We start from the raw sequence: 65,299 nt of genomic DNA, 5'->3' as shown, positions 1-65,299 counted from the left end.
AATCATGAAATTAAAATGTACTACAGAAAGTTTTTCTGCTCTGAATATAATAATGATGATGCTAGCCTATTACATTTGTGTGACATTTTATTGTTACAAAGCACACTGCAGATGTCATCAGATTTAATCCTCAACACCATTAGGTAGGCAAGATATATTGTGGCCACTTTATAGATGAGGTAACTGGAGCTCAGAGAGAGATCAAGTGATTTGCCAAATGTAGCATAGCTAAGCCAGGTCTTCTTACTTCTTTCAAGTTGAGTGTTCTTTCCATTATACTATGATGCTTCCTTCTCAGAATAGGGAATCTATCTACCTATTGTATTTCCTCATCTATTTTCCTTTCTCAAAGTCCCTTCTCCCAAATACTCCTTATTTTGAAAACAAGTAAAAAATTATCCATTGTTTCATCTCTCCCTTTATGTTTTCTTCTCTTTGAAACAGCAAGCTAGAGTGCTAATTATTTGAGGCCTCTAAGAATCAATTCACACATAGAGATAAAATGCTGTAGAGAAATAAAACCTAAAAGTGATTTTAAAATTAATTACTTAATCTACCTGTTTATTTTTACATAATGAATGTGCCTTGACCTGAACATAGCGCTAGCTTGGGTTAGAGAATAGGAGAAAAAGTGGGAGTTTAGCATTGCTTGGTATGTGGCAAACTATGGCAATTATACTTATGTAGGCAGTAGGAGGTCCTTTGGGCACATTCTATAATCCTTCGGGGAATTCTTGGAGCAGTATCCAGGACCACCTGGGACACAAAATTTGAAGTCGACAACAAACCAAGTATTTATTAAGAACTTTCCATGAGTCAGGCACTGTAATAAGCGATGAGATGAAAATAGTTTCTGCCCTCAAAAAGCTTACATTCTAACAGAAGAGACACCATGCAAATAACTATGTACGTTCAGGATATATACAGGTTAAATCGGAGGTGAAGACACTAGCAGTGAGGGAGAACAGAACAGAAAAAGTGTCTCGTACAAGGTCAGAGATGAGCTGAGATTTGGTGGAAGTCATGGGAGCCAGAAGGAAGAGATGGGAAGGGAGAGCACTAATTACAAAAATATAGCACTTTGTTCTTTAGGTTCAGGTACTTAAGAGCATACATATGAATAAAGCCCGTAATTATAGAATATAAGATTTCTTCTGATAAGTCATGTATACAGACCTTAACACATGGTACAACCTTTAATAAGCAACGTCCCATGATGTATAATTATTGGTTCAGCTATTCAACAAAATGATAAAATCTATTAGCTATCCCAGTCATGCTGAGTCTCTCTGTGACACCTCTGAGATCAATGCAATCATTCTGAAGTTTGAATCCTTTGAAGATCAGTTATCTTGCCTCTCCAGGTGATATGCTCCTGAATTTATAGCTGTAAGGGTCCTTAGAAAAGATCTTTACCTTTACCACTGAGGAAAATAAAACTTAAAGGGGTTAACTAATTCACCTAAGGTCTCCCAGACAGAAGGTATCAGAACTAGAATTCAATCCTAGCACTCCTGATTCTAAGTTCAAAGCTCTTTCTAGGAATCATGATAACAAAGTCACTTTTAACATGAGACCCATTTTAGGTGAGACCAAATGAATGTGTTCTTCTCCAGACAGAAACCAGGAAAAATGTTTCTACTTGATTAAATCTGGCCAGAAGGGAAGAAGCAGTAAAGAGGCAAAAAAAAAATGTATATGTGTTTGTGATAAGGATTATCAACCAGATTTGAGGCTGCCAGGAACTAGCAGATGGCTGCCTGAACTGAGGAAGACTGCCTAGCTCCCATATATCTTTTCTAGCAAAAACCTGAAATTTGCACCAGCTTGAAAAATGATTAGGAAATCTTATGAGAAACTACAATAAGTGACTTATTCTCTCGAAACTGTACAAATAGCCATCCAGAAATTCATAGGTAATAGGAAAGGGGGATACCAGCAAAACCAATACCAGCAGAGGCAAACAGGCCAGTGCCCTTCTGGCATTACCAGTGACATATTTAGCCTTTAAGTCTGTGTGCAGAGCCAGCAAAAAAAGAGAAAGCCCCCCAGAAAGCCTTGGGGTGGTCAGAAAGCCCAAGAGGGGTCAGAAAACAGCAGGAACTTTGAAAGTCATTAGACATGGCAGTGATGGGTGTGACGCATAGCCACTGAGACCTGCATGGGTCCCTGACACTCTGGCCTGCTATTTCAAATTGGGCCCTGAAGATCCAGTACTCAGAAGATCTCTGAAACATAAAGATCCAGGGGGGGCCTAAGCCCAGATGGTAGAGGATAGCACAGGATCCAGTGGATGTAAGGTAACAACAAGTAGGGCCCACCACCCCACCCAAAAGCACAGAAGGGAAGAGAGTCTGGCTCTTACAGAAAGCTCTAATTCAAGCACTAAGGTTGGAAAGATGAATAAATAAAAAAAAAAGAAAAGAAAAAAGAGAGAGAGACCAAAGATGACAGAGACAGAATACCAAAAATTATTGTAGATCTAGAGATGCCCTGAAGTCTAACTTGTAAGGAGAAAGTCACTACATAAGGTATGTAAATAAAGACTGAAAGAGAAAAGTGAATTTTCCAAAATGACAATGCAAACATCTAAAAGAAATTAAGTAATATACAAAAGTAAAATAAAAAGCTCTGGAGGAAAAAATTGAAAGGAAAATAACTTAGAAAAGAAAATGGTAAACCTTCCCCAAGAAATGGACTTCCTGAAAACTAGAGTAGACCAATAGACCAAAGAGAAATCAATGACTCCAGAAGACAGCAAAAAATATTACAGCAAAATCAAAAAGTTGGAAAAAAAAAAGAAGAAAATGTTAGATAGCTGATATTTTTTAAGTGATTTGAAAAACAACCGACTTGGGAAACAAGTCATGAGAAAGAATTTAAGAATTATTGGACTCTTTAAAAATAATTTCTTTTTAAAAGCTAGACTCTATATTTAAAGAAATCATGAATGAAAACTACCCAGAGCTCTAGGAACCAGAGGGCAAAATGAAATTAGAAAGAATCCTGAAAGTTATCCCAAAAAAGAAAAGTTCCAGGACTTTGGCAATGTTATTGCCAAAATCCAAAGTTAAAAAACCAAAATACTGCAAACATCCAGAAAGAAATTCATGTACCAAGGAAATGTGGGCAGAATTACATAAGGCCTGGCAACAAGAAGAAATACTGGAATGCAATATTCTAAAAGACAAAAGAGGTAGGCTTACAATGAAGAATAATTCATACAGCAAAGCTGAATATAATCCTACGGGGGAGGAATGGAGCTTCACCAGAACAGCTTTTCAATCATTTTTGAAGGAAAAAAAACAAACAATAAAACTAAGTAGGAATTGTGAAATACAAACACAAGAATCCAGAGTAACCTAAACAGGCAATTTTATTTGAGCAATTGGAAGAGGCTATAAGATGATGTTAACATTCTAAAGGGGAAGAAGAAACAAATGCCTATTCTGGACCTTAATGTCTTCAAAGGGCATTAAGAAAATTAAATTAAAAAAAAGCTCTTGGGGTAGACTGGTTCTGTTCTAAGAATCTAATGAGGGAAAAGGGAAAGGCAAAAGGAATAAAGTGGTTTAGAAGCATTGAACTTCCTAGTTCTCATAATTCAGGTGTGTGAGAAGAGTATATAAATATGGAGGAAGCGGTCTGGGGAGTGGGCAGGTAAATCTTCCTCTTATCTGAAACAAAAAAGGGGATAAACACTTATACATAGACACAGTGTGATGTAGAAACACTTTAAACTCAACAGAGAATTAAACAAGGATGAAGAAGAGTTAATGGTAAGGATAATAGTGAGGAGGCATTAATAGCAAGCAAAACAAACTTCCTAATCCTGAAGGGGGGTTGAAAAGGGAAAAAGAAAAGAACTAGAATGTAAGAGGATGCTTGTTAATCTAATAAGGCAAGTCAGTGAAGAGATTTCAGGGAATTGTGAATGTAGAAGGGGAAAAAATTACATTTTTATTTTCACTAACTTCTAACTGAAATCCACAATTTCCTTCAATTATGAAATTTTTTTTCCTTTGGTTTTTGCTTTTAGGCAATTGGGGTTAAGTGACTTGCCCAGGGTCACACAGCTAGTAAGTGTCAAGTGTTTGGTCTGAGGCTGGATTTGAACTCAGGTACTCCTGACTTCAGGGCAGGTGCTCTATCCACTGTACCACCTAGCTGCCCCCAATTATGAATTTAAAGGGGGAAAGAAAAACTTATTCTGAGAGGAGATACATAAATGTAATAGAATATTATTGCTCCATAAGAAACAATGGGAGCAGCTAGGTGGCACAGTGAATAGAGCTCTGGCCTTGGAGTCAGGAGCACCTGAGTTCAAATCCAGCCTCAGACATTTAACACTTCCTAGCTGTGTGACCCTGGGCAAGTCACTTAATCCCCATTGTTTCACCAAAAAAAGCAAAAAAAAAAGTATGAAAGGGATGAATTCAGACAGTCCTAGGTAGTGTGAACTAACATACAATGGAGTGAGCAGAACCAAGGGAACAATTTATACAAAGATGATAACATTTTAAATAAAAACAACTTTGAAAGATTTGAGAACTTTGATCAATGCAACGACCAACCACGTCTCCAAAGGACCCATGATTCCTTCTGCTTGCCTATGCTTATGTGTCACAAGGTTTTTTTCCCCCCTCCTTCTGGGTTTTTAATTGGGAGGGATGAGGATGCAGAGAAAATAATAATAGCAATGTCCAAAATACTGAAATATTTTTAAAATATACAGAAAAGACCAGAACAAAGCAGGACAATTTTGAAATTAATATATGTAATTTATTGTATATTTTTTAAATCAAGAAGAATAAAAATAAAAAGCAAGTAGTATGAGATTTACAGTCTCATACGCAGCCTCTTTCAATCAAAGGAAAGAGGCAGGGGAGGAAGGGGAAGAAGCATGTCTTAAACACCTACTGCTTTAAAAAACATTTTATCATTTGAGCCTCACAACAACCCTGCGAGGTGGTCACTGTGACACTGAGGGTTAAGTTCTTTGCCCAGGGTCACACTGCTAGGTTTTGAACTCGGGTCTCACTGAACCCAGTTCTGGCCACTAGTCACTAAGTGGCTACTGCACCACCTGTCTGCTGATACTAAACTGCAGCCACCTGTCTGCATTTGAACCCAGCTCCTGACTCCCCCTACAGTAAGTAGCTCTCTATTCACTGTATCACATCAGTCCTCTCTGGGCCTCAGTTTCCAGAGTGCGTTGGACTAGACATTTAACCCCTCCCAGCTCTAAACCCGGGGTACGTAGCCCCAGCTTCTTGCACGTTTCAATCACGCGGGATGTGACCGTCGGCGTCACTGCCCGAGCTTCGCACGGCTGGCGCGCTCAGGTTTACGGCCCCTTTATTCCCGGGCTGCTGAGGCTCAGGGGAGCGAGGGTGGCAGGGACAAGACTTCCCATTTACTTCTTCCCATATGAGGAGGAAACGGGAGTGAGAGGAGTAGGAACTTAAATTTGAGGGCACCGTTTCCATACACCTAGTCTCACCCGTCGGTCTCCACTACTTCCGCCCGGAGTCGACCGCGGGGGCTGGGCGTCAGCTACTTCCGCCCGGAGCGGACAGCGGCCTGGAGATGTGCGGGGCCTGAGATCCCGTGTCCTTACCTGCTCCCAGGAAGAGAATCCCCCACTCCCCCCCCCCAGGTCCGCTCAGACGGGGTTGCCGGGGGAGGCAAGCTTGTGGACATTTGAGGCTCCGGCTTGGGGCTGGTGTGAGAGGCAGGGCCTTCCGGACCAGGCCCGCGGGGCCGGCCGCCGGGAGCTTGTGGGAGGAGGGAAGAGAGGACGGAGCAGGCCCTGCCTCTAACCCGGCCCCGCCGCGCCTTCCTCCGGCTCCGGGCCGCCATGGAGTTCGCGGAGCTGATCAAGACTCCGCGAGTGGACAATGTGGTGCTGCACCGGCCCTTCTACCCGGCTGTGGAAGGCACGCTGTGCCTGACCGGCCATCACCTGATCCTGTCCTCCCGGCAGGACAACACCGAGGAGCTGTGGCTGCTCCATTCCAACATCGACTCCATCGAAAAGCGGTGAGTTCAGCTCGAAATTGCCCTAGTGTGAGCTCGGACAGAGAACCTGTTCGGGCCTCAGTTTCCTATCTGTTAAAAGGGTTAGGGGGTTGGAGTAGATTGATCTCAAAGGCCATTTCTAGCTCCATCCCCAATTTATTCTGCCTGTATCTTATTTGTACACATTTATTTGCATATTTCCCTCCATTGTTGTAAGCTTTTGCCTTTTTTTTGTATTCCCGGGCGTTTAACCCAGTGCCTACCACTTAGTAGATGTATCAATATCAAAATCGTATCCCAGCGTTTAGCCGGGGGCCTGGAACAGATTAAATGCTTAAGAAATTGAGGGAGTAGTTTTTTTTTTGTCTGCAAAGCAGCTTCTGAATTCCTGAAGAAGGCGCCGTTTCTGGATCTGAATTGTGCGAAACATGAAAAGTAGAAAAAATAGCCTAAGAGGGGAACCTAGTTCTAGGCTGCCTGTATATCACAGACTTGTTGCACATCAGTTATTCTAAACCATTCTATTTTAGCTCCATTTTGAGGCATAGCATCAAATGGATTCTTTATTAACCTTCATCGTTTTTGATTATACAGCAGTTTCTTTATCTGTTGTAAAATTGAGATAGTAAGGCTTATTTGCATATTGCCTCTTTGGTAATGTAGAATCTGTACAATGCTTTTAACAACTTTTGAGTAAGACTGTGGAACTTTCTGTTCTAAGACCTGTTTGAGCCATCAGTCTCAATCTCTTGTTGGATTATCTTGCTCATCTGTCACTTGACTATCCTGTTATACCCCCAAGGCATAATGTTTACATTTTTAGCTTATAGCTTTAAATTTTCTCCTGGATAGCTAGTTAATATTAGCTATGCAAGTCATTTATTTTTTTTTTTTGTCTTGGGTCCTCTTTTCTTTTATCTTGGTCAGCTTATCAACTCCAGTAGGTTCAAGTATCCTTTCTAGCCTGACCACTCTCAGATCTACATCTAACTGTAGTCTTCTTTATTGAACTTCATTCCCACATCAGCAACTCCCTATTGGACATTTGGGATTGGATAACCCATGGACATCTCAAACTCATCCAAAACATTATCATTATCTTTCCTCCTCCCCCTTCCTCCACTTCTCTGATGAACTTTTTTATTTCTATCGACAGCACCACCATCCTCGAGTCAGCCCAGTTCAAAATCTGCGACATCCTTGACCCCTCACTTTGCCTCACTCCATGCATCTAGTTAGGTGCCATCTCTTATTTCTACCTGCACAACCTCTTACATCTGTTCCCTTCTCTCCATTACTAGTTCAGTCCCTATATCCTTTGGATTCTTGGTAGCTGCCTAACCGGTTTCTCCATTTTTCAGTCTTTCCCCTCCTCAGTTCATCCTCTTCGCCAGTGGTGTCAAACTCAACAGAAATTGATTGATTTAGAAAACCATAAATGAACATTGTAGTATTTTTATTTAGTTAAACATTTCCCAATTACATTTTAATATGGATCACTCATTTGACACTTCTGCTCTACACAGCTGCTGAAATAATATTCCTAAAGCACTTTGTCACGTCCCTTTCATAAATTCTAGTGGCTCTTTTCTATCTCTAGGATCAATTAATAAACTCCTTTGTAATCTGGCTGCCTTTCTAGACCTGTCATACCTAACTATTCTGCACACACTATCTACGGTTCTTCCAAATTGGCTCTCTGGTTCTTCACACAGGGCATTCCATCTCCTATCTTCTAGCCTTTGCTCAGGCTGTTTGTATCAGTAATACAATCTTTATAATCGACTACTTCTGCTTTCATTGATAGAAATAGGTCTTCCCCAACAGGTGCTGCCCTAGGCAGACTTGTGAAACAGAGACCATTTAGTTCCTAGCCACCTCTCACTTCTGCTATCTTCAGCCTAACTATCTTTAAAATTAAAATTCCTGTTTCCCCTCAGAAATTAGACTTGTAGAATGTTGGAAGTGAAAGGGATTTTAAACATCATCTAGCCCAACCCCATCATTTTGTAGATGAGGAAACTGAGGCTTAGAAAAAGGAAGTGATTTGTACAACTAATTATTTTAGTATTAGTTAGTCCTAGCTATCCAGGAGGAAATTTAAAGTTATAAACTAAACATTTAAATATTTGACAACATCTTGATGTGTTTTGCATACAGGGAACACTTAGATTTTAACAAGGATACTTAGAAAGGCAGTGCCTTAGGTGAATATCTAATGGTGAAATTTCTGGTGGGAGAGATTATTGGTGAATTTAGGAAGACCTCTTTTCCTCCAAATCATACAACATAGTAAAATGGCTAATCAGGAGACCTTGTTTCCCAATATAAATAGTTGCAACTTTTGTCCCTGTCCTTTTTTGCTTCTTTACTTCAAATATTTATCATTTGCTCCAAAATTGAGTGCCTGTATGTCTGTGTGTTAGTGCTAGGCACTGTAGGGTTTGCAAAGAAGAGGTATAAAGACTTTATACTTTCTCAGCACCCACACAAGCTTTTCAGCTTATTTTCCAGTAGAGGAGACAAGATATACAACTAGCACAGCCTTATTTCAATCCTCCCTTTCTCTTTATCATAACTATTCTTATTACATTGCCTTTGGTTTTTCTTCTGCCAGCCTTCCATTCAAGAAGAAATAAAAAGGATCATAAGCTCCAAAATGGAGATATTTTTCCCCATGTTGCTTGTTATTTTTTACATTTGTAAGAGATCTAACTTCATGTCAGTTTCTTTTGTCATGGTTGTATTTGAATTCCATTAATTTGATGCCTAAGTGACATTGTCATTTCTTTTTTTTTTTTTCCTGGTCTGGATCTCTGATTTTATCTGTGTGGAAACACCTTCCACTGATGAAGATCTTCCAGAAGTAGACTTTGAACTCTTCAAAGCCCTAGGAAAAAGTATTGAGATCCTTGTGTGGAAGGTTCTAAAAATAGTCAGGGATCTACATCTCTTTTAAAACCATTTTTTCTAGACTGACTTGATGACAGTATCCACAAGTTTTCTTAGTTGCTAATAGTCAAGAATTATAATAATAATAGCATAATAGCTAATGTTTATATAGCACTTACTATGTGCTAGGTCCCATGCTAAGAGCTTTACAAATGTTCATTTGAGAATCAGAACAACTCTGGGAAGTAGATGCTATTGTTATCCTTATTTTACAGTTGAGGAGACTGAGGCAGATGGCAGTTAAGTGACTTGCCAGAGTCACACAGCTAGTAAATGTGAGGACAGATTTAAAGTCAGGTCTTCTTGATTTCAGGCCCAGCACTCTGTGTACCTCCACCACAATACCACCATCTGCTTAACTGATAGTAATGCATTTGCAGTGGGAATTTTGTAGGGGTAAAACCTGGTCTTTATGGTGGTACACATAAAAACATTTTACCTAGAAGCCTCTTGCTTTCTCTTCTGGAGGCCTCTGTACTGATGGAAACTGAGTAATAGCATAGAGTGTGTTAGGAGCTTGATGGCCTGGGGAATGGGAATTCTCTCCTGTTCCTTGAGAGCAGTGTAGTAAAAATTGTACAGTAGTAGTTTCAGGTTAACAAACATCCTTATTATATGGCAGGTTTTTTTTAAACTGTTAGAAGTTTGGAGTTTTCAAATTCTCTTCCTGAACTTTGTATGCCTCTATAGAAATCGATTGGTTAACCTGTAAAAGTATTATGTATTAATTTGGCTTAATTAATATTATACAATACCAGAAATGGAATTTTTAAAATTAGGTTGTTATTTATAGTCTGAGAAATTTTGGATTTCAAGAAGGCTGACCAGTTTTAAATTTGCTTTTTACATAAGAGAATAAACTTAGTAGCTGGGGGAATATGGGAGTTATGTGGAAGGTGTAAAGACTAAGGAAGCTGATTAATTGCTAGGAGGGAGTGAGCATTTATATGGCATCTACTCTATGCTGAGCACTGTGCTGAGCACTTTTTTAAAAAAAATAAATGTTATCTCATTTGATCCTCAAGATAGGAAGCTTCTTTCTTTATCTTTACAAATTACATTTTGTAGGGGAAATGGGAGGATTACTTAAGTAACCAAAGAAAGGAATAAATAATTTTTGAATTTCTTATTCTTTGAATTTTCCTGGTCATAAAAGAACATTAAATACCTAACACTGAACCATGACAATGGCAAAGACTAGTTTCTTATCTACTAACAGTTTATATTCTCTCTTTTTATTAGATTTTAAGCCACTTAGGAAGAGTCTTATTTATCCTTGTATCTCTGCCAGTGCTTAGTAAACGTTTAATAAATGCATGAACAAATGCATGAAAATATCCAAGTGCTTTTATGTCCAAAGCGTCTATCATTAATGTTCTGTTCCTTGATGGATAACCCACAGGAGTAGTACATTGTAGATCTAATTAAAGCATATTATTTATATAAAGTAATCCAACAACTTTTTCCTTGGCCTTGTCTATATAGTCATTTTAATACTGAAACTGCCTGATTAATCACTGGGGTTCTTTCTTCTTTCTTCCGTATATTCAATGTTACTAAATACTGTTAATTATTGTTTTGAAATATCTTTTATATCTGCCCATTCTCTATCCTCACTGCTATCACCCTAGTTCATGACCTGATGACTTTATACTTAGACTACTCAAACAGCTCCTTAACTGGTCTCCTTTTCTTCAGTGTTTTTTACCTCCAATCTGACGTATGTTATTATTTGATTAATTTTACTAACTTTTGAACCCAAGTATCCACATTTTTCATGAACTTTCTGTTCTATTTCCCTCTGTTGTTACCATACCCATTCCTAACTATAAACCTTTGCTTATATTAATTCGTGCCCTAGATTAAAATATTATTCTCTTCTTCCCAGTCATAGCCATCCTTTAGGGCTTAGCTCAGATTCTGTCACTTTCGTGACAAAGATAGCATCAAAAATTGTTAATGGGAAAAAGTTGGGATTGAATATTGGCAAAGGAAAAGCCCTGAGATGTCAGCAAGAAAAACTCTAATTCAATAAAACTTAATTAATTTGGACTTCACTAATTTATATTTTTTGTAACTAACATGGGGCCTTTCTGAAGTTTTTCTTGTTTTTTTAAAAATTTTTTTCCAGAGTACAAAGTAGTATAAATAAGTTGTGGAGGAATTGTACTGAATTTTGGAAGTATCTTTCAGGAATAAACAGTTACGGTAAATCGTTCTTATCTATTTTTAATATCAAGTTTCCTAATGAAGTCTACTATGTGAGTTAGCCTAATTTGAATTACTTTGTGTATATTTTAAAGTAACAACATATTTGTTTGAAAATACTTTTTATGGATTCCCTTCCCCCAATTAGTCTGAGTTTAGATTTTATTGTATGACACGTCTTTTCAGAAAGAAGGCTTTGTAGTTATTAGTAGTGTTGAATAGTTAGATGAGTACTTTTTCACAGATTGGAGTTTTCTACTTAAAACGATGTTTCTGTTTGTCCTTGAGCATGGTGTACTGTATTTCAGGTTCGTGGGATCATTGGGTACGATAATTATAAAATGCAAAGATCTGCGGATTATTCAGTTGGACATTCCTGGAATGGAAGAATGTTTGAATATTGCAAGCTCCATTGAGGTAAGAGCTGTGTCAAACAAGCTTTGGTTAAGGAAATGAGAAAAAAGAATCTTACTTAAATGCAGGACACCTGCAAATAATCGGGGTCCTACTATATGACTTAGAGAGCTAAAGCATCTGTCGGTGTAATGTGTCCTTCTTTGTAAGGTTCAATACTTATCTTAAGTTCCTAACCCTGATTCAGTGTTACAAACATATTCCAAGAAATTATTGGCTTCTAAGAGGTTTTAATTGTCTTTATCTGAAGTGAAAAGTCCCCATACATTCTTTTTGGAGTCCCAGTTCTGGCACTCACTCTTTCATTTTGGAAGTTGCTTGCCCTTTTTGAGTCTCAGTTTCCATATCTTTAAAATGGAGCAGTTGGCTTCCAGTTGACAAAAATAATGAAAAGGAAGAAAATACAGTGCTGGTAGGGTTGTGAAAGAAGCAATATGGCTTTGTGACTAGTAGAATTGGGAACTTTTCGAATCTTTTTAGAGAACAATCTAGCAGTACACAGGAAAAGTTATAAAAATGATCATTCTGACTTAGTAGTTCTACTGATGAGACTGTACCCTGAAAGTGTTATCAAAAAGAAATATCTGTTCAAAGATTTTCATGGCACTATTATATAGAATTAGGTTGGGGGGAAATCAACAACCTAAATTTCTGACATGGAAATACTTAAATAATAACCTAAAAATGTATGTCTGACCTAAATGTTTAAGGTCAGATCATAAAAAATTCAGAAGCAGATCAAGTACCTTTCATAGTTACAGTTAGGGGGAAGTTCTTAACCAAAGGAGAAAACTTGATCATGAAAGATAAAATCAGTAATTTCAGTAACATGATACTGAAAGGCTTTTGCAGAAACAAAATTAAGGTAATTCAGGTAAAAAAGGAATCTGTTGATTTGGGAGATTCTCGAGGAGTTCAGCCACAAAAGGGAGGAGAGTGTGCAACGATAAATGGTGGGGACAGATGGATCAAGTGAGGTTTTTTTGAGAATGGGGAAATATGGGGATGTTGATAGGCAACAGAGAAGCAGCCAATAGACAGGGAGAGACTGAAGATAAGTGAGAGAATGAGGATGCTAGAGGGGGCAATCTGCTAGAAAAAGTAGGATGGAATAGTATCACTTTTACATGTGGAGGAGTTTGCAAACCACCTCCTAATGTAAGACAGGAGTGAAGGATGGGAGATAGTGGCATAAGGTATATGGGTAATACGAGATGAGGAGGAGAAAAGAGGGAGCTCTTGATAAATGGCTTTTTTTTTTCCCAGTTAAATCTGAGACATGGATCTCAGCAGAGAGGGTGGGGATAGGGAAGTAAAGATCGGTGAAAAGATTTGGAGGATCCTCTGTGGTGAGATAGTGAATTAATAATCCAAGTTATATAGGAAATTAGCACAAATGCATAAGACAGGGGTCATTCCCCAATGGTTTATGCCATGGGTATGGACACACAGTTCTAAAAAAGAACTGCAAACTATTAATTACCATATGAAAGATTTTTTCAACTCACTAATAATAGGAGAGCTATAAATCAAAATAATTCTGAGGTCACAGCCAGGAAATTAAAGTTGACAAAACATAAAAATAGTCAGATTGATAGGCTTGTAGAAAGACATACATACTATTGGTGGAACTTTGAATTGATTCAACCATTCTAGATACCAATTCAGAATTATGCAAAGAAAATTACTAAAATGCCCATATTCAGAGAAAGAGTCCATTGCTAGCCATATATTACAAGTTTAGAGATAGAAAGAAAGGTCCCATGTACACTAAAATATTTACAGCAGCTTTTTTGTGGTAACAAAGTAGATGTCCATGGATTGGGGAATGGCTAAACAAATTATGGTACGTGAATGTTATAGAATATTACTTCACCAAAAGAAACAAGACTATGAAGAATTCACAAAAAGCAGTCAGTTAAATGATGATACAAATTAAAGGAAAACCAGAAAACGTACACAATGATTATAATCTAAATTTTTTTAAAAGTGGAAACTAACTGCAGTATAATTACAATGAGCAAGGCTGACTCTGAAGAAGAGAAAATGCACTTATGTCCCTTCTTTGGAAAAGTAGGCAGCTTGATGCAGAACATTGCCTGTAATTTGAGACTTGGTTTATGCATCGATTTGTTTTGGATAACTGCTTTTTTTCTCTTTATTAAAAGAGATGGCTCTCTAGATAGAGAAAGAGGAGGAACAAATTTGGAAATGAAGGTGACTTAAATACAAGATAGTAAAGTTTTTAAAAGTGTGATGCATTTAAGACCAAGTATTAGGAATATCAAGAAATCTGGGGGAAACTTTTATGAAATAATGCAAAGTGGAAAAAACAAAACTGGAAGAAACACTCACGACCACTTGAGGAAAAGTGAATGAGAATGAATGGACCAAAAATTCTGATGGGGTTTTAGAAGTTACCAAAATACTATTGAGATACATGCTATGTTCAAATTAATTTAAATACAGATAGTTACAAAGCAAGTTGAGTTGTACTGCTGGTCACAGCTAAATTTTTAATAGAACATTAAAAAAAGTAGAGGCATTGGAACTTACATGATCATTGAAGTCTTCTTTAATGTTCTGTGACATAACAGTTGCTGAGTTCCATTTGTTTTTCTTTTGAGTATGTCATAAGAAACACAATTTGGAATAAGAACTGCTTGTTTACTTTGACTAATTATCTTTTAGGGAAAGACTTTTGGCCTCTTAAACGAATTAATTCCCTACATGTATCTTGGACCTTTATCAGAGATAGATAGTATAGATTTTTTTCTCGGTTAGTTGCTCTCTTATCCTGGCTATGTTTTATTTATGCAAAAGCTTTTCAGATTCATGTAATAAGTACCGTTTATTTTACCCTTGTGATCTCCTTTCTCTCTTTTTTAGTTAAGGATTCTTTCCCAGCTATATTGTGAATGGTGTCTCCATCCATTTTCCCCCTCAGTTTTTTTTTTTAATGATGTAACAGTTTTTATTTAGGGACCTTTTGCTATAGAGATTTCATTGGGAGACATGTACTCCAAGACAGTAATTTAAAAACAAAAAAAAGGTCCTGCATACACCAAAATATTTATAGCATCGTGTTTTCTATTGGTATCTGGAAACAAAGCAGATACCCATAAATTGGGGAGTAACTAAAGGTGTTGTGGAACATGAATGTAATAAGTTATTTCTATATTGTAAGAAATGATGAACACAGAGAAACGTGGATGTTAGATGTGAATGAACTAATGAAAAGTGAAGTAAGCAGAACCAAGAAGACAATTTGTACTCTTACTACAGTAGTATATATGGAATGAACAACAAAAAAAAAAAACAACTTACTGCTATAAATTTGTAATGACCATCACAAGAAGAGATATGAGAACTCTGCTTCCTTCCCTTTTTTTATTTTATTTTATTGTGGTTTTTTTTTTTTTACTGGGCAGTGGGGTTAAGTGATTTGCCCAGGGTCACACAACTAGTAAGTGTCTGAGGCCAGATTTGAACTCAAGTCCTCCTGACTCCAGGGCTGCTGTTCTATCCACTGTGCCACCTAGCTTCCCCTTTCCCTCCCTTCTTTATGGAGATGAGGGAAACATAAGTATGGAACACTTCACATAATATGTACTTGGTTGATATGTTGGTTAGTTTTGAACTATTTCTTGCCTCTGTTTTCTTTGTTATGAGAGGTGATTCTCTCAGAGGGGTAAAAAGCAACAGTTCAGAAATAAAAGTGTTGTAAAAACTTTTTTTTTAATCAGTAAAGACATTTAAAAGTACTGGTGTGCCTGGCTTTATAAGTAGACATACCTAGAAGGTTAAATGTAAATCAAACTGAGGTATCTCATAAATGCTTTAGGAGAGTTTGCTATTTAAAGGTAACTTACAGTGAATCCTTTTCTAATGCGAACAGTCTTTTTTGTAAAATGAATAATCCACCCTTATTTATCTTATCTCTTTCTGTTAACCTGCTGTATGAGTAATTTAAAATTTATTCTGAGATATCACATATAACATATCCCATTTAAATGAATTCTTGTGGTCCACTTCTGGTTTTTAAATTGTCTTACTTAAAACAAGTTATAGTGATTAACATAATATGCACTATATTTTTCTGAATAATTTTAGAAATACATGGATTATTTTCTCTGATTTTCCATTATTTGTCTAAGTGCAGGTTTTGTGTTGAGAATGTTATTGCCCCTTATATTAAAAGGGGGCAGGAAGAGCAAACTACTATTAAAATTTTTATGCCTTAAAAAAAAAATTCCATACCACAATGAATAGAGGAACTATGATCACGTTGAATGGATTTGGGATAAAAATTAGAGGGTAAACTGGTTAGTCTTCATTTAGTTCCATTGTGTGGTTATTTAGTGAACTTATAGGATCGTAGATCTAGAGCTAGAAGGGATCTGGAGGCCATCTAGTCCAGCCTTTTCATTTTATAGATGAGGAAACTGAGGCCCAAGATGTTAAATGACTTGCCCTCTTTCCCCTCTACTGTAAGTTGGAATAGTTGGCACCACTTCTAGAATGGGTCCATTTAATAAGTAAATGTCAAAGTATCAATCAAGTTATCTTTATAGAGAAATGTACTGCTATCTTGCTTTAATAAGATATGTTTTGTTCCAGTATTGGGATAGGATTTGTATTTATCTATCTGTACTATTACCTGGTCTCCCTTAAGCATGCATGCATTTGTGAGATCTGTTTGTCTGGATTTGAAGATGTTACCTCTGACCAAGCTTGTTGTAACACTTCCATATAAGGATTCCATGACTTTGGCTACCTTGAGCTCCATATGCTAACCAGTTTGTCAGCTATAGACTTTGAATTAAGCCAGTTGGTTATTTTGGCTACATTAATTACCATGGACCTGGGAGGGAGCTCTGGGGTCATCAAATCCAGCACTTTATTTGGAAATAACTATCCCTAAATCACTTACAACATAATGAAAAGAATGAGCTGGGCTTGAAGCCCTTTCCTATTTAGGTTGGTTCAACATAGGTATATTTCCAGTTCTTTTTTAATTATAGACACTATAGTCTAGTAAATGAAGGAGCCCTTGGGGTAGCTAAATGGCACAGTGGATAGAGCACTGGCCTAGAGTTGGGAAGATCTGAGTTCAGATGTGGCCTCAGACACTTAGTACTGGTGTGACCCTGGGCTTGTCACTTAATACTTCCTCCTCTGCAAAATGACCTGGAGAAGGCAATGGCAAACCACTCCAGTATCTTTGCCCAAAAGGAATCATGAAGAGTTAGACAAGGCTGAACAACAATAAAAAGTGAAGGAACACATAGGTTTTAGATAGTTTCAGAAATCTTTAAGTGCATTTGTTCTGTCTGTTGAGAATTTTCTGGACCATTGAATATTAAATATATATTTTAAATATTTATTTATATGAATTTTTATGTTATATAATATATAAAATTCATATATTTACATAAATATGTAATATTATTTATAAACTTATATAAATTTATATTAAATATACAGAATGGCTTTAGTTCTTTCAATATCAGATTATGGTGGGGGGGGAACATCTTCTACAAAGCTGGGATAGAAAACATAATCATAACAAGTAGAAGTGTTGGTGTTTTTTGCCTGTCAAGCTGGTGGCTACATTGATCACAGGTTCAAACCAGAAAAGTATAATATGCATTTTTGGCCCGGCTACTATACCTGTAGTCAGTTCTTTCCCTGATTCTACTGATTCCATCTTTTTCATCATTGGTAGGAAAGTCTTCCTGCTAGTGCCCTTCCTCTGAAAAATCTTGTATTGAACTACTTTATACTTATTCTCCACACACCTATGTATGTCCTTGTTTCCCTGATTAGCATGTAAGATCTTTGCTTGTAGGGATTGTTTAGTTTTTTGGTACTTGTATCTCTCTTCCCTATAGTACCTGGCACATAGTAAGCACTAGATAAATGCTTGTTGATTAATTAACTGAAGTAATAAGTCTTCTTCTTCCTCCTTGTCTCATATCACCCAGCATGCCTTCTGCTGTTATGTTCTCCTTCACTCATATCTCATGTAATAAAGTAGCCCTTATTCTTGCCAAGGCCAGCCTCCCTACATACACAAGTGATCCCATTTCATACCGCTTCTCTAGCAGATTGCCTCCTCTCACATCCCCATTCTCTCACTTGTCTTCAGTCTGCTGCTTCTCTGTTGCCTACAAACATGCCCATGTTTCCCTGTTTTCAAAAAAACCTGACTTGATCCCTCTATTCCCACTACTTATCTTCCCATAACTTTCCTCCCTTTTGTGGCTAAACTACTTGAGAAGGGTGTCTGCAGTAGGTGCCTTCACTTCCTCCCCTCTCACTGGCTTCCTAAGCTTTGACAGTCTGTCTTCTGACCTCATCATTCAACCAAAACTGCTCTCTCCAAAGTTACTAATAATCCCTAAACTGCTCGATCTAATCGTCCTTTCTCAGTCCTCATCCTTCTTGACTTCTCTGCAGCCTCTGACACTGTCAGTTATCACCTTCTTCTCCTTGACACTCTCTTCTCTCTAGATTTTCATGACATTGACCTCTCCTAGTTCTCCTACCTACCTGAGTGCTCCTTCTTGGTCCCCTTTGCTGCTTCTTCACCTAGGTCACGCCTGCTCACTGTGATTGTCCTGTTCTGAGCCCTCTTGTCTTCTTCTTCTATATTGTTTCACTAGTTGATCTCATCAGTGCCCGTGGATTCAGTTACCGTCTCTGTGCTAATGATTCTCAAATTACTTATGCAGCCAAAAATAAACTCATTCTCTCCCCCCCACTCACCCAAAACCCTTCCCTCTTCCTAACTTCCACAGTACCGTTGAGGGTGCCACCATTCTCCTTGTCACCCAGGCTTACTATGTAGGTGTCATTCTTGATGCCTCATCCTCCCTCCCCACCATATCCAATCTGTTGCCAAGGCCTGTCAGTTTTTGTCTTAGTAACATCTCTTGCATATGCCCCTTTTTCTTCTCTGATACTGCTCCCACCCTAGTGCTGACCCTTACCACCTCATGCCTGGATTGTTGAAATAGCCTGCTGGTTAGTCTGCCTACCACAAGTCTTTTCCCATTTCGGTCCATCCTCCACTCAGCTTTCAGAGTGAATCTTCCTAAAGCACCAGTCTGACCAAATCTATCCACTATTTAGTAAACTCCCATGGCTCTCTGTTACCTCCAGAATCAAAAATAAAATTCTGTATTTGGCGTTCAAAGCCCCTCATAATCTGGCGGCACTTGCCTTTTCAATCTTATATCTTATACCTCCTCCACCCTCTGCCACCTACTCTGATCCAAGACACTGACCTTGTTGCTGTTCCTAGAACAAGACCATCCATTGAATAATGACTGGACATTTTCACTGCCTTTCCCCCATACCTGGAATGCCCTCTCTCATCTCTGCCTCTGGGCTTACTAGCTTCCTTTAAGTCCCAGCTAAAATACCAAGCTTTTCCCTATCCCTTGTAATGTGAGTACCCTTCTCATTTTGATTTATCCCATTTTATCCTGTATATAACTTGTTTGTATGTAATTGTTTGCTTATCATCTCCCACATTCAACTGAGCTCCTTCAGCAGGGACTGTCTTTGGCTTTTCTTTGTATCCCCAGTGCTTAGCACAAACTCAGCATGTCCAAAACAGAGCTCATAATCTTTTTCCCTAAACTGACCCCTCTTCCAAATTTCCCTCATGCCTTTTGAAGCCACTGTTTTTGTTTTGTTTTTGTTTTCCCCAAACTCCTATATTCTTAACCCAGGCAATATCCTGAACTCCCTAACTGCTTTCTTGCTGTTTAATCTTCCATGGCATCTCTCAAATCTGATCCCTTGTTCTGACTCATACATTATCATTTTAGGTCAAGTTATACTCAATAACCATGTCACTTTCCTGCTCGGTAAAAACTCCAGGGGCTTCCTATTGCCTCTAGGAGAAAATATAAACTTCTCTTTTTAGCTTTTAAAGCCCTTCATAACTTAGCCGCAGCCTATCTTTCCAATTTATGTCTCCGAAGACATTATAGATAACTCTTCTTACTGTTAAGGTGAAGGTGCTAGGGGTGCTGGAACCCTGAAATCATGACACTCGACTCCTGCCTGAATGAATTCAACCCAAGTCTTCTTTCAGCCAAAGACAAGGTTTTGTTAGAGATGAACCATACAACCCAGACTTTTAAGGAAGCTGAACATTAGTGAAGCCCCTAAGGATGAGTGGGCATGAGGAAATCTCACTGTTTAAATGGGGGCCAGGATGAATCTTATATACAGTCAAGTAATTTGGGGTGTTTGGAGGAGGGGCTTGGGAGGAGGATCCTGAAGCTGGGGTGACTAGGGGAGGATTTTAGGGAGAATCCCGATGGGAGTGTCTGAGAGGATGAATGGGGTCTCCAGTGCAGGGCTAGGCCTTATTAGGGTAACAAAGAACTGGAAGATAGGGAAGGAAGAGGTTGAATGGGGTCTGGATAAGATCAAAGAGAGGAAATATACTAGGCTTCATTATGGTATCAAAGGGAGATGGGGCCTAGGTGTTAAGGCCAGTTGATAGGAAAATGAATAAGAGATAAGGAAAGGCCAGTTGAGTGGATTATAGCCTCAGGCAGTACTTGAGACCATTTTGTGAGGTCAAAGAAAGTTAAAGGGTTTTCTGGGCCACATAGACAAATGGGACCCAAATTCTTTTTAGGGTGAGGGGCAAAGTTCTTGGCTTGGGCCCATACCCCATCATTACCACTCTTTACAATCTAGGCAAAGTGGCATTCTCTCTGCTCCTCAAACATAATACTACATCACCCTCAAACACAACACCCATTTCCCTTCACCTTTCTGCCCTGGCTGTCCCATACACCTGGATTGTACTCCCTCCTAACCTCTGCCTCACAGAGTTCCTCTCTTCCTTCTAGACTCTATTGAAGTACCACTTTCTCCTATGTGAAGCCTTTTCTGATCCCCATCTACTACTGTCTTTCCTCCTTTGTATTTTCTTGTGTTTTTCCTCTGCTTCATATTTATTTGTAATTATTTTCTTTATATTTTGTCTATACTTATTTGTCCACAGTGGAATATAAGCTGCTTGCAAATGAAGATTGTGTCTGTCTTTGCATTTGTATGCACCTTGCATGGCTTGTTGTAAGCACTTAATAAATAATTGTTGGTCAATTGATATGCAGTGCAAACATTTTTCCCCTTCTATTGTTTTCTAATTCTATCTAAATTTTATTTGTGCAAGAGCTTTTAAATTTTATGTAATCAAAATTGCCTGTTTTGTTATTATGATCTCCTTCATCCTTTGTATAGTTAGGAATTTTCCTATCCATGGTCACTAAAAGTAACAGATCTCATGCTCTTATAATTTTTATGTAGTATGACCTTTTTAATTTAGTCTTATATCTGCTTTAGATTAATGTGGCATATGGCTGTAATTTTCTCATGAAAATCGGGGATAGGACTACATGACAACTAGAGTTTCTTCCAGCTCTAGATCTGTGATAATAAAGTACAAGATGTTGGTCTGTTCTGACAAACTGCTTTAATGTTTTCTCAACAGTTCTTGTCAAAAAGAGGACTTCTCCCAGTAACTAATGTTCTTAAGTTTATCAAATGCTAGGCTCCTGTTTTGGATTGCTGCTGCTTCTTGCTTATTTAATCTGTTCCACTGTTCTCCTTTGTTTCTTAATCATTATCAGATCGTTTTGATGACTATAGCTTTATAATATAGTTTAAGATCTGCTAATACTAAGCTCTCTTCATTCATAATTTTTTCATTCTCTATTAAGATTCTACACCTCATGTTTTTCCATATGAATTTTGCTGTATTTTATCTAGTTTTTTTTTATATCCCCTTTGGTATTAGCAATAAATCTGTAAATTGTGTAGTATTGTCATTTTTGTTATATTGGGTATGACATACCTATGAGAAGTGAGTATCCTGTCATTTTTCTCCCTTTGTTTTTGTATGTGTTTCGGTAAATTGAATTATCAGGCTGACTACGTGCCAGTCACTATGCTAAGCACAGAATACAAAAGAAAGGTAAATAATAAAAGACAATCTGCTCTGAAGAAATTCAGTCTAATTAGAGAGACAACATGTAAAAACTATGTACAAACAAGCTATAGAGGGGAAAATTAGAAATAATCAACAGAAGTAGAGCACTAGAATTAAAGGGGATTGGAGGAGGCATTTTGTAATTATTTTGAATGAAACTTCTTTTTATTGATTTCATAAACTACAAGTCTAGACTAATGTAGAATAGTGGATACAGTACTGAACTTAGAGTTAGGAAGACCTGGCAAACAAGATATATGCCAGATAAATTAGAAGTCATTTCAGAGGGAAGGCACCAAGGTTAAGGAGGACTGGGAGAGTCTCCTTGTAGAATGTGCAACTTTAGTTGAGACTTAAAGGAAGCCAGGAGTCAGAAACGAAGAAAAAGAGAGTTCCACATATGGTGGATAGCCAGCAAATATGCCCTAGTTAAGAGATGGTGTGTGTATGGGAGAAACAAGGGTTACATGACGTCTGTCCTGTTAGAATGTAAGCTCCTTTAGGAGAGGGACTGTTTTGCTTCTACTTGTATCCACAGTGCCTGGCACATAGTAGGCATTTAATGAATGCTTATTTACCTGACTTGTGATGACCATATGATATAGTATATAAAGATAGCTTTGCAAACCTTTAATACACTATATAAATATTAGTTATTATCATTATTGTTGTTTTTACTTTGGCTTTTCAGATCCATTGTTAAATCAGGCCAAGTATAAGCCATGACATCTTTTTCATGAAAAGTAAAACTGGCTTCTTCAATTTCTCAGATGTTGCTTTGTTTTCATCTAGGCTTTGTCAACCTTGGACTCCATCACTCTGATGTATCCTTTCTTTTACCGACCCATGTTTGAAGTGGTAGAAGATGGCTGGCATACATTTCTTCCTGAAAGAGAATTTGAGCTCTTCTCCTCAATTGTAAGTCACTTTTTGAGAATCATGCCTAATTGAAGCTGAGAGTGCTGCCCTTTGAAATGTACCCTTATTCATCTTTTTAAAAAAGGGGGGGGAACTGATTTCCTTGAACCCTCAAAAAGACTTTTGTAATAAACTTTATCACTTAGAAATAAATCTGTTAGTTCTAAATAGAGAAGCTTAATTTATTTTCTTCCAGTGGGGGGTTAACTTTACCCTGAATATCTTATGTGCCATTTTATGTAATTTTTCAGAGTACAGGTGGAGAATGTGGGCTGTCCAGTAGTTAAACTGTTACTCTTACTCACACATTTTCTTCCTAGTCATCCTTTTCTTTGATGATGATACTCACCAGTCTTTAGTGGTATTTCCTGTAGCTAAGAGCTCTTAGTTTCCATGGAGAGTTTCAGTATTACAGTGTTTAACTTATAGTGATTGTCTTTGCAACACAGGAAAATATTTTGCAAGAAATGAGCTCTTTGGTTTGGTGGTGTTTTTTTTTTTTTAGGAGCACCTGTAGTACGTATTATTATGAATGAGGAAGACAATATGTGAGGCAGCTGGGTGATGCGGTGGATGGAACACTGGGCTTGGAGTCGGGAAGACCCCTGAGTTCAGATCTAGTCTGAGACACTTACTGGTTGTGTGATACTGCCTCAATTTCCCCTGTTGTAAAATGGGGATGATAATAATGGTACCTACCTCACAGAGTTGTTGTGAGGATCAAATGAGATGATATTTGTAAAGCGTGTAGCACAGGCATTTAGCCTGGAATATAGTAGGTGCTCTATAAAGTGCTTATTCTCATCTTTCTTTAATATAGCCATGTCCATGCTTAATTACTGATCTGAGTCTAAAAGATTGGTTTTTTGGGGTTTTTTTGTTTTCTTTTAAACCGATAGCTCCTTTTGAGGCATTTCATCAACAGAAAATGTTAATTTTCAATGCAGAATCAAATTTGATTTTGAGGTTTTATAATTCTAATTTCTTGATCATATTAAAAAACCACTTCATGCTGATTTGTATGAGCAGATCACAGCAAAACTATCTAACATTTCTTGCTACTGGATGACTTATAATGGAAGAGTTACCTTTAATTCCAATAAATCATGAAGGTCAATATTATTTGAAAATTCTTTAGTGTTAGAACAAAGGGAAATACTCGGTAATTATAGTAACCCTAAATCTCTAAGAAGTGTATACTTCATTTCAACCTTAGTGTGAAACCTGGGAAAATGACCTGATCAGCACTAAGATACCCGTTTGATATAATTTTAGCAATTCAGTCCCTGACCTGCTACAAATAATATTAAACTGTCTTTATAGCTAACTTAACAATGAAAGATAAGAAAAAGAGGGCAAAGTGGAGAATATATTAGATAAAAATAAAAGTTTGAGTTTCCACAGTAGAAAAAGTAGAAATGAAATTATATAGTTCCTTAGTGATGATAAAAGAAAAATATGAAAACTTAAATAGGAAAATAAGATTTAAATAAGTTTTTTCTATAATTTTATATTGCTTAATGCTTGCCAGATTTCTCCAATTGTCTTGGTCTAGTGAGGTCACTTATGACCTAAGTGTTGTGAATCGGAGTTTAATATTTTTTATGATAAAGAAACTTTGAGGAGGGGAGCCTTTTAAAATCTCTTGCTAATTTATTCTTTGATTACACTCACCTCCAAGTTATATTTCTCAGAGTGTAGATATTTATCTTACCTAATGGGTAACCTATAGACCAGAACTGTCTGATTTGTGAGCATATATCATAATCCTTTATGAGCCTATACCTACAAAATGAAATACATTTTTAACTCATATAATTCATTCGTATTCTTTCCTTCAAATCTAAATTGAGTTCATAAAAATTTTAATTTTATGAAGACTAATGGGAGATAAGATAGTTGAAGATGGGCCATATAGAAAGGGAAGCAGATTTGTTTGGTATTTGCATAGAAAGCTTGGTCAGAACCAGTAAGTTGGAGTGACTAGGACAGATTGGTTTTTTTTTTTTGTTTTGTGTTTTGTTTTGGTTTTTTTTTAGGCAGTTGGGGTTAAGTGACTTGCCCAGGGTCACACAGCTAGTAAGTGTCAAGTGTTTGGTCCAAGGCCAGATTTGAACTCAGGTATTCCTGACTTCAGGGCCAGTGCTGTATCCTCTGCGCCACCTAGCTGCCCCAACTAGGACAGATTTGGCTCAACATTCAAGTCAATAGAAAGAGTTAGCCGGAGAACAGGTTTTGAGAGGGAGGAGAGAGCTGCCCTCTCCCCAATGTGTATTGAGGCCGAGATGGGAAAGCCTATAGAAGTCCTCTCAAATGGAGTGTTGCATTGGAAATCTGTTGTGTCACTTCTACCTGTTATGATACTTTTATTCTGTGATATTTAGATTTTGGCTCAGACATGAAAGGTTCTCATTTGTATTTTACAGACCAATGAATGGAGGCTGAGTTATGTCAATAAAGATTTTACCGTCTGCCCCTCTTACCCTCCGATTGTTACTGTGCCCAGCTGCATTGATGATGAGGCCCTCAGGAAAGTGGCTACATTTCGTCATGGTGGGCGCTTCCCAGTACTTAGTTACTACCATAAAAAAAATGGGATGGTAAGTATAGTTTGGCTTTTTTATTCCCTGAAGAACCTCATACTTTTCATGACATTTGGTATTTCCCCCTCCTAACCCTTTCAGATTTCTATCATTATCTAGGCCAGGGGTGAGCAAACCAGCCTAAGGCTCAATCCTACTGAGCCCATGAACTGAGACCGATTTTTACTTTTTTTTTAAATGTTTTATTGTATTAAAAAAGGTAAAAACCAAGGTTCTTACTCATGAGCAAATTTGGCTCTCTGGCCATAGTTTTGTCACCCTTGCTCTAGATCATTCCTTCTCTTAGCTTTCAAATTTGGACTTTAGGGACCCAACTGCAGACTATATTCTGTGGTCAGGGCATACTTCTTAATCCATTCTCCACTTCTAAAGCTCAGAAAACCCAGATTTGGTTCACTTCAGAGCACAGCACAAAGAACTACCCTTTAAAAGGCCTGGCCAAGTGAGTAAACCACATTCAATCTGTTATTAGTTTTAAGAAACTGATGTAATGATTTAAAGCTGTTTTCAAGTGTTTTAATTATTGGAGTTATGTAGTGCTCTAGGAAACAGTTATCTTAAATGCAACAAATGGATAATTTTCCTTTTCCTAAAGTAGACATTATACCATGGATGCAAATCCATGTCAAATGAGTATTTGTGATGGTTGATGTTATCTTTTACTACATCACAATCTTCATTGAAGACAGTGGGCTGGTAAGAAATGTTTTTGTGTATTTGTTTTCTAGTCTAGTGTAAAGGATGTTTTCTAACTAAATAATGCTTACCTGTAAGGAGTGCAAATATACTCTTTCCATTTATCTCACAGATGGCTATATGGGTATAGTGGGTAGAGAGCTGGCTTTGAAGCCAGGAGGACCTGGGTTTGAGTTCCTCCTCTGATACATGGGGACAGTTGTGGCTGTGTGACCCTGGACAAGTCACTTAATATCTCAGTACACTAAGCAAGTCTTTAAGACTATAAGTTTCAGGGGGCAGCTAGGTGGCACAGTGGATAGAGCATTGGCCCTGGATTCAAGAGGACCTGAGTTCAAATCTGGCCTCAGACACATAATACATACTAGCTGTGTGACCCTGGGCAAGTCACTTAACCCCATTGCCTAACCAAAAGAAAAAAGAAATAAAGGATACCATTTAAAAAACAGCTTATTTAAAAAAAAAGACTATCCTAAGTTTCAGAGAAGGTGCTGATCTGCATTGATAGAGGGAGTTTCCTTTCCTGGGAGTTCCCTGCACCAAGGAAATCACAGGTCCAGTCCCTTTCCTTGTCCAAAGCTTGATAAATAATTAGGTGTAATGCTTTCTCAGCTTTTTCTAAACCATACTGTTTCAACTCTGGCTTTGCTCTCCTCTCACAAGAACTCAGATTCCTTTGGACATGTTATATTGAATTTTTTTCAGTTCAGCTAACTCACCTCCTCATTTCTTTGTCAATTCTGCGGTCTCTTCTTGAAATTTTTAACTATGCTATCTTTTCTAGGTGATGATCCGGAGCAGTCAGCCCCTCACAAGCACCAATGGGAGACGATGCAAAGAAGATGAAAAACTTATAAATGCTACCCTTCGCGCAGGAAAACGAGGCTATGTTATTGACACTCGATCTCTAAACGTGGCTCAACAAGCTAGAGCTAAGGGGGGCGGTTTTGAGCAGGAGGCTCATTATCCTCAGTGGAGACGCATCCACAAGTCCATTGAGAGGTAAAACCTACTGGAGAAGGTAATATAGAGTCTTTTAAAATAAAGGTAATCATGACAGGTGCATTCTTAGCTAGTTAGAAATTGCTTGTTCAAACCCCATTCATAGTTGTTTTAAAGACCCAAAGTTGTACTGATGACTCTCTCCCAGTCTTTGATGAAATGGGAGGTGATAAGAGAACATCCCAGGTGTGTCCTTTTCTGAATCAGCCTTATGCGCATTACCACAAATCTTCCCCTGAGCCAATTGTATCCTGGTCAGTCTTGGTAATCTTCAGACATGACTTAATAAATTCCATGGCTGTAAGACATAGATTTTGCATATGTGTGTTATTGTTGTGTCCTGCCCACCTACTTTTGTATTCAACTAGCTTCTTGCCCCTTGTCTGTCTTTGCTAAAATTTCTGAATAAACTGATGAGAGCCACTGACCCAGACTTCTGGTACTGATAGGTATTGGAGCCAGGAGAACATCAGGGAAGTCTGAAATAGCTATGGTTGCCAAATGGTTGGGCTGATGGTCCCAGGCCACTGAGGGAACACTGGGCCTTTGCTTTAATCTCAGGTGCAGAAAATTCTTCACAAGTGGTTGAGAATGGCAGGTTTTATCTAATGCATTTGAGTACTTGTGCAGATTTATTTTGGTATTGGTACTTGGATTCTTATTCTTAGTGGTGGTGATTTATGACAGAACTGATAAAGCTATAATAGATGAAGTTTAAGCTTATGTATGTTAGCCTCCCTCCAGGGGTTTAATAGCTTGTGTGACTATGAGCGGTCGACTAAATCTCTCTGAGCCCCAGTTTCCTTATCTATAATATATGAATAATAGTAGCACCTGGGGAGAGAGAAGTAGGGAATAAGCAAACATTTACTAAGTACCTACTGTGTTCCAGGTATTGTACTAAACTGGGGGTGGGGATCCTTCAATCTCAAGGCTGCTTGTGGTCCTTTAGGTCCTCAAGTGTGGCCCTTTGACTGAATCCAGACTTCACAGAACAAATCCCTTAAAAGGATTTATTCTGTAAAACTTGGACTCAGTCTAAAGGCCACATCCAAGGACCTAGAAGGCCACGGGTTCTCCCCACCCCCGTACTAAATTCTTTATAAATATTATTTCATTTGATCCTTAAAACAATCCTAGGAGGTGGGTGCTATTATTGTCCCCCATTTTACTGATGAAGAAACTGAGGCAGGCAGATTAAATGTTCACACAGCTAGTGTCTGAGGCTGGATTGAACTCAGGTTTGGTGCTCGATCTACTGTGTCACCTCACTGCCCACAGGATAGTTCAAAGAAAAATATTCATATTGTACTATGCATTTTAGGCACAGTTTTGCCAGAAGCAATTTTATTAACTTAACATTATTCTAAATCCAAGCGTTTCTAGCTCAGAGCAAGAAATATCCAAACTAACATAGTCCCCCCATGCATCTCTCTACCACAACACAATCTGAGATAGCATTGATAAGAATGTTGAACATGGTAAAGGTCACATTCTGTTAAAATAGCATTTGAGGTTAACATTATACTTTATCTGATAGAATAACAGTCACTTAATGTTCTCTTAGAATTATTCATTTCTTTCTTTGCCCACCCCATCTGGTGTTCTCTTGGAGTAATCAGAGGGACCTCCCTGAGTTCAGTACCTTAATCCCTTCAGGAGAGAAAAGAGGGGGCTGCCCTTCCATGGGTCAACATCCCTTCAAGGAATAAAGAAGTCAGTGATCTTAATTAAAGAAGGGGTTTTTTTTGTTCCAAGTCTGGTTGCCATTTTTCCAGAGCCTTAGCTTTTTGATGATTTATGCATTTTCCCAAAGGGAAAAGAAGACTCTAATTGGCTGTCTCCCAGGCACTCTCCCTGCAAAATTTAATTTAACTAAATGAAAAGAGTGAGTGATCTTTTCATTTTTGGTATCACAGAGTCCTTTCCTAACCTATGGGATCCCTTCTCAACATAATGTTTTTAAATTCATAAAACAAAATATATAGGATTACAGAGGAAACCAAATATATTGAAATATATAAAAATATTTTTGAAAGTTTATAGACCCCAAGTTAAAAACCCCTATTACTAGAGAAATGTTTAATTCTTAATATTTTCAGTTGAACTAAAAAACGTTTTTAATGTGCTCCTGCATTATCAAATGAGATAATGTATGTAAAATACCTTGTGAACTTTAAAGTGCTTTGTAAAAATCAACTATTTTTTTAATAACAGTCTGAGTTGTTTATTTTTGTTTTCCCCAAAAGGTATCATATTCTTCAGGAGAGCTTGATAAAACTTGTAGAAGCCTGTAATGACCAATCACATAACATGGACCGGTGGCTTAGCAAATTAGAGGCTTCTAATTGGTTGACTCACGTCAAAGAGATTTAACCACCGCTTGCCTGGCTGCTCAGTGTATTGACAGGTAAAGTTCATCTCTGGAATCTTTCATATGATTCTTCTTGTTAACTAGACCAAGTGCTTCTTAAACTGTGGGTCATGACCCCATGTAGGGGGTCACAAAAAATTTGGCAGCAGTAAAAGGTTTCTGAAAATGCAATGACTAAAAATTAATTATAAATCAAATGCGTAATGAATCAGAGGTGTTCCTGGCAGCGCTTGCCCATGTTGCATCGTGCAACTTCACTGCAGCCTTGATTCTGAACACACAGTGTGCACAATTTGCACCATGCATGCCCTCAGGCCAGACAACACCAAGGAATGCTGGGTAAGAAAAGGGGTTGCCAGTAGAAAAAGTTTAAGAAGCCCTGGACTAGACCTTGATTTATATAAGAATATAGGCAGAAAACATATTTTTGTTGGCATTCAGTTCTGTGTCTGGTTCAAATCATAGTTTCCTACTTCATCTCATGTGCTACACAAGGCAACATCATCAACAAAAAGAAGAAAAAGAAGAGTAATAGTGAGCAGTAACATTTTTAAGATTTGTTAAAGCAATTTACAAGTAGTATAATTGAGGAAGACAAAAGTAAGTGAATTTCCTGGGGTCACAGAGCTAATAAGTGTTTGCTGTATCCACAGCACTACTGTAAACAGTTTATTTCCTTTAGAAATAAATGAGATATTCGTGTGTGCAGACCTGCATATATAGGGTGTTCCAGAAAGTCTTAACACCATTTTAAGTTTTAACAAGTTATTAAATAATAACTTGTTAAAGCTTAAAATAGCATTAAGACTAGTTAGAACATCCTGTATACACCTATTATTTGCAAAACCAGTTTCTTAAATGGGAGAAGAAAAGAGGAGTAAGCATCCGTACAGTGCCTATTACATGCCAGACACTGTACTAGGCTCTTTTTATAAACATCATCTCATGGGATCCTCACAATTACCCTGTGAATAGGTGCTATTATAATTCCCATTTTACAGTTGAGGAAACTGAGGCAGACAGAGGTAAAGTGACTTAAAAACCTATTAATGTGCCAGACCCTGTGCTAGGCATCAGAGTACAAGTACAAAAATGAAATAAGGAAAACCAACAAAATTGGTGGAGAAGGAAGAATCTGAAGTAGTTCAACTCCAGCCTCAGAAACTTAACTAGCTGTGTGGTCCTGGGTGAGTCACTTAACCACTGTCTGCTTAAGTTTCTCATCTGTAAAATGGGCATAATAATGCCTCCCTGAGATAATATTTGTAAAGCATTTAGCACAGTCCCTGAAACATAGTAAGCACTTAATAAATGCTTGTTACCTTACCAGCTCTCCTCCTTAACTACTCTAACAAAGATCTGGATTGAATACCAGACTGCATAGGGATTGGAAAATACGAGAAGAAAAAAAACCACAGTAATTTTTTCATCTTAGGTCAGGATAGGGGAGTAGTGGCTTTTGGGCACTAGGAAAGGGGTTCCATTCAGGAAGGTCCTACATAAAGCCTTCTAGCACAGGAATTGCACTGAGGCCTACAGCAAGGAGTGGTCATGGATACCTTGGACTGGGCCTGATTTTGCAGGGAGAGTGCCTGGGAGACAGCCAACAGCTACAAGACTCTGACCCTAGAGCTGAATCTCAGATTCAGCCCCAAGCCCAATCTGAGCTGCAGTTGAATAACCACAGCAGGGATCTGAGATCAAAGGGGAGTCTGCAACTCTGTTCCGCTGAACACATAGAGCCTTCCAGCTAGCTAACGAGGCCTGGGACAAGCAGCATTTTACTGGAATTCCAACCAGGGCAGGTCTGCAGTTGTGTCTCTCAGACCCAGTCTGCCATCAGGAACTTGGAAGTTCAGACCAGAAGGACAGTAATAAATTTCCATGTTTATTAACTCTGAAATTTCCTTCTCTGATCACTCTTTTGTCATTCCACCTTTACCTCTGCTGTGTAACCCCAGACTTTGCTTTTCATCCAAACCAAGACCTCCAATTCCTCTATTCCATGTTCTTTTCCAAACTATCACCCCTGCACTAACTATACTCTCCTCCCTTTCTTAATCTTGACCCCTTGGTAAATCAGTCCAACTCGACACTGACCTTTTCTCTCAAGACCCTTTCCCCCCTTATCCTGTTGCTGATTTTGCCCTGCTAAGCCCTCAGTCTTCGATTTTGCCCATCATCTACTACCTTAGCTCCTGTCTGGTACTAGAATTAACAGCTTAATACAAGAGTTATAAAACTTTACCTAAGTATCAGTTTCCTTGAAAATTAGAATGGACCAAAAATAGGTTAATAACTCCCATGAGAGAAGAAATATTATAGTCAAAAGACTTAAAAAAAAAAAAGGAAATATATTTCTTATAAAAACAATTAACATGAAAAATAGATCAAGAGGAGAGAATTTAAGAATCATTATTGATAATAATTTTTTTTTTAAAAAGACCCTGGGTATTATATTTCTAGAAATCATGAGAGAAAACTTTTGAGATCTGTTAGAACCTAGTGAAAATAGAAACCCATATTAAAACTTTCAGGAACATCATAGCCACATGCCAGAACTTCCAGGTCATAGAATAAATACTGCAAGTATTTGTCAGAAAAAAATTCAGTAGACATTTATTAAGTGCCTATTATGTTCCAGGCACTGTACTAAGTGCTGAGGATGCTATTAATACAGATAATTCTGCCCTCAAGGAGCTTGCAATCTAATGGGGGGAGATAATACACAGAAAGAGGCAGGAGAACAGGGTGAGGGGGTGGACACCAGAGATACCAGGTACAGGTGCATCAGATTTAGTGAATGCAGAGCAGCAGATGCAAACAGATGCAGATGCAAAATAGAATGAGAAGAGTCCAAGTGCCATGGAGCCACACCCAGGATCACACTCGATTTAGTAGCCACCATTATAAAGAGCAGAGAGTTTGAAACACATATTCCAAAAGACAAAACATAGGCTTACAAACAATAGCAATTTATCCCAAAACCCAAATGTCCTATGGGGGAAATGGGCCATTAGTTAAAGAGAGGATGTCCAAGCTTTCCTGATGGAAGGAAGAACTTTGAAATGCAAACAGTGAATCAAGAGAAGCATAAAAAGTGGTTCCTTGGCTAACCTTTGGAATCATGGCCTTCTGTTCTTAGAGAACAGGCTGGGCAGTAGAGCATATGTGAGGAGTAAGTGCTATTCCAACCAAGAATAGCCATCCTAAGAATACTTTCTGCTTTATAGGACATCCTCTGAGGAACCTAGAGTAGTTTAGAGATTAAGCTTGTATTGATTATGTAAGACAGAAAAAGACAATTGTTATATTCTTTACTTCTGCCTTTGCTCTTATTTTGATGTGTGAACTTGAGAAAGTTTAGTTCTTATTTAGAAAACAGAAGTTGCACCATTTCCCCACACAGAGTTCGTTGCAGTGGGGAAAAAACAAAACAAAACTTTATCTTGACTTTCTTGCACTTGCCAGACTGTGTGATCATCCTCTACTTTTGACTCTAGGAGCTTGCCGGTAGCACTGAAGTTGATATAATTAACCCTTTTTGCATAGAAATATCAGAGCATTTAATGTGGCTGCTTATTTATTGCATCTGTTATGTGTATATAAGACATCTTTCCTGAGCATGAATGGGAATACGACAAAGAATTAAGGTTGGAGGATGTTCTAGGGGAGGGTTTGTTTGTATCCACATAAAAGCCTTATTAAGAAAAAAATTAGGTTGGAGCAACTAAAATTATGTATTGGACTTATGAGACCAATAGCCATTAAGTGTCTAGTAATACTTGGAAGAAAAAGGTAAATGATCTGTTGTTCATGGAAAGACAGATGCTGTGTCTGACAAACACTCGTGGACAATTTTATACAAAGTAACTATGTGGTATAGCATATGTTTTGTATCTTCCCTTCATCCAGATACAATTAATTGACTTAAAACATTGATAGGATTTTGCTATGCAGATTAAAACTACTCACAGATGAAAGTTTTACCTGGTATTTCCACATCATCTGCATTGTATGAGTAATGGCAGTGAGGAAACATCAGATCTTCCATGCTAGCATCAAAAAACACAAAATTAAATGATAAATGGATATGGGATCAGTGAAAATGAGCAAGAATATTGGTGAACTGTGCTAAAAATATTGTCTTTAAAATGGCCAAGTGAAATAAACCCTAAACTTTTTAGCAACAACAACAAAAGAAAAAAATGGTCCCTGCTCTTAAGGAACTTATATTCTTATTAGGATGACAAGTACTTCTGTAAGTATACACAAAATAAAAATAAAGAGAACAAAAATGCAAGGTAGGTTGGGTTGGAGGGCACTAGCAGTAGTGGAAAGGGAGCTATCAAGAAGTGCTAGAAGGTGGTGCTTGAACTGAATCTGGAAGTAAAAGAGGAGTTCCTGAGGCAAAGGTGAGAATATTGTAGATTCCAGGTGTGGGGGATGGCCAGTAAAAAGGTAAGGAGAGGAGAGGTTCAGTGTCGGGTTTGAGAAACAGACTGACCAGTCTGGTGGAATTGCTGAGGGAAGAGGGGAATCATGTCTCATGAAGCTGGAAAAATAAGTTAGGGCCAATACATGAAAGATGGTAAAAGCTAAACAGAATAGTTTAGATTTTATCCTAGAGGCAATAGAAGCAGCTGGAATTGACTGAGTTAAGGGAGCAGTTTAGTCAGATCTGAATTTAAAGAAAGTTGATTTTGGTGGCAATGTATGGGATGGACTAGAGGGGTGAGAGACTTGAGGCAGGGGGGCCGAGGAAGCTATTGCAGTAATTTAGATGAGCAGTGATAGGGCTTGAACTAAGGTTGTAATTGTGTGAAGAAAAAGAAGGAATCAGATATAAGAATGTTGTAAGGACACCTGACACTTACTAGCTGTGTGATCCTGGGCAAGTCACTTAACCCTGATTACCTCACCAAAAAGCAAAAAAAAAAAAAAGTCATAAGGTAGAAAATGCAAGATTTGACAACCAGTTTGTGTGGGACAGAGACCGATACTACCACTACTCAAAATTGAGACAAAGACTTAGATACCTTGAAAGCAGAAAGGAGTTTATTGCTTTCCCGTGAGAAAGGGTACTGCCCCTCATCACACTAATGGTGCCCCAGCCAGGGAGTACAAGTTGGTTACAGAAAGCAAGACTTATTTATACTGTAATACAAGCTCCTCCTCCCTAACCCCTTTCCCCTTATTCCATTGGCTGGGCTTCAGGGGGCACAATCTATTCACGGAAATCTTCCCCAGCAACAAAAAGGGGGGAAGTTTTGCAAGGGTAAACAGTTTAGATTGGGGGTAGAGCTATTCTTTCTGCTATGTGCTTTAAAAAAGGGGGGGGGGCACGACAAGGTCAGAAGGGAATGTGTTTCAACAGTATAACTAAATTCCTTGAGAAGGCCATCTACAACAGGTGCCTCCAATTTCTCTCCTCTCACTTTCTTCTTATCCTCATACTATCTGGCTTCTGACCTTATCATTTAACTGAGACAGCTCTCTCCAGATGACCAGTGATCTCTTAATTGCTGCCCTTTGTGAGAACTATTAATAAGAACTGTTAATCCTCTGAGGAGGCTTCACTTCTGAGAGATCATTTCTCACAAGTTGAATATGTAGGTTAGAGTAAGGAGTCAGATGATACCATGTCTACAGACCTGGAAGACTGGAAATATGGTGGTTCCTTTGACATAAACAGGGGAATTTGAAGAGGAGAATGGTTTGGTGGGGAGACAATCTGTTCCATTTTGGATGTTTTGAATTTCTGATGTCTCCAGGATATACAGTTTGAAATGTGCAGTAGGCAGTTGGTAATGTGGAGCTGAAGCTTGGGGAGAGACTTAGGCTACACGTATCTATCGATCTGGGAATCATTTGCCTAGAAAAAATTAATTAGATCCATGGGAGCTGCTGAAGTTTCTGAGACAGATCATAGAGAGAGAAGAGGGTCTAGGATAGAATCTTGGGGAGTACAGTTAGAGGAATGATATGAATGATGAACCAATAAAGGGTATTGGGGGGGAGTAGACCAGTAAGTAGGAAGAAAACCAGGAGAGAGTAATGTCATGAGAATCTAGAGAGGAGACAGAATACAAGAGGAGAGAGGGTCATCAGCAGATAGATGGAGAATGATTAGGGCTGAGAAGACACCATGAGGTTTGGCATTGAAGAAAACACTGGTAACTTTGAAGAGAGCCATTTCAGTTGAGTAAGTAGGTAAGAAGCCAAGTTACAAAAAGTCAGGTAGGGGAAGAAGCAGAAACAACTGTTAATGTGAAGTGAAATTACAGCTTCCAATTAATGACAATTGAGATAAAAGACTTAGTGGTTGATTAGTAGAAACCACTGTGAAAGTCTGTAATTCTCAAAATGGAAACATCTTCTCAAATAAAAGTAATCATTACCACCATGATGCTGGAATGGCACCTTTCTCTACATTTCTTTGAAAATCTCAAAAGATCCCTTTGACCCAGCAATACAACTTCTAGGTCTGTATCCCAAAGAGATCATAAAAATGGGGGAAAGAACCACTTATACAAAAATATTTATAGCAGCTCTTTTTGTGGTGGTTGATAATTAGAAATTGAATGGATACCTATCAATTGGGGAATGGCTAAACAAGTTGTGGTATGTGAATGTAATGGAATGCTATTGTGCTATAAGAAATGATGAGCAGGTGGACTTCAGAAAAGTCTGGAAAGATTTACATGAACTGATGCTGAGTGAAGTGAGAAGAACTAGGAAAACATTGTGCACAGTAACAGACACATTGTGTGATGACTAACTCTGATAGACTTAGCTCTTCTCAGCAATACGAGGATTTAAGACAACTCCAGCAGATTCATGATGGAAAATGCTATTCACATCCAGAGAAAGAACTATGCCAGTCTGAATGCAGATCGAAGCATACTATTTGCTCTTTTTTTTACCCCTCTGTTTTGTTTTGTTTCTTCTTTCTCGTGGTTCTTCCCATTTGTTCTAATTCTTCTTTACAACTTGACTAATGTGAAAATATGTTTAATAAGAATGTATATGTAGAGCTTGTATCAGATTGCATGCCATCTTGGGGAGGGGGAGAAAATGTAAAACTCAAAAAGCTTATGGAAGTGAATGTTGAAAACTAAAAATAAATTAATTTTTTAAAAAATCTCAAAAGATAATGCTTTTGAAATCACAAAGTGAATACTGTCAAGTTAGGAAATATTCATATTTTAGAGAGAAAAAATTGTTATACAAATAGTTAATTTCCTTTTTAGGGAAAAATGTACTCAGGAAAATATGAAAATAAAGCTAAGCACTAAAATTCAGTATTAGTAGAGTTGAGACAAAATGATAAGTGGAGTCTTTATGTATATGGAGCCATTTATTTCTGCTTTTAAATTGCAGGTATGGAATTATTTAATTTGTTGATGGTAGTAATTAGATGGAATTGAATGTTAGCAGTGGAAAATGTGACAAATATGTAAATGAAATGACTGCCTAGAAATTAATAGAAATGACATGAAACAAATTTGTCTTTCATTATATAGTATGTCCTTTAAAAAAACTGTACTTATAATGAGTTAGCAAATGCAGAAATTAGTTTTAAAAAAAGATTACTTTTGTCTTTCATCTTACTGGTTATTTCATACTAAAAATATAGAATTGAAAAACAATTCATCAATGCCATATTTTGGCTCCCTTGGTGAATTTCATTTGTGATATGTAACTAAATCTAGACATATAATTCATTACTAATGTATAAATACACACTTGACTATAATTGAATTAAATTAAAGATGGCATATTGGCATTTGTAGCCTCAGGCTCTGAAGTGTAGTTTCCTTATCTGTAAAATGGGAATCATAATACTTGTACAACTTCCTCACAAGCATTGTGTGAGGAAGGTACTTTGAAAGCCTTAAAAAGCTATAGAAATGTGAGTTGTAAAATATTTTCCAAAGTAAATTTTGGAAATGTCTAAAGATGCATCATAATAAATATGGCAGGTATGGAGTTAGAAGGCTCCTAGGATTTTGAACTGGAAGGGACCTTAAGAGATCATCTAATCCAATTCCTTCACATTTGAAAGATGAGGAAACTATGACCAGAGAGCAGATATCATGTGCCCAGAGTCTAGAATCATGGAACCATAGGTCCTCTGGCTCCAAAGCCATTGTCTTATCTGCTATGCCAAAAGGTGAAATCGGGGTCAAGAACAAAAGGGAAATACAGAAAAAGAATTTGAGGGTATATTTCAGAGGTAGAAAACCAAGGCCTGGTGATGTCCTTTTAAAGAAGGGAAAGGAATAATAAGGACCTACTATAAAAATTCAAATACCACTAACTTTAGCAAGGAAGAGAAATTCAGTATGAAAATTGAAAGGGGGGGTGGTGTCTGTGAAATTTAATCACCAAAGAGGCCATGATTTGTGAATTTTTGGAAACTTGTTCTGTATTTTCCCCCCTACTTCCTTCCTTCCCTTCCATGTTCCATCTTGAGAAAAATCTCAGATGTATTTTATCAATCTTATTAAGACTGAGAACCTGCTGGGCTGTGGAGAAGTATACATTGTCTTACAAGTTATTTGTACTCAATAAATGTTTATTGTTAACAGAGTTCATTGAACATGTCGGGAGTATCCCATTTGTGCTCTGGATTTTCCTATCAGGGAAGGAGCATCGGTATTGATTCATGGAACAGAGGGAACTGATTCCACGCTTCAGGTTACCTCCTTGGCCCAGATCATCTTAGAACCAAGATGTAGGACCATCCGTGGTTTTGAGGCTCTTGTAGAGAGAGAGTGGCTACAGGTAAGAAACATTATTTGATTCTAATAGAAATTGCCAGAAGTATCTGTATCATCTATTCAAAAAGAATTATCCTTATGTATTGGTTTCTTCTTTTTATAGTAGCTGTCACAGTTACCGTATACATCACTGCAACATTTTAGATGAAAAACAAGTTTTCTATTTTATTCCTTGACAGATAATTCCTTTACCTTAATGCCTATTGAATGAATAAATCCAAACTAACAAATAATAGAATGTTTATATAGAAGGCACTGTGTGGGACAAAGAAATACATGACTGTCCCTGTTTTACTGCAGTTTGACTAATAAGGTGAAGTGTACATGAATAGCAGAATACTATAGAAATTAAGCAGAAAGACTTTACGCACTTTGGACTTAGGGTGGAGACAGAAGGAAGGCTATTGCTTGAGCTGGACATCTTAAGATAGGTAGGATTCTCCCTGTCGGACTGCTCTTTCTCACTTTCCTTTGGAGTTCTTTATTATAGCTATACAGATGATTCCCTGGTCTATATATCTCGCCCTAATCTCTCTTGAACTCTCATCTCCATATTTCTAAGTGCCTGCTCAGTATTTCTACCTACATGGCGACATATCCAAACTTATCCCTCTGAATTTCTCCATTTTATTTGAACAAAGCCCTCTGCATTAATTGGCCTTTGGGTCATAAACCCTAGCTATTAATTCCCTAGAAAGCTTTTTTTTTTTTTACAAATTCTTACATTTTAATCACAAATTGAATATTATATTCTGAAAAGATGTTCCAAAAAGAGTGTTATTTTAATTTATTATGCAAAAAAAACCCCAATCTCATACTATAACATGACAGTGATGACCTTACCTTTAGAGTTAATGCTGTGAAAAAACATGAAAAGATGCTATAAAACTAGAATTTCTTTGGAGAGAAATTAATCATTTATAATTATAACTAACCCTTATTATAGTGTTCTTAATGCTGTTGTAAATGCCATTCATGTTCTTGACACTGACCTTTGTTATGTTATTATATTATCTTTCCTCTTCCCCCCCATCCCCCTCTTTCTCTTTTGCAATGCTCCAGAAGCATTGTGTAGCCATCTATTTACTCTGTGATTCAGGTATGATCTTAATAGTTAGAAATCCCAAGAATTAATAGAAGTTATTTCTGTTTGCTTTAGGTCAACTAATGTGATCTAAAACCCCAAACTTTAATAGTTTGTGATATGTATTGCTTTGATGTGTAAGAGTTTGACTAGTTGACAGACCAGTCTGCTTAGGTTCTGATGATGAGGGTAAAAAGCAGAACTTGGACATTATTGATTCTGTGCAATGACTAGAATGTATCGTTTCAGTTACTCACTTTGGACAGTAGGTGGCAGGTTCTTCTGATTATTTCTCCAGACCACTGTTTTGCAGATAGGCCACACGATACTTTGTAATGGGCTCTTTTGAGTGTTGGTCTTGAGAGTATGGGATATCCTCTGGATAAAGAGGTTTGGAAAAATGTTGGAGCTGAACAGAATAAAATAATTCTCTTTTCATGTTTTAAAAAAATGCAGCACTTGGCAACGTTGCATGCATCATTTCATATTTAGTATTTGGGGGGGGGGGGATATTATTTTTTTCACAGACTCCTGGCTCACATTAACTATCCAGAACATCATGGTTCCTTGGAAGCAGATAGGCTGCTTTGGACGAATGGGAAAACAACTCCCACAATTTTGCTATTTGATATATGGTCCCACTCTGAAACCAAACTAAAATAATCTGGCCACACCTCTTCGTGAACTTGAGTTTATTCCTTAGCCATAGTGACAAATTTGGTTATCAGAAATGACCTGAAACTTAGAGTGTCTAAGGAAAAGTGGAACTTATAGCTGGCCTTCCATGGAAGGAAATAGAAAAGAGAGATGGCAGTCATTTTTTTCTTTTACCTATAAGGGTAATAGTCTTTTTCTCCTTTTATCTCTTGAGTTTTATAATTCTGGGAATTTGAAACATAATGGTAGACTAAGAACAAGGCCTTCTGCATTCATTTGCCTTTGGGTAATAACCCCCTAGCTAGTGTTTTAAACGTGTTCTCATAAAAAGTACTTCAAACCTACTTGTGGCAGTTTATTGTAATGGGATGTGCTACTTTTCCATTGAATTTATTGTAGATGACAGCATCTTCCAACACTTCCTTGATTTGGGATGGTTGGGAGGTGTTTGAAGGGCATCCTTTTTGATTTTGGATGGTTGGGGGGAAACATCAGTTTTAAACTAAGAAATTGACAAAATCTGATGCCCCCAACCCTCTGTCAAGAAGAATCGCTTTACCTATACAACAGACAGTTGGGGGCTTTTTATCAGCAATGTAGTCTCTGCTAAGGAGGTGGGCTTTCTCATTTAAAGAACCTTTCTGAAAAGGTTTCCCCTTCGAGGTTGCCCTGTGTGTTATTAACAGGCATCTCATCACAGCTGTGACAGATGTGACAGTAACAACTGTACTCTAATGTTCTCACTGTGGGGCTTTGCATTATTCTTTACTTCTAGGCAGGCCACCCCTTCCAGCAGCGCTGTGCTCAGTCGGCCTATTCCAACAGTAAGCAGAAGTGGGAAGCACCTGTATTTTTTCTTTTCTTAGACTGCGTGTGGCAAATCCTGCGCCAGTTCCCTTGTTCCTTTGAATTTAACGAACACTTCCTCATCTTGCTCTTTGAGCACTCTTATGCCTCACAGTTTGGGACGTTCTTGGGCAACAATGAAAGTGAAAGGTAAGCACACATCTCTGTTCATGGCAGCAGCCCATCTTAAATGCTTTGTAGTCCCCGAGGTATAAAGACTAACTTCTGTCTCCTTTTTGTTTTCAAGTTATCACTGTGAATTCAAGTAATTATCCTATACATAAATTATTTGTTACAAAACATGCTGCAACCTAGAACACAAAAATGACATGTTCTATGGGAGTGTATATTGCTTTAATTGGCAGACACACCGAGTGGGATCCCATGAGTGGGTTTGAATTCTTGAGTTCTCCAGCAGTGCCATTTTTGAAGATTGGCCTCACATAGTCAGACCCTCAGAATTGGAAGGTACCTCCTATCTAGTGAGCTTTTTCCACTTTTAGATAACTCTGATTATTAAGAAATTTCTCCTTACATCAAGGCAAAATTTACTTCAAAATTTCACACCAGTGGGGGCAGCTAGGTGGCGCAGTGGAAAGAGCACCGGCCCTGAAGTCAGGAAGACCTGAGTTCAAATGTGGCCTCAGACCAAACACTTGACACTTAACTAGTGGTGTGACCTTGGGCAAGTCACTTAACCCCAATTACCTAAAAAAAAAAATTTCAAACCAGTGCTCTTTTTTGCTCTTTTTTTTCTGGACTCTTGGGCCAAGCAGAACAAGTCTGTTAATATATTGGACACCACCATAGCTACTATCCCATTTCACAAGCCTAACAACTACTAAATCCATAGATTTGTTTAGAAGATGCACAGTAGAATGATCTTTACAAGTATTATATAGAGAAATTTCTTATGATAATACTAACCTTTATGTATCATTTTATGATTTACAAAGTACTTTTCTTGGGGTACAGAAGTCTATCCTGCCCTACAGGAAAATAGAAAGGGCAGGGGATAAGAGAAGGGGAGGGAGATAGAAGAGAGGACAGACTAGGGGAAGGGATATTCAGAATGCATGCCATCTTAGGGTGGGAGGAGGGGGGAGATGGGGTATAAATTTGGAATTCAAAAACTTGTGGGAGTGAATGTTGAAAGCTAAAAATAAATAAATTTATATTAAAAAAAATAAAATAAAAATAAAATAAAGAAAAACAAACAAAGAGTACTTTTCTGATAATAGCACTGTGATATTCCCATTTTGTAGAAGAAGAAACTGAAGCCAAGAGAGTTTAACACGCTTATCCAAAGTCATACAACTAGTAATTGCCCAAGCCAGGCCTTGAACTTAAGTCGTCTGACTCCAAAGTATCTGTTGTTTCCATAGCTCCAAATTGACCTTCTCAGTAAATGTGATCCTCAGGTTGCCTGAGTTTGTCTAAAGGCAAAATGTAATATGTTTTTTGATAGCTATTTCCATTTAATTGTATCAATACAAAGCAATTTTGTCTTTTAAAAAACCTTTTAAAAAATTTTGTCTTTACCTACAAACAGATGATAATGCGTATTTATTTGTCGAGAACTGTATTGACAAATTCTTTAGTTATGATTTTCCTTTCATAGATCTAGCTCTCTTAATCCAGTTTTAGTGCAAACCTTAGAACCATTTGATGACTTCAGCAGAAAGGTTTTATGGTCTCTTTAGATACTTGGTATAATGAATTGCTACTGAATCTACAAGTTCTTTCTTTATGTGCTTGATTTAGCAAGAATGACCCCTTAGTGTTTGAACATGTTCACATTCCATATAAGTGGCTGCTACAGGTGTTTTATTCCCAGGTTTCTCTTAATGGTACTGTGGAAGTAGGACAAGACTGGTTTGTTTTTAGGCATGTTAAAGAACTAGTTCAAAATTTTATATGGGGGGTAGTGGAGCTAACATGCATTAATGACTCAGAACTAATATTTTGTAAAACTTTCCTTAGGTCATAGAGGTGAGGGAAGAGAAAAGCATTTATGAAGTGCCTACTGTGTGCCAATCACTGTGCTAGGCACAATTTTTTAAATTAATGAAGTAGGGCTAGCTACCCGTTTTCCATTTCAAGTTGATTTTCTAGGAATCGTTGCCTTCATTCATGGTAGTAAGGGATTACTGTTGGAACTGTTAGTATTAAACTGTTAGTATTAAAACATAGTCATGTTTTAATGAATGTCATTATAACACCTAATTCCATATAACAGGATTGTCTTCATGTCATACCAGCACCTTATATTAGAAATACAGAGTTTTAGTGACAGATGTAACCTTAGAGAGCATTTAATCCAGTGCACTTATTTTACAAAGGACACTGAAGCCTGGGGAGGTAAAATAATTTGCTTGGGATCTCATATCTAGGGAATGATGAAGATTCTTAGTCATTCTAGTACTAATTATGTTGCACTGTGGAGCAAGCCCCTGCGTCTCCCTGGGCACGTTTTCTACTCTAAGATGAAGGATTATCTTTATGGTGCCTTCCAACGCTGACATTCCGTGTTTTTGTGAGAGAGCCCAGCCGCTAATCTATCACTTCTTGAGCCTCAGTTTCGTCCTTTAAAGTGAACAGGATAATAAAATGTCAGCCCACTGAGAGCAGAGACTTTTGTTTTTGCCTTTATATTGCCAGTGCTTAGCACAGTTTCTGATACAGTGGGGGTGCATAATAAATGATTGTTGACTAAATGACATTGTTATGTTAGAATGGCTTTGCTGGTATGAATGCAGCAAAGTCTACTAAACAAAAAATGTGGTGTAATAGCTAAGAAACCTGTATAAAAGTCCATTTTGGAATATTTTCCATATGTTTTGTCATTTATATACAATAAATGTTGGAGGGCAGGGGTATGAGTCTTTTCCTTCAGCTGTTGAGTTTGTTTTTCTCAGAAGTACAGATGGATGACTGGGATGAAGTTACTGTCCTTAGACTCATGATTTTTAGAGCAGACACCTTTTACCAGAGGACAGTAAGTATAAAATATATGGTCAGGGAGTAGAAGTAGTTAGTGATAGAGGCAGGGTAAGGGATGGCAAAAGTGGACACCCCAGCAGATTGAGAAACCTCTGTGGACAAGGAGAAATTAAGACTCAAGAACCAAAACCCCAGACCTACAAGGAAGCTGAATTTTCTTTTTCTTTTTTTGGTGAGGCAATCAGGGATTAAGTGACTTGCCCAGGGTCACACAGCTAGTTGAGTGTCAAGCGTCTAAGGCCAGATTTGAACTCAGGTCCTCCTGACTCCAAGGCCTGAGCTTTATCTACTTTGCCACCTAGCTGCCCCGAATTTTTTAAATTAGGCTTTTCCTTAACAAGGGGATGGGGCAGCTAGGTGGCGTAGTGGATAAAGCAGAACCTGAAGTCACGAAGACTCATCTAACTGAGCAAATTTGGCCTCAGACTCTTACTAGCTGTGTGACCCTGGGCAAATCACTTAACCCTGTTTGCCTCTGTTTCCTCATCTGTAAAATGACCTGGAAAAAGAAATGGCAAACCACTTTGGTATCTTTGCCAAGAAAACCCCAAATGGGGTCACCAAGAGTAGGACGTGACTGAACAACAGCAAAAGAACAAGGGGCCAGCTCCCCAGGAGTAGATAGACTAGATGGAGAGAAATTATAAAATGAGAAAATCCTGTCAATTGCCTCCAAGGAAGCACCTGAAATTCTATTTTGCAGCCAATAATCCTCCATTCTGGACTTCCATTACAACTGAACATCTTTTTTTGTTGTTGTTCTTATCGTTATTTTAAATAGAATACTTTGAATTTTTTTAAGAATACCATTAAATAATACTGTGTTTTGAAAAACATGTTAGTTTAAAAAGCCTTGCTAAGTCCAAGAGGCGGATTGGATAAATTGTTGACAGCAGTATATTATCTATCATGTTCCATTCCAAGTAGACCTTATGGGCTATTTCATTTTGCCCTTAGTGACCCTGGCTACTTTGTTAAGACTCCAGTTTCCCATTCGTAATGATATTATATATGAAGCTGAAAACTTACAAGAATGGCAACATTTACCCTCCCCAGTATTTCACTTGTTTGTTTTTCTCATAATTTGGAAACTGCCTTCCATATCCCAAGGAGCCAAAATCAGATTTTTTTGTCTGTGTAAGCCAAATTTTGGGAGAAAGTGAAGCCATTATTGAGACCCATATAAAATAACACTAGTCCACTGCATTTAGGAGCAGGAAGTTGGTTCTAGCTTGTTCTTGGAATTTCCATGACCCTGAGTAGCAGAGAATTGGGAGCTGAGCTGGGGACCCTGCATATTCCCTAAAAAAAGAAAATACAGTCTGAGACCCTTTGGAGATGTAGCTAATTGGCTGCCTTGCCCTTGGGGTCAGGACTCTTTCCTGTGAGGTATTTGACCTACTCTTATTTTCTTTTCCCCCTTCTCAGTTCTTCCTCTCTGCTGCCACTTCTGCCACACCTTAGTTAGAAACCATAGAATATTAGATCTGGAAGACCTTAGAGATCATCTAATCAGACTCATTAATTTTACAGAAGAAGAAACTGAAGCCCATAGAAATTATATAATTTGCTAGTTAGTGGCAAAGCCAAGACTAAACTGCTGGTTGTTTAGCTGTTCTTATTTTCTACTACCCAAACAGCTGTCTACTGCATTTTGATGGAAGAAGCCACGATGGCATTGGTGGTTATAACTTTTGTCCTACGGAATGTAAAAATATAAGGGTACAGACATACTCCTCATAGGTCAAGGGGTCAGTACACAAGTTAGTGTGGCAAATATTTAAAACCAACAGTTGAAAATCTGAGAGTGGGAAGGCCTCTCTCTGTATTTCTTGATTAATCATGTTTAAGATCTTGGACTCTGTCTAATTTATTTTGGTCTTTACTATTATGTAGGCTACCTTTGTCATGCCACTCAAATATAGAATGGAGAAACCTAAGCATGTAAGAATTTAAATGGTTAGTGACCACATAGCATTCTCATAACTCAGAATTATGTATTTGCTACCTGTTTAGCTCTAGTATAGTGTTTAGTTATTGTCCACAGTGTTTAAAAACTAACCATGCAAAGGCCACTTTACAGTAAAATCTCAGGCTAACCAGGGAATAAAAAAGTATTATGGCAGCTTGTTTTTATGGTTATTTTTAGAATTAAGCAAGGGCCTTTCATGTTTGTAAAACCTTCCCAAAATAATAGTAAGCTACTTTGCCTTCTTCATAAATAGAGAATAGTGAACATAATTGAACTTTTCTTGGGTAATTAAGAATCTTGCAGTATTACAATTACGGAAGTGAGGTTTGACTATATTTTCATGTAATATGTACTGCCTTGTCCTTAAGTTTCAAGATTCTTAGCAACGGGAAATATTGGAAGTTTCTCGTTACTCAACAATTTAAATTTTTTATGCTGCCCTAACCCTAGTGAAGAGATAAAGGGAGCAAAGTTCTTTGAATGGGTTTAAGTAGAATCCTCAACATGACCTACCTTTGAATGTACTTTTAGTCTGCCTGCCAAAAGAAGTTGCTTATAAACCAGTATCTCTGTGTTAATTCAAACTGAGTTCTTTTAATTTACTAGGGAATAACATTCTACAGGAATTTCCTCGAAAGTTTAGTGGCTCAGTTTATATGTCTTAGCTTGCACAGAGCGGATTTGTCCCAACATTACATGAAAGGCCCATTAAATAAAATTATTTAAATTGCACATTTTCACTTGGTCAGCAGTGATTTTCTTTCTTTATCAGGTGTAAATTGAAACTACAGCAGAAAACCATGTCTCTGTGGTCCTGGGTCAACAGACCCAGTGAACTGAGCAAGTTCATTAATCCTCTTTTTGAAGCCAATAGCCTTGTCATCTGGCCTTCAGTTGCTCCACAAAGTCTTCAGTTATGGGAAGGTAAATTGTTCTTATTTTTCAAATCTATTTTATTCCTAGTCAGATATGCTCTCTTTTTTATTGTGTCATCTTTTGATTTGAGAATGGTGACGTGATCAACTAGACCTAAAGTTTTTTTTAGTAGGTTCTCTGCTTATATGCATCCCTTGGCTAACTCTGTGCCTGTAATACCCAGGCTTGTGGCACATAGCACAGATTAGTTAGAGGAATAGTCTGTGGCTATGTGGAAGATCAAAATAAACTGGCCTACATGGAGTTTGAGCCTATAATAGCTTAATTGATAAGTGTCCATTTGACTTGGATATTCTCCACAGGTAGAAAGATAGAGTGGTCAGATGACATTGGTTTCTATTTCTAGCCCTAGCCATGTGGGCAAGTCATTCAATTTCTCCGACTCAAGTTTATTTACATAATGGAGCTGATAATGCCTACTTAATAAGGTTACTGTGGAGATCAAATGAAATATATGCACAGTACTTTGTAAACTGTAAATGCTATACAAATGTATAAAAAAGCACAAAAAATATTACTGTTTTAGTTAATATCAAAAGTGAAATACTACCTATACTTGAAAATTTTTTTATGTAGTTTCATAACAATTTGTGCAGTTTGCATGTGCCACAGCCATTTAACACTAGGCATTTATAGAAGAATGCTTTAGACCAATGATATATCTGAGTGTTCATGATGAATCCTTGTCAGTCACTGCCATATAACATGGGAAATTATAGTGACCTTATCTGTAGCTCTTTAATGAACAATTAGATAATCCTCTCTTTGGGATTATCGAGGTATAAACCTATGTAGAGGAGGAAGATTAGGTATTTGTCATTCCTATTATTCCATAAATGTAATGTTAGTTCATTGTTTCTTTCCCCCTTCTGGTTTCAATAGGTGTATTCCTACGATGGAACAGATCCTCTAAGTATCTAGATGAAGCCTACGAAGAAATGATTAATATCATTGAATATAACAAGGAATTACAGGCAAAAGTAAATACCCTTAGAAGGCAATTGGCAGAGCTGGAAACAGAAGATGGGATACAAGAAAGCCCCTAAGATATCCCCTTATGGCCTTACTGTTGGAGCCTTTTCCATCTCTTTCCTTCCCCTTAGTCTCCTTCTCCTTTTTTCCTATGGTTCATCTTGACACTGAAGCTTGGAATATGTTTAAATGGTGGGACTGATCTGATGTAATAGATTTCTCAACACTTCACTGACGAAGTCTACAACCATTATTTACCTTAAATAAAGCCTCTTAGGCTGCTTCACTTTGGGGAAAAGAGGAGGGTGATAGTCATTTTAGTTGGCATTAAAGTGGTGGCATGTTTGATGCCATTCATATTATAGACAACTTACACTTAAGTGTAAACTTAAGCTTATCCTTTTTAATTTAAATCTTATATGGATGGCCAGTTGTGAGCAATGACAAAAGGCCATCTAATTAAAATATTATCTGGCTTTTTTTTTTCCTACCTTGGTTTTTGGCATTGGTATCAGACTTCTGTATGCAAAAACATGGGTTCTCAAACCTGAAGTGGCAAATCAAGGCATTTTTTGTTTAATGCATTTTTTCAAATGGCGTTTGTTTAGTAAAATGGGTTTGCACCTTCTTTTTGGCATAATTCAGAATGACAAAGCTAAATTTATTCTACGTTCAGTTTATCAAGAAAGGAAAGATGATAAATACAGTAATGTCATCATTTCATTGTTATAGGACAGTTGCCTTTGAAAGAGAAGCCAGATAGTCTGATGGGAGTTCTCTTAAGAGTTAAATTTGTTGAAGAGTGAACACTAAATCAGAGTTGGAAGAATGTGCAATATTGACATTTTTTGTTGTTTTTAAGTTTCTTGACCATATTTTCTAGAAGTGAACATAACATATGAGGGCCAGAAAGGAAAAATATCGTTTGGAAGAGGTCATAATTTACATTGTAAAAAAATGGTTAACTTTAACCAGAGATGCACTGCCCTTGTCTGATGTTCTCATTGCACTGGTTTTTGCCTTTTTTTTTTTTTTAAGAATAAGACTTGACTAATACTGAAGTTACAACTTTTTTGTGATTTTTTTTTTTATCACAGTGCATTTTTGTCTTGACTATGCTAACTTATCCATGTTCTATGTTAGACAAATGTGATTTAAGGAAGAACAAACTATGTTATTGTGATGTAGTACCACATTTTAAATTTCAGAAACTTAGATTAAAAGATTTTCAAATGTTACATGAAAGCATGACTTTTTATTCTTGTTTCAGTTTTTTCTTCAGGTCAGTTCTAGAAAATTTGTTGCCAAGTTTTTTCAATGTTAATTTTGTTTAGCAAAATTATTGGTCCTTATTAGTTTTTAAGAATACACTGTGAAAGATTAGGCTTTAATACCAACTCATTATAACACCTATACATATAATCATTTTAGTGTAGAGTGCTGAAACATAACCCAATATAGTGCTACTGTATGTTATGGAAAAGGATAAACTTTTTGCTCTCCATTCCTGAATGTAAATATGTGAGTACAGTGGCCCTAGAAACTGGCAAATACATGCTGCTTCTCCCCACGTCATCTAAAAATGTTATCCTACCACTTTGAAAGTTTCTACTCTTTTTATTCCTTCCCCTGGCTGGTTAGCAGTAATTTGAAAAACTGTCTTTATTGAGAAGTCCCTTATAGATATTTTAGAATGGCTGGCTTCTCTGGCTGTAGCTGTGAACCTTGGGGCATAATAGGCCTCATTAAAAGACTATGGCAAGGAAGGGAATTGAGATCTGTACATAAATAGACTAGAGCTAGTTATGTACAGCATGTATGTGTATGTATATGAAGTTTGGAAGGCAGAGACAGGAGGAAAACTTTTCGTGAGTCCTGAGAATGAGCTGCTACTTTCCAAATACATCTAAAACTAACTTTTTCTTTCAAAGTGGAAGACTTTTTTCACCTCCAATTCACTTAGGATGTATAAGGCAGACCATCAGAAGATTTCTTAGTGACTCCTTAAAAATGGTTAACACAAGATGTGGTCCACAGGAACTACATAGGCAGATATAGGGGCTCTTTATTACTAGGTTGAAGTGATAGGAGCATGGCTTATCATCATCCCTGGTGAGCAAGTGTAAAGAATGTCTGAGCCAGAGTTCTGTAATAGTAAGGAACATAAAATCTCCTTCTTTCTCTTCCTGAAAATAGGTGCTAGCATATGAGGATTGTTATGCTGTTGTATGATTTGTGCATTGTAGTACACGTTTGCAGATAGAAATATCAATGTGAGAGCAATTTAGGGCAAGTTAGAACCAATTGAAGTGTCTTCCAGCTATGTGAAAAAATACTATAAAATAATAAATTACCTCTGACTTGATTAAAAGAAGAAGCAAAAGGGTTGAACCTGTTAGAATGTTCTTGTGAGATGTTAATGGGTTTGGTTTTTTTTAAGACTTTTTAGAGAAAAGCCTTAACAAGGCCCCCTGTTTCTCATCTAGGCTGATAATCACACGAGGTGTTTTCATGTGTAAGGGACACCCTCATTAGTCATCTATATTGGAGGTGCTGGTTTATATTTTTAGTTGTGTTTAAAAGCATATGAAAGGGACATAAAAGCAAATGTGTGGCCACTATCTTCCAGTAGTACACAAAAAGAATCCTTTAACCTAAGTTTAGGGTAGTTAACTTGTCCCGCTCCTCGACCTGAATAAGTTCTACTTGTATAATCACTATTACCCAGTTAGTAGGTTCTGCAAATCCTGATTTTTTTTTAATCAACTTTTTTCCTTATGATTTTCCAAGAGAGAAAACTTCTCTATGACATTACTGAATCCATTATTGTCATTTGTAATTAGCAGATAATTATATAGATTTGGAAAACATAGGGTTGACTAAGCTAGAACTAAAAATTTTTTCATGGCAAAAGCCATCATATATAATATTTGTGTGTCAAAATGAGCTTTTTGCCTTCACAGAATCCATTTGAGGCAGTCATGCAGAAACTGTAAGCTTTGTTGCCAGATTAAAAATTAGCGATATTAAATAACTTCTAAATTCAGTTCATTCTTAAAGTTTTAAAAGTAATTTAGATGAACAGTGCTAGTCTTTATATTTGTTTATAAGCTCACATTGGGGAGATTTCTTTTATAGTAAATCTTTGAAATCTGAGGTTTGGATTAATAAGAATATATGGGTCTCAAGCGACTTCAGTTTAAGTGATGAAATGTGATGGAATTTGGAAGTAAAGAGTAACAGTCTCTATTTTGTCACATAAATGCCCATGAAACCATTTAAGGAAGAGTTGAATAAGTCCTTAATTTAATCGAGTGCTACAAGGAAGCAAAATGCTTATTCCTTATCTAGCAGACTGGACTCATTCTCACTCTCTTTTGGACCAAAAGTGAGCTACTTGTTGTTAAAACAGTTTGTCCCTTGCTCTGGCAACATGAGGCCTGTGACAAGTAATAGGCCACTCAGCACATCTGAACTGTCTGAGCCCTTTGTGTTGAGATCACTCAGATTTGGTTTGTTTTTTTTTTCCTTTTTCCTTTGTCCACTTGAGGCACACCTATAGTGATTTTGTCTACTTTTGCTAATAGCTGGTTTTTCAAGATATTTCCTTAGTCATGTTTTTATGTAATTCTCCATCTTATCAAATATCAAATAGTGGGAAGACTGGTTTTGCCCTCAGTATAACTGAACTAATAAAAAACTGGTATTCATAGTCTTATCATTTTTCTCTTCCTTCATAAAAAACTCTTTTCTCCCTGTTCTCATGAGTAAGGCCTTGCAGTCTTCATAAGGTACATACCAGCCCACATGACCCAAAAATAGTCTTTTGAAACATTTCAGGTTCTTGAACTCTATATTCATTACTGTAAGTTCCTATTTAGGAAATAGAACCATCCCTCCCTCGGAACTAAACAATTATGAAATATTTAGTTTCTTTTTCTCTGTGTGGAGGAAAATGGTATTCACTACAAATTCTATACTATCCTGAGAAGTGATTTCTGATGGGCTTTTAGAATGAACAAAAGTCATATGTTTGACTCTTTGCAAATCCAAAGAATGGTATGTGGAGATTTGAAGCAACCCAGTTCCTCAGTGTAGTAAGGCCTGTGTCTGTCTAGCCATAACAACACATACTTCTGGTTCAAGCTGTATGCATCCTGGCAGAATTATTGCTCAACACAAGTACGTGCTAGACCTCATTGCTTAGAATCCTTGTACACCTAATGCCATTTATAATAAAAATGTTGTACTTGCACAATTTACTTTAAATATATTTCCTCATTAGCCAGGTATTTGGATTGTACTCTTGATATATTTGAATGTGACTCTTGGGTTCAAGTGCACTGTTACTATTCATGTCCCATAAAATAAAGTCGCACCATATAACATAACAGTGTCTGTAATGTATCTTTTGCTAATCCTTGGAGTGCTGTTAACACACAGGTTCCTCTACAGTGCATCTGTCTTTTACTGTTGGGGAAAGATACTCTCCACTTTTGTAAATGTGTGTAACATTTTAATATTCTTTGTAATGTTCAAGTCATGGTCATTAAATAATGCAAAATAGATGGTAGATGTATTTCCATCCTAAATCATCTTGTCAACTATTTCGTCAAGCGTGGTTTTATTGACTTGAAAGAAATTGTGTCATCTCAAGTGTTTGTGTTATTGTTGGTGCCTTGTTTTGTGTATGGTGTTTTTCTTCCACTACAAAGGGGAGCTACGCCACGTCTAGTGTTAAGTTTCTCTAGATAACTATTAATAAAATTTAAATCTGATCAGATGCCAGAAAATTAAGCTGCCAGCTGACATTAGTTTTTTTCAAAAATTTGGTAGAAAATATTTGAATTAAAATCTGCCTGTATTTAAATATATGTATTATTTTAATTCCTGCAGTTGAGTTTTCCTTTTCATCTACTTTCAGCCTGTTCCATTCTTATTCCTTAAGTTTTGAGATTAAAATTAAACATCTGGGGTGAGGTAGGTGGTGCAGTGGATAGAACACCTGCCCTGGAATCAAGAAGACCTGATTAGAATCCAGCCTTACTGGCTGTGACTGGGCAAGTCACTTAACCCTGATTGCCCCCCCAAAAAAACAAAAAACATTAAATGTTTTCAGAAAGCTTACTGCAGCAAGTCTTCAGAATAGCTGCCTATAATTCAGAAGTTCCCATTGGGAGGATTGTATCAAAAGCAGAAGGCCGTGTGACCCAGCCCCACTCATGAATTTGAACATTGAACTAGATGTGGGGCTACAAACAATTGAAGGAAAGATCAGTAGTTACGACAAGTGAAGGCAGTATATCTCACCTGCTGCCATCAGATTTGTCCAGGAGCCCTACCTTTGGTAAGGCCAGGACGACAAATCATTGGATAACAATATAAATTGTTTTTGACCGGAGGTACTACACCCCTAAGCAGCAATCCATGAATTGCCACATTTTCTAGAGAAGTTCACATCCCTGCACCTTCCACTTCCCTTTCTATTTCCTAATAATAAGATCATGAGTCATTGGCTACAGTACTGTTTGAAATTCTTAAGAAACAATTGAATGTCCAAAAGAAAGCGCAAGGGCAATTAAAATGATGAAAGGAAGGATTTCAGTAGGAGAATAAATTAAAATATGTGAGTCAGCTTAGGCAAAAGCAAGAGGAGGTCATGAAGCCCTTTGAGGGCAAGAAATGAGTCTTAATAGTGTCAAAAAATTTAGAACTGGAATGAGACCTTCAGATGTCATCTAATTATATAATTTCGTAATTGAGAGGGACTTTAGAAACTGTTTTAAGCCATACCTGAAGGACTTCTCACAAAATACCCAACAAGTAGTCAACCAGCCTTGGAGCTGGATGGAAGTATTGGATGAAGACTTCCAGTGAAGAAGCCACTACCTCCTGAATTAGCCTAAATATACTCCCCATTCTACCTTCATAATACTGTTCTGTATCCCCTTCTCTCTAGCACTTCTCACCACCCTGGCACAGGCCCTCATCACTTCCCATGCTTGGACTACTCCATATCCTTCTGTGTTCCAATTCATCCTTAGCTGTCAATTGATCTCCCTAAAGCATAGGTCTGACTGACATCTTGCTACATCTTATTCCCTTCCCAAGTGTACTGTAATGCTTGCCTCCTTGCAGTTCCTTGAACAAGATACTTCCTTTCTGGACTTGGCATTTCCCTAGCTTTCTGGGTTTTCTGGCTTTCCCCTCATGCCTGGGATTCCCTCTTATCTCTACCTTCTGCTGTCCCTGGCTTCCTTCAAGTCCCAACTAAAATGCTGTCTTCTACAAGTTTTTCTGGTAACCCTTAATGCTAGCATCATCCCTATGTTGATTATTTCTGTTTTATCCTGTATATATCACGTTGAGATATATATATATATACACTGAGCTTCTTGAAGGTAGGAACTATTTTTTGCCTTTCTTTGTATCCCTAGAGCTTAGCACAGAATTTAGTACTTAATAAATGATGACTGACTGCTTCTGATTTCTGCCAACTGGTGCCAAATAAGACAAGTCTGGTCTTCCATGTGATCACCCTTAATGTACCTGAAGACAATTATCTCATCCATCGTGGGTCTTCTCCAAACTAAACATCCCCAGTTCTTCCCTTCATCAATGTGGCTGCATTCCTTTGGGTGCTTTCAAGCTTATTACTATCCTTTCTAAGAATGATATTCTGGAAGTGAACACAGGACTTCAAATGTGGTGTAACCACATCCAAGACCAGATACTGCAGAGCTATCACCTCCACTTTTCTGGAAGTTTTATCTCTCGATGCAGCCCTGTTACTTGCAGTCCACTAAAACTCCCCTGGGTTCCTCCTAATTGTGTATACTCATAGTAGCAAACCAATAGCGAGCTCTGGTAGACTCTACACCACATTGTGTAGAATGTCCCTTCCTGTTTGTCACAGAAGCACTTTGACTAACCACCAGGCATGGGTCCCCTAGTTTTATGCTATTTCCTATACTGATATTTAACTTCTTGTGAACTTTACAGTCCTTAGTGTAAAAGGGACTGACCATAGGACAGGGATACAGGGAGAGAAGAGGGCATTCCAGATAGCAATAGGTGAGAAAGTGGAAATGACGTCACAAATGTTATAGGAATGTCAGGAGACCAGCCTGACTGAAGACAAAAAGATTATGTGCTAGCCCAGTGTTGTCAAACATGCACCAAACACGAAGTGGCCCTAACTAGATTAAAATGCAATTGGGAAATGCTTCACCAAGTAAATTTAAAATACAATAAAATGTGGATAATGTTAATATGTGGTTTTCTAAGTCAATATTTTGCTCTGCAGGGATGCTTATTTATGGTCTAGTGGCCCCATTTTATTTGAGTTTGACAATTCTGCTGGAGAGTTAACATGGAATCATGGAAAGGCTACACAATGCTGCCAAAGAAAGTTAAGTAGCTCTAAAGGTTCATTTCTCTTGTGAATCTTTTTTGGTATAATTGTTCAGTCATTTCAGTCGTGTCTGACCCTTTGTGACCGCCATTTGGGATTTTCTTTGCAAAGACACTGGAGTGATTTGCCATTTCCTTCTCCAGCACATTTTATAGCTGAGGAAACTGAGGCAAACAGAATTAAGTGACTTGCCCAGGATCACACAGCTAGTAAGTTTCTGAGGCCAGATTTGAACTCATGAAGATGAGTCCTCCTGTGCCACTGTGCCACCTAGCTGCCCTTTTTAGTATACTATCTCTGTTAAACCAATCTGAAAGGTAAAGGAGTAGGGGGAATGGGCCAGATGGAGGAAGCAAACATTGAAATGAGATTTAATCAAAAAAATTGTGTAGTAGTTGTATTTCTCCACCCTTCTTTCTCCCACCCATACTTGCTCTGTCACAAATCTTGAAATTTGTAATCTGCATATCACCCTTACCTAAATCATGTCAATCTCATCATATTCCTTTCCCCTACAACTCTTCTGCCTTTCGAATTTACAAATCTAGTTTCCCTGCTTAAATATCTAGGGAATAGTAATGATGTAAACAGTCCGTTCACTATTGATAAAAATACTTAGCATTTTCTTTGTCTCCAGAAAAGAGCTAAAAAGGGTGAAGGATGGGGCAACTAGGTGGCACAGTGCATAGAGCACCCGCCCTGAAGTCAGGAGGCCTTGAGTTCAAATCCGGACTCAGACCAAACACTTGACACTTACTAGCTGTGTGACCCTGGGAAAGTCACTTAACCCCAATTGCCTCACCAAAATAAATAAATAAATAAATAACAATAAAATAAAAAATAAAAAGGGTGAGAGAGTGGGTTGATGAGAGGGACTCCTTCCTGATCAATTGAGTCTCCCAGTCCACTGGATCAAGTCACAAAATGTTTGTCCAGGTTCTGCACCTTTGTCGGACTGTTCCTTCTTGGTCTCCTTTGCTGTTTCAGTTTCCTCATCTGTAAAATGTGCTGGAGAAGGGAATGGCAAACCACTCCAGTATCCTTGTTAAGAAAACTCCTTAAAAAAAACTAGTGGGGTCATGAAGGGTCAGATGTGAGTGAATAACAAGAATGATGCTTAACCTGCTACCTGTAGTCTAGGTAACTATGTAAGGTCAGTTTTCAGCCTTACAAATCCATAAACTCACAAACAGGGTAACTAAACTCACTGAGAGTGCTTTGTAAGAAGAGACTAACAGTTGGCTAATTTATAATGGGTGGTGTAATTGCTTGGAGAATCAAGTCACCCTGACAGCAATGAAAATTAGTCGATTACTCAAAGCAACCCCTTCTTGTGCTCCTGTGTCTTGGGAACCATATTAATTATCACTGTTTTGCTGAGCAAGGAATGAAACTGAAGAGGAAACTGACTGCTTTACAAGACCGTGTTGGCATCTCGAAGAATCACCCTTTTGTCAACTAAAAGTAATATAAACAATTTGCTGTCTTGTTGTTTAGTCATTTTCAGTCGTTTCTGACTCTTTGTGACCCTTTTGGGGTTTTCTTGGCAATGATACTGGAGTGGTTTGCCATGCTTCTCCAGCTCGTTTTACAGACGAGGAAACTTCCCTAGGATCATATGGCTAGTAAGTGTCTGACACTGGATTTGAATTCAGATCTTCCTGACTACAGGTCTGGTTCTCATACACTGAGCCACCTAGCTGCCCCTGCTTAGGTTAGAGTTGGGAGAGCTGGTTCAGGCATGAAAGAATTCACTTAGATGATTTTCTCTTAACCAATGGGGAGTTTTATTTCATGAAAGCTTCATGGGTCTCCTGAGCCAGAAAGCTAAAAAAAAAAAATTCTGATATTTGGGGGAGTTATATAGAATTTTCAAAAGGATGATGTAGTTTTAGGAGTTTGTATGGGGATTAAAGATTAGAGACAGGGTCAAGGAAGGATGTGGTAACTAGGATAAAGGGGACAAAGGGAATTCTTTATGGTTTAAGGATTAAGGACAGGGCATGAGGGAACGGGTTAAAAATTAAAGGACGGGAACATAGGATCAGGGACACAAAAGTAATTCTTTTGGTACAGGTTCAAGATAAAGGGGAAAGGACTTTATGATGCCTTTCTGGTTACAGAGTAAGCTGGGATTTCACAAAGTACTGGAAAAGCAACGTTAATATTCTCTTAACCTATAGGGCATTGTATGTCTTCCACATCATTCCCCAATCAACCATGAGGCAGGAGAAATCTTTCGGGTGGAAAAAGGGCAAAAGTCATAGTTTTCAACAGCTACTTCCTGCTGAACAGGGGCAAACAGTCCACTTCAAGGGTCGAGAATAGATTGAGGAGGGGTGGTCAGCATGGGGGTTTGGAATGCAATGCCAGCTGAGTCCAGGGTAGAGAGAGGCAAACCACTTGGGGACACCAATGGCAGAGGTTGGTGTTCTCGCTGCATGACCATCTGTAAGTGGACAGCCAAGAGTGTAGAGGACACAAATCTAGTTAGCATGTTAGGTAGGCAGGGCCCAAAAATCAAGAGGAGGAGAATAATCAAAAGGGGCATAAAGATGGGAGAGAGGAGTGATAGAAGCCATGAACCCCAGGAACTGTCCCTTGATCCAGAGGAAAGAAGGTGACTGTGAACCTCTTTCATCCATTAAGCCTTTTCAAAGTATGTGAGCAACTCGGGTCTCAACTTACTGGGAGTTATTAATGTAAACACAGTATGACATGTTAATAAATGCACAGACTCCTCACCGAAGGCAAGGAGATAGTCGAGAATTGTCCAGTACAATATTAGCAAGGGAGTTTAAGGACTCTTGTAGGTCCAGAAGTGAGAAGGCTGTGCTGTTAGCTAGTTCCTGGATAGCAATGGTTAGAGTAGTTAAGATTGCTTCATGTTCTATGTAGCCAATAAATGGGATCAGTGCCCCTGTGTGACTTTTCGGAGCAGAATGCATGATCCCAGAGACCCCTTGTAGGCCTCGAATGTGATTTGGAAGGAGTGGCATAAAAGATTTCAATGGAGGGCCCAAGTGTTCCCAGGGAGAACCTCTCATATCTGGTTAAGGCACTGGGGGGTCAGGATAACTGAGCCCTTAAGTAGTTCATTGGGATATAAGGTTAGGTCTATATGTGACTGCTTATCTACTAAATAAATTGGGATGGTATCAAACCCACAGATGAAAGTGTATCCCCCAGGTGCACAGAGTGGGCTCTGGGAGCTATTCAAAAGTTCATGAACTTGCAGGGACCAGGGGTCAAAGTGGTCACATTCTGGGAGGAACCCTAGTTAAGATGGGGCCCCGGTGAGGGGGGGTTTATAATCCTAGGTGTAGAAGGGATCCCCTGGAATTAGCAAAACCCACAGTATCATAGAGTACAGGCAGAACTTTCCTTCATGGTAATGGGGTCAAAGTCAGCACACCGGGAACAGCTGATGTGAGTAGCATTGGGGGAAACTTAAAAGGTACAGTTAGTAGCCCCAAGTGGGGAGTATACCTTCCCCCCTAAGATAGACTAAGTGCTGAAATATCGGGAGAATTTCACAGAATAGGGGCTGGGCATATCTCAGATGATGAAGCCTGGGCCCATCCAGCATCAAAACAGGGCATCATATTGGTGAAGGTGCCCCAGAGAGAGGTGCCTAAAGTGAAAGGTGGTGGTCTACCGGATAAGTGGGTAGTGCCCTTGGGAAGGGAAGAGAAAGAATGGACCCTCGGGTCATCCCTTAGGGTCCCCCCACCCCGGGGGATGGGGATGACATACCCAGGTTAGCCAGGGCCTCACATAGGCAGATTAGGGAGTTTCTACTCCCAGGGAAAACGGAGCCTTTACTTAACGGGAAGAGACTGAGTAGAAGAAAGTAGGGTATCAGGGGAAACATGTTGAAGGAACAAAAATTATCAAGAAGACCACATAAAAAGAGTATCACTTGGAGGACATCTGCTTGCTCCTTCCAGGGTCCCTCAGGGCTTTCCTTTTGTTTTCCGGAAAAGCAGCTTCAGATCCTCCAATGGCTCACAAATATACTGAGGTGAGTCTGAAAGGGAATCAGAAAGGAATCAGCTTTATACTAGACGTGTTGGTCCAAGTGGGGAGGCCTTCAAGCCCTACAGCAGTTGGAATAGTTAGAATAACTGTCTCGGCCCTTCCACTTAGCCTCAAGATCTGCATCCACATGGGCTTTCCAGGATTTCAGGTACACTTGGTCTCCTGGGTGTATAGGGGCAGAGGAGCTTGGGTCACAGTTGGAAGGTCTGGATAGGTACTCATTAGCATACTTAGACAGAGCCTTCCGAACTGCACCGAGTTGTGTGGCAAACTTCCAGACCAGGTGCTGTTCTGGGTTAACAAGGATGTCACAAGTTAGGAACGGTCTCCATACAGGAGCCCAAAAGGGCTGAGTTTAATATTGTCCCTAGGAGTGATCCAGACCCTCAGTAACCCCACATGGAGGACCTTAATCCAGTCCTCACCAGTCTCTTGACATAACTTAGTCAATAGGGGTTGAAGAGTGTGATTCATCTTCTCTGCCTTAACTAAGACTAGGGGTGCCAGGTAGAGTGTAAATGATAAGTGATTTTAAGAGCTTTGGCCTCACCCTGAGTTACTTGGGAAGTGAAGGCTGGCCCGTTATCATTCTGCAGTGAGTGCGGTATTCCAAAGCAGGAAATAATTTCCTTTAGACGAGTTTTTGTAACTTCTTGGACTTTTTCACTTCTACAATGGAAAGCCTCAATCCAATTAATGAAAGTATCAAGTAGGACAAGGAGATACTTAAAGCCTCCACTGGGCGGCCCATGGGTGAAATCTGTCAGTCTTCTGGATAAGTGCCTCTCCTCTGAAAGGTTTAAAAAGGAGAGGAAGCTTGACAGCTCCTTCAGGGTTCACCTAGGCAAGTGTCTGGCAAGCACAGCAAGCTTGCCAGATAGTTTCTCTCAGCCTGTGGCCAATGAAAATGGATTTCACTAGGGACCAGAGGGCATTCTTCCCTAAGTGAGTGAGTGGCCTGGTGTAAGCCAAAAAGAAATTTCCATTGGCTCTCTCTAAGAGGTATGAGGACTTGACCAGAGGGCATTTGAAATCACCCTGAGGGGGAGAGGGTATATCCTCTCTCTTTTGCAAGTATGATAGATTGGCATGCAGCCTCTTTTGCAGCTGTATCTGCAAGCTGATTCCCCATAGCTTGATCTGATGCCTCCTTTGATATCCCCTACCATGTCTTTGGGGGCATGTACTGACTGAAGGAGGCATAAGATTTCAGGACCATGTCTTATGGGGGAATTTTTTGTGGTTAGGAACCCTCTTTCCTTCCATATTGTCCCATGGGCATGAAGCACGTGGAACACACATTTTTAAAAAATCAATTAATTTATTTTTAGTTTTCAACATTCACTTCCACAAGATTCTGAGTTCCAAATTTTCTCACTGTCTCTCCCCTCCCCCCATCCCAAGACATCATGCATTCTGAATACCCCTTTCTCTAATCTGCCCTCCCTCCTATCATTCTGCCCCCTTCTCTTATCCCCTTCCCCTTCTGTTTTCCTTCAGGGCGTGATAGACTTCTATACCCCATTACCTATATATCTTATTTCCCAGATGCATGTAAAAACAATTTTTAACATTTGTTTTTAAAACTTTGGGTTTCAAATCCTCTCCCTCCCTCCCTCCCCACCCACCCTCATTGAGAAAGCAAGCAATTCGTTATAGGTTATACATGTGTAGTCATGCAGAACACTTCCATAATAGCCATGTAGTGAAAAGCTAACTATGTTTCCCTTCATTCTACCACCCCCCACCCGTTTATTCTATTCTGTCCTTCGACCCTGTCGCCTCTCAAAAGTGTTTGCTTCTGGGGGCAGCTAGGTGGCGCAGTGGATAGAGCACCGGCCCTGAAGTCAGGAGGACCTGAGTTCAAATCTGACCTTAGACACATAACACTTACTAGCTGTGTGACCCTGGGCAAGTCACTTAACCCCAATTGCCTAAAAGCAGAAGAAAAAAAAAAGAAAAAAGTGTTTGCTTCTGATTACCTCCTCCCCCAATCTGCCCTCCCTTCTATCATACCCCTCTTATCACTTGCCCCCCTATTTTTCTGAAGGGTAAGATAGATTTCCATACCCAATTGAGCATGTATATTATTCCTCTCTTAAGCCAAATCTGATGAGAGTAAGATTCACTCATTCCCTCTCACCTTCCCCCACTGCCCCTCTACCATAAAAAGCTTTTTCTTGTCTGCTTTATGTGAGATAACATACTCCATTTTACCTCCCCCTTTCTCCTTCTTCTGGTACATCCCTCTCTCACCTCTTAATTTTATTTTTTAGATATCATGTCTTCATCTTCAACTCACCCTGTGCCCTGTATGTGTGTGTGTGTATATATATATATATACATACACATATATATATATATATACATACACACATATATATATATATACATACATATATATGTGTGTGTGTGTGTATGTGTATATATACATATACATATGTATGTGTGTGTGTGTGTGTGTATGTATATATATATATTTTTCCCCCCATTACCCTAATATTAAGAATGGTCTGATGAGTTACAAATATCATCTTTCCATGTAGGAATGTCAACAATTCAGCTTTAATAAGTCTCTTATGATTTATCTTTCTTGTTTCCTTTTCATGCTTCTCTTGAGTCTTGTATTTGAAGGTCAAATTTTCTATTCAGCCCTGGTCTTTTCATCAAGAATGCTTGAAAGTCCTCTATTTCACTGAATATCTATTTTTTCCCCTGAAAGATTATACTCAGTTTTGCTGGGTAGGTGATTCTTGGATGTAATCCTATCTCCTTTGCCCTCTGGAATATCGTATTCCAAGCCTCCAATCCCTTAATGTACAAGCTGCTAAATCTTGTGTTATCTTGATTTTGTTTCCATAATACTTGAATTGTTTCTTTCTGGCTGCTTACAATATTTTCTCATTGACCTGGGAACTCTGGAATTTGGCTATAATATTTCTAGGAGTTTTCCTTTGGGGATCTCTTTCAGGAGGTGATTGGTAGATTCTTTCCATTTCTATGTTAGCCTCTGGTTTAGAATATCAGGGCAGTTTCCCTTGATAATTTCTTGAAATGATGATGTCTAGTCTCTTTTTTTGATTATGGATTTCAGATAGTCCAATAATTTTTAAATTCTCTCTCCAGGATCTATTTTCCAGGTCAGTCGTTTTTCTAATGAAATATTTCACATTGTCTTCTATTTTTTCGTTCTTTTGGTTTTGTTTTACAAAAGCACCAAGGCTGAAGAGATCTTAGAGGATAATGAGGTCTTCCCAATAATGAGCTTCCTGGGATGGAGAAGTCAAAAATTCCAAAGTAGAGCATCTTGGTGAGAAACGCTAGGTAGGAAAATGGGATAATAGATCATAAACTGGGAGTAAAAACAGCAGCCACTTCATAGAATTATTGTGAGGATCAAATGAAATCATATACAATAAAGCACCTTGCACATCTTAAAGGACTACATAAATGCTAGCTCTTATTAATAATAAATAATTAGATTGGATTCGAATCCCTGAATCCTTAAAAAGAGATGTCTACTTTCATGAGGAAGTTCTCTGGATCACAGAAAGTATCTTGTCTTTCTCATTTATGGAAAAGAACTTTCTGGGGGAAAATACTACTAAGGGGCAGCTAGGTGTTGCAGTGGTAGAGCTCTGGCCTTGGATTCAGGCAGACCTGAGAGTTCAAATCTGGACTCAGACACTTGGCACTTACTAGCTTTGTGACCTTGGGCAAATCACTTAACCCTGTTTGCCTCAGTTTCCTCATCTGTAAAAGTGCCGGAACAAGAAATTGCAAACCATTCCAGTATCTCTGCCAAGAAAACCTCAAATGGAGTCACAAAGAGTCAGATATGACTGAAACACGACTGAACAACTTTTCTGGTTATAATTGACCATGGGTGTCAAGACTAGGTTAATTTTGTGATGACAGTCAACAACACACCTAGAGATTTCATTATGTGCAAGTCACTGTATAGTTCCAGGAGCTCCTAAGGAAAGTAGACATCATTCACACTTCCATAGTGCAGAGGCCTTGTGTTCACTTCTCTCCTCTGTTACTTGTGCAAACTCAGGCAAATCACTTCACTTTCAGTCCCAATTTGCTCATCTCTATAAAATGAGGACTGTTGGACTAGGTAACCTCTGAAGTCTCTTCTACTTCTTGTCAACTGGACTGAACCAGCCTCTAACCTGTGGATGGCCAGAGCCAAACAGAGCGGGCTAGAGACTGGAGAGTCAGGAATCAGAAAAAAAAAATTAATTTTAAAATGAGGGAAAGGGTTTGCAAGCAAGAAGGAAACAAGACAGGTCCTGCCTCTAGTAGGGGGGACCCAAGGCCGTGTGGGGAGATCTCAATACTAACACCAATGGCTATGCACTGAGCTGTGGCCCTGACAATGACAGGTAATAGCAACGAGACAGGTTTGATTCACAGCAGGGCTTTGTGACCAGAACAGGAGTATTTGTCTGATATTGTCTGGTGCTTGTCTGAGTTCAGAAAACATCTGGTGCTGGTCAAAGCAATACGATTATGGGGCAGCTTGGTGGCACAGTGGATAGCGCACCCACCCTGGATTCAGGAGGACCTGAGTTCAAATCTGGCCTCAGACACATAACACTTACTAGCTGTGTGACCCTGGGCAAGTCACTTAACTCTAGCCAAAAAAGGGGGGGGGGAAGTTAAGTAGTGCAGTGGATAGAGCACTGGCCCTTGATTCAGGACGACCTGAGTTCAAATCCGGCCTCAGACACATTAATACTTTACTAGCTGTACGACCCTGGGCAAGTCACTTAACCCAATTGCCTAGCCAAAAAAAAAGGCCCAGCAAGCAAGCTGTGCCTTGAGCTTAGCATAACAATCCTCTGCACTTACCCTCTGGATGATCTCAGCCACAGCAAAATCCTAGAATTGCTTCATATAATAATTGTATTGCTTTAAATTTTTTTTTTTAATTTTTAGGCAATTGGGATTAAGTGACTGGGCCTTACCTCTTGCAAATAGGATGTCTCCTAATACCTTGACATTTCTCTCTTTTGGCCAAAGGGAGGAGATCTGGAAGAACCTCTACCCTTCTGGCCAGTAAAGAAGAGGAATGTATAAGCCAAGTTGCCACGAGAGGCCAGTTGGACCAGGATAAGATGTTGCCTCAGGAGTTTAGTTCCTTGAGGGGACCTATGAGGGAAGTGTGTCCCAGGTATCATTGCTAGCCATTATGTGCTTGTAAGCTGAAAAGAGAAGGGGGCCAAGAAGGTGGAGGAAGAAAATGCCAACACATGCTTGAATCAAGGCCTTGGTGGTTGGGCACATAACAAAAGGGAAGAGGAGAAAAAACTAGGACAGTATTCCTCAGCCTTCATCTGGAATTTTGGAACAGCTATCTCATCTGGATGTTGGCTGTTTCTGGGTCCATACTAAATGAACCTTGAGGTCCCCAGAGGGTTCTGCCATTCACCGGAGCAGGGGCTTTCTTCAGATGATCCAGAGCCCACACTCACAAGTTTGGCAGCTGTGGGAGTAGTCAGAAAGACCTGGTAGAAAACATATGGGTTGACAACTGTGAGAAAACTCCTTGGATCTGAGTTTATGGTCAGCATAACATAGATCCTTGGTTAAGGATCTCCAAACAGCTCATTGAGATCCAGTTTCCCAGCCATGCACGGCTAGTTTCAAACAACGCAATAAGGTTTTTTTTTTTAAATAAATTCATCCTCATTGCATAAGTACATTAAGTCAGGTACAGATAAAAGTACTCAGAGGGTTCACAATAGACTAATTCTGAGAAAGATTTACATGTCACCCAGGTAACCAAGAAAACTTAAACATAAACATTTTGAAACTAAAGACCAAAGCAATACAATAGCTATCATCAATATTAATTGACATAAAGTCTCATTGTATTCTAGTGACCCATTCTCAATATTCATTTAATCAGCACATTTTGAGTCCCAGATGTTTCCCATAGTTATCTGGTCCTTAGATATCTTTTCTTGGACAACAGGCTTTATTCTCAAGACAACTCTAAAAGGGGCTCTGCTTTGCTGGTTCCAAATCTAGAGGCTCTTAGATAATTCTGCTAGTAATATCATTTAAATTAGGTTCTCCAATTTTGAAACGTCAGAGAATTTCAGTTCATATACTATTTGTTGTTTCTATCCTTACCTAAATGCTGTACCTGATATAAGAATCTTTTAGAAATTTATGAGGGTCCAACTGCAAAATAAACTCTTCTATCTTTTAAAATTATCAGATAATACTTTAATAATGGGAAAATAATTTCACTTTCTTTACCATTATCCATACAATTTACATGTAAAATCCAATTTTGAGAACTTATTAACAAAACAAGCCTGAATTTCCATGGTAGATAAATTATGGAATCGTATACATC

General features: G+C 38.4%; 1 protein-coding gene across 1 annotated transcript; it reads left to right on the top strand.

Moving 5' to 3' along the window:
* The first annotated feature begins 5,526 nt into the window (after nucleotides 1–5,526).
* Nucleotides 5,527–52,072, top strand: MTMR9 (myotubularin related protein 9). The gene is given in 11 exon segments (XM_020975710.2): nucleotides 5,527–6,042; nucleotides 11,490–11,598; nucleotides 22,412–22,537; nucleotides 24,964–25,137; nucleotides 26,621–26,838; nucleotides 29,088–29,206; nucleotides 29,209–29,248; nucleotides 37,861–38,002; nucleotides 40,515–40,735; nucleotides 46,333–46,484; nucleotides 47,379–52,072. Coding segments are annotated over 11 exon segments (1,647 nt in total). The 5' UTR covers nucleotides 5,527–5,860; the 3' UTR covers nucleotides 47,543–52,072.
* Nucleotides 52,073–65,299: the final 13,227 nt, after the last annotated feature.

Source organism: Phascolarctos cinereus, unplaced genomic scaffold (assembly GCF_003287225.1).
Source record: "Phascolarctos cinereus isolate Bilbo 61053 unplaced genomic scaffold, phaCin_HiC Scaffold_2;HRSCAF=192, whole genome shotgun sequence".
Lineage (NCBI taxonomy): Eukaryota > Metazoa > Chordata > Mammalia > Diprotodontia > Phascolarctidae > Phascolarctos > Phascolarctos cinereus.
Note: the sequence above shows the minus strand (reverse complement) of the source record. Positions and strands in the feature narration are given on the sequence as shown.